General features: G+C 39.6%; 1 protein-coding gene across 2 annotated transcripts; it reads left to right on the forward strand.

Moving 5' to 3' along the window:
• The first annotated feature begins 11,869 nt into the window (after positions 1 to 11,869).
• TES (testin LIM domain protein) lies at positions 11,870 to 38,046 on the forward strand. 2 transcript variants are annotated; one of them, XM_027731074.2, is made up of 7 exons: positions 11,870 to 11,959; positions 20,633 to 20,718; positions 29,482 to 29,734; positions 30,885 to 31,220; positions 34,487 to 34,702; positions 35,211 to 35,369; positions 36,589 to 38,046. In XM_027731074.2, the coding sequence occupies exons 1-7, from the start codon at positions 11,933 to 11,935 to the stop codon at positions 36,778 to 36,780; spliced, it is 1,269 nt and encodes a 422-aa protein (XP_027586875.1). In that variant the 5' UTR covers positions 11,870 to 11,932; the 3' UTR covers positions 36,781 to 38,046. The 2 variants fall into 2 exon arrangements, with proteins under 2 accessions (XP_027586875.1, XP_027586876.1); XM_027731075.2 differs by lacking the exon at positions 11,870 to 11,959 and adding an exon at positions 12,521 to 12,553.
• Positions 38,047 to 72,089: the final 34,043 nt, after the last annotated feature.

Genomic DNA, 72,089 nt, shown 5'->3' on the forward strand with positions numbered 1-72,089 from the left:
TATCTGGTTTAAACAAAGCATCCTCTCAATAGATAAGCTAATCCAGAAGAAATAAATAAATATAAGTTATTTGACTTAATTAACATCAGAAAATAACAAAATGTTGGAAATTAATCTCTATTTAATTGCTCCAGAGCAATGTATCTTTTTTCGGTATTTATGAAATTACCTTGCTGCATATGAAACTCCTGGATTCTTGATTTTTTTTATTAATTTTTTTTCAAATGTCACATGGGTTTAAGGAAGAGTTATTCTTCAAATTTTAGACATGAATACTGAGATACAGAAAGGTCAGATTTTTCAAAAGAGTAAGGTTTAAAGAATGTTAGCTGACTCTTCTGAAATTTTTATCCCCAACGCATTATTCAGAGTCATGTAACCTTTTCAGGTTGCTGAGGCTAGGGTGAATGGTTGCTGAACTACATGGTATAGACAGGCTTCAAACTGAGCTACCAAACTGAGAAGTTTTTGAGAACACAATTTTTCAGAAGCTTATATTACTATAAAATTATAATTAAATTCACCTGTTCTTTAAAAAACATGAAAAGAGAAACTCCAGACTTACTTTCCGCAAAAATTCAAGTATTCATTGCACAGATTAGAAATATTAGAAAAAAAACCAAACCAAACCAAACCAAACCAAACAAACAAACAAAAAAAGACCAGCCATTTTCAGAGGACATTTACAAAACCGAGGAAATTTACAATATACAAGGGTATATTTTCTTCCCAGACCTTATCCACTAGTGAATAATAAAATTGCCAGGAATTATAAAAATTGCCTAGTTTATATATTCGAAGTGTGACTACACTCACAATTATCCCATATTAAATGGAATGGGTAATTATACATAAGCAGGAGTTACTCCTTCAGAACAGGGTTTCTGCACAAAAAGGGATATATCAGAAAGAGAACGTTTCTTGTCCAAGCTGTTCTGTTCTATACAAAATATTTTAAGTACATGGTGAGACAGAATGCTTCCTTATCCTAGAGGTTATAGGATTGGTGTGGGAGATTCACTATAAAAAGAAAAAATATTAGACAAGGATGTCCTATATTTCACCTACAGTTGAAGACCCTAACCACAAGACTATCCAACAGGAGACCCATATATCCACTTAGGTTGAAACACCTGAATTATCTGGCATTAACAACAAACCAACTTCTTTCTCTCCTCTACCATTCCACCTCCATTAAAAAAAAAAAAACAAAAACAACAACTTTTAAAAGGAGAATTATGCTGCGTAGGATGTGAAGCAGCAAAGTTTTAATCTCAAATGGTTGATGCTTAATAAAGTTATAACAAGGTGAAAATAGACCCTGTACCAGGAATAGCCTTGGCTATTGTACTGTATTTTTGTCACATTTTTGTAGGGGAAAAACAAGCAAAGAAGTGAATGAAAAAAGCATTGAGAGGTAGGCGTGTACATGGGCACACTGAATGCTGGCTTTCTTTTCTTGTGTACCTTCTTGTATATACTCCCTTAGTAACTGACAAATACAAAATGCTATGAAGCTATATTAAAATATTTTTTTTGAGAATGGAAGGCAAAACATGGATGGGAAAAGTAAACTAAGACTTCAGTCACTCCATATAAGGGAGTGAGAAGAAGACAGAAACCAAATAACAGAGCAGCAAAGGGTAAGAAAAGGCACACATAGAAAAGAAAAAGGAAAATGTATGAAAACATCTAATCTGATGAACTCTGTTGTTCATACTGTTTCTTTTTATTAATGTCTTGTGAAACCTTTAGTCTTTACCGGTAAAGGAGTACAGCTGATGTATATATAAAACAGCTGTAAGAAATTGTGTTGTAATATTTCATACCTAATACACACAGAAGACGTACATCATTCAGACAATGAAGAAGTCAAAAACACAAAATGAGATACAACATCAACAGTTTCTGTTTTCTTCAGCACTCGTATCATATTCTATCCAACAGCTTTTGAGACAGCAATATACCCATTGTTCATTAGATGTAGATACTTGACCAGTGAACGACAGGGTTTTCAGTATTTAGCTTACATACTGTAAAAATTTTACTGTTTTCTATTGAACAAGCAGAATCTAGACAGTACTGTATTTCAAGACATGCAAACATGCTGATAATCTTTGGGATTCACAGACTTCTTTCTTGGTCTGTATAACAAACAGCTTCCCAGTTATACAGTATAGAAGACATGAATTCTAGTGTCTCCTGAACAACCAGCCCTCCATGTTTGTCTCTGCCTATCCACCTTCAAGACCCAATCCCTAATCCCTTCTGGCATAATTTTGTTGTAAAGCTGTCTCACAGCTCTATTTAATAATCCTTCCAATTCTGCTTCTACAATGACTTCTCCTGTTATCTGGCTCCCTCACTTTGAAGTGCCATGAAAACTTCTCTGCTCCCAGCTACACCATCGTGCCCTTCTCCTTCTGCTCCCTCTGGTATTTGATTTCTTTCACAACAAGTTCAGCTCACCTAACTGACAGAAAACTAAATAATCAAAAGATTAATACATTTTTTCTGGTTACAGAGTTGAACTGTCTACTCAAGGAATTGGAGAAGGACCAGAGATGGCACAAGGAAAAGTCATAAGACTGGACAAAGGGCAGAAAGGAAGGAAGGAGCAAAAATCAGAAGTGCTGCTTTAACCAAAAATGGCTGATAGTTAGGATCAGATGTCTTCTCTAAATGCTCCTCAGTCACATAACTACTGAACGATTTTTTTAGTCCCATGGAAACTGACTATTTCTCCCCAAAACACACTTGTTAATGGTATGCAAGCCATCAAACCACTTGAAGTCAATAGCACTATCGTGGCTGTGTAAAGCTAAACACATAGACAAAGTACTTGTAGGACAAAGCCTAAGAAAGATCAAATGCAGTAAGCACATATAAGCATCTGCCTGGCTGAACTCATGCCTTTGTAGGCTCTTTGCCCCAGAAAACAAAAATCAAGTTTTCTGAAAGCCTTTGGAAAATCTTTTTTTATTTGTTGAAAATGCAGTTTGCTTTACTTCTCGAGACAATGACACCTTTTTTGCAGTGAATACCACTCCTGCAGATGAGATCTGTTGAGCCACGCTTTTCATCTGTTTCAGAGCTAGCAAACCTCTACAACAAAGGCCTCTAAGTCAAACAGCAAAATGCAACAGCCAAAGTGAATGGCATACCACAGATATAAATTACACCTTTTTATTTTAAATGAAAGCACAAATGTAGGGAAATTCTCTCTGTAGTTGATTTATTAATCTCAACTAGCATTCCCATCTGCTGGATTAGGGTCTAAACTTGTATTTCAATAGAGGCAGCAAGTTCTAGACTCATAGCAAGGACATATTACTTAAGACATTATTATATGAAGAAAGATTAGAGTGCAGTAGAAAATCATACAGGACTTAAAAAAACAGAAGTGGCAAGCCCAAGCAGGAAGTTTACTTATTGTAGTTTAGATAATTGTCCTAATTTTAATTTTTCTTCCTTAATACCATACATACCATCAGAAACTATAAAACATTCCCACTGAGACTAATCCTTTGACAAGATGTAAGTTACTGGGTAAGATCTCAGGTGGCTACCTTTTCAGCTGGGCTAAGAGTGGATTTGATCAGCGACAAAAAAAGGTGTTCGACCTATCAAAGTGACAACTTGGAGACCTATGACCCTAATGACAACCAAAATTCATTTAAGAGAAAAAATTGTGCTTGCAGAGCCAAGCCAGAAGATTTTTTGATGGCTCTAAAAGGAGTCCGTTATGCAGAAAGGCTGATGATCAGTGCCTGTTTCCTAAGACTTAACAGGCTTGCTTTTCTCAGAAATGGGTGGCAAGTATCGCAAGATACTGTAATTATGAACAGACATATAAAGAATTCAATTACCTAGTAATGTTCCTTGGCATTTGTAGTCATAAAAGCATGATCTCATATACTGTAACTACTTTCTTTCAGCAGTGTTAGACATCATCTCTGCAAGCCTCAGCTGAAGTTATTAAATATACATTATAGCAAAAGAGTTGCTATGATTCTGTCCAGATGGTACTTAAGTTATCCCTCTCTAGACATATACAATCTTTATGTAAATTATTACTAATGGAAAATCTGAGAACCACAGAACCTTTGCTGGAGCTTTCTTGCATGGGAAAGAAGCCAAACAAGTGTTCACAACATTATATGGTCAGCAGAGCTCTATAGGAAATTAGTTCCCATCCCTTAATTTTTTGAGAGTATAAATAAAAAATTGTGTTGCTTTGCATTGGAACAAAACCAAGAATGTTCCAAGTGAGAAACCTGACAGAAACAGGCTTTGCCCTTTACTGAACTAAGTACTCCCACAGTGAAAGAATTCACCAAGGTTACATTCTTCTAGTCTGAGCCAGGCAGAGCAGGGTCTATGATTTTGTGATCAGATATTGGTCTTCTGCAACTCATGTAAATACCTTAATCCTAAGTGAGATGGAAATTATTTTCCTGTGTTCCCTACTGTGATAAGAAATTCCATTCCTAGTGCTTGAATTCCTGCAGAAAGTCTTGATTTCAAAGAACTGGTCTGTTCTCATGACAAAATACAAAACTGTTTGTCATAAAATTTCTAAATAATTCCAGTTTAAAAATTTTGCCTCTGGACATTGAGAGACCTCTGACGTAATTCACAACAATAAAAAATGGTTAAACTCATTGACTTAGATACCATGCTAATAGATAAACATCAAATTTTTGATCTCTCTCCAGATGGAAAATACAAGTATGTAGATAGCTGTTCCAAATCAAAGTAAAATATTCAAATCCAACTGAAATTATAATAAGGAAGAATGGTGGCAACAGAATTCCCTAAAATAAACCTGTATTTGCATTTTGCTATTTTTTCATATCTTTAGATGACATATATCTTTAGATGTCAAAAATCAAATCACAGAATATACAAAATCGTTGAGGTTGGCAATGACTTCTGGAGGTCATTGTCCAACCCCCTGCTCATGCAGGGCCACCTACAGCAATTTGCACAGGACCATGTCCAGCCAGCTTAAGAATATCTTTGGAGACTCCACAATCTCCCTGGACAACCTGTGCCAGTGCTCAGTCTCCCTAACAGAAAAAAAAGTGTTTTCTGATCTTCAGATGGAGCCTTTTGTGTCTCATTTTGTGCCCACTGCCTCTGATCCTGCCTTTGGGCACCACTGAAAAGGGCTTAGCTCCATCCTCGTTTCACTCTCCCTTCAGTTACTTACAAACATTGAAGACTCCTCTGAATCTTCTCTAGGTTAAACAGTCACAGCTCTCTCAGCCTTTCCTCATGTAAGAGATGCTCTAGTTTCTTAATCACACATGCTGTCCATTACTGGGCTCTTTCCAGTATACCTGTTGCTCTTTTGTACCAGGGACCTCAGAACTGGACATAATACTTCAGATACGGTGCTGGATAGAGGGCAAGGATCACTTCCCTCAACCTGCTGGAAACACCTCTAATGCAGCCCAGGAGATCATACGCCTTCTTTGCTGCATGGGCACATTGCTAATGCATGATCAACCTGGTGTTCACCAAGACCCCCAGGTCCTCTTCTGCAAAGCTGCTTTTCAGCTGCTCAGCCCCCAGGAGGTACCGGTGCCTGGGGTTGTTCCTCCCCAGCTGCAGAGCTCTGCAATTCCTATTGTATGTCCTGAGGTTCCTGTCAGCCCATTTCTCCAGTCTGTCCAAATCGCTATAGATGCCAGTATGACCCTCTGGTGTGTCTGTTACACTATTTTGCATCATCAGCAAACTTACTCTGATCCAACACCCAACCGATAAAGATGCTTGTCTCATCTACCAAGCCAGTCATCATAAAACGCTATCAAGTTGGTCAAGCATGACTTGGTAAATCCATGCTAACCACCTTTTTGTTCTTTACATGCCTGAAAACAGTTTCTGGGATTAGCTGCTCCATCACCATCACAGGGATAAAGTTGAGGTTGACTGGCCTTGGTCCTCCTTCTTCTGTTTATTTTTGAAGATAGGAGTGAAATTTGCTTTCCTTCAGTCTCCAGGCATCTCTCCCTGTCACCATGATAAATCCAAAACTATCAACTGGTCTCACAATGGCATCATCCAGCTTCCTTGGCAGTCATGGGTACCTCCCATTAGGACCCACAGACTTACATATGTCCAATCTGCTTGTGTATGCCCTGACCTGATCCTCTTCCACAAAGGTATGTCTTCCTTGTTCCAGTCTTTCCCCTTGGTCTCTGGGATTTCTGAAGGCCAGTCTTATTAGTAAAGACTGAGGTGAAGGTGGCAATGCCTTTTGCATGTCCCGTGTCATAAGGGCCCCTTCCCCATTTAGCAGCAGGTCCACATTTCCCCTACTCTTCCTTTTGCTACTTGTGTACTCAAGAACTCCATCTTGTTGCTTTTGACATCACTTCTCAGGTTCAACTACAGGTGGGCTTTGGCTTTCATGAACATATCTTTGCACGCTCAGACAGCACCTCAGTATTCCTCCCAGGTTACCCATCCCTGCTTTCATCTTCTGTAAACTCCCTTTTTATGTTTGAGTTTTGCCAGGAATTCCTTGTTCATCCATGAATGAAATATTTATGGAAACTTACTACACAATAAGCTTTTCAAAGAACAAGAAGTGTATCTCTGGATTTACTTAGTATTTTTCTGACACCATACTTCTAATTTTTTATAATATAATTTATTATTCATTTTGGGCAGGTGTTGAGGGTTTGGGTTGCTTTTTGGGTTTTTTTTTTTTTTGTCTAAGTAAATTTACCTCAATTAGAGATTTAATAATTCAGGAACCTTTTTCAGGGTGGCATGGTTGCAACTATTGATTTTGTGACTGGGACTGAAAAGCAGAGATGAAATAAAGAATTAGCTCCATTCTCTAGTACATAATTTCTGAGTTATATCCAATAAATTACTTAAAAGCCTAAAAGTTCATGGAGCAGTCCCATAATTCAGAACAGACTCCAAGCCATGAAGCACACTGAGCAAAAAAGAAATTATAGTCAGCAAACAGCTGTCTCCCAACTTAGTGGAATCTCTTATACTTGATAGAAAATATCTCTGCCTGTTGGGAAACACAACCTCCTCCTATCTCAGTTTTTTCAAAGAACAAAGAACAGCTTACTTTTTACTTTCAGAAGAAGTCTTCTTTTTATTGCTTTCTCCCCTTTTCTTTATCCCCTAATACTTTCCACAAGGTGGAAGATACAGGTTCAGGTTCCTCTTCTGATCGGAGGAAGCTTTGATTGTCCCAGCAAGTGCCATAATCATGAAGCTACAGCCCATTTTTCCACCATTTTGCTTTCCCACTATTTCAAGAACCAAAAAGTCACAGGGACAGTCAGGGCGAACAAGGAAGAGTACGACTGCAGCCTGTGCTAAAGGTTCTTTAGATAATAAGTCTCAGCTGTAAAACTGTAAGTTTCTCCAAAATCTGGCCAATGTCAGTCTTGGGACTGCATAGCCACTTAGAAGACCTACACTGTCACTACTTCGGTGGAGCCTTTTTTCTCTTCTGTACAGTGGCGCTACTTCAAAAGCATAGTTAACACATCTCATTTAACTGTGTAGCCAAAGTCTAGTAGCTAGGCCACAGTCCTAACAGATGGAAGCTGTAGTTTGATTCCCCATCAGGCTGAGGAAAGTTTGCATCCTTGTAACCCGACTTGGGGGAAAGTTCACTATATACTTGGGCTTTATAGAAAAGCAGGGCAGCCTCTTCTCGCTATATTCTTTTTAAAAAGCAATAGCTGTTCCCAAACTTCACAAGGTTCTTAAATCAGCCTTTATTTCATGCATGGTCTGAAACTTCCTAATACATTAAGCCTCTTTGAAGAGTGAAATACAACGAAGTTTAGTCTCTAGATCTTGAATAGGCCAAGCATGAAACAACTATCAAATTACTCCGTCAAAATTCACAGAATCTCAAATGTGAGACAGTAAAAATGGAGAACTAAGTATACACTTACCTGGGAAGCAGATAGTCAGCAATGCCCCAAAACTTACAACTTTTGATTTCTGCACCCAAGTTCTCTTCTGTTTTTTTATTGGACCTGCCACAAGGCATACCACGTAACTCTCCGTTGTTTTATTCAATTAGATATAAAAAGGCAAATGTTATTGCTTTCTCAAACTGAAATGTTTTTTAACACTCATATTTATATTACATTTCAGATTATACTTACAAAAAAAATCTTAAAAGCACTTCTAACATATGAAGCACTAAGTAAACAGCACAACTAGAAGAATTTAACTGGAAGCTAGTCTGAAATATTTGCTTCAAAAGTTTAAACAGAAGAACTGTTTGTTAAATAACAGCTTTTCTAGAAACAAATTTTCAGCACTGCTAAGTCACTATGACACTATCTCTCATTCAAGGATGGACTTATAAATCATCTATATAACCTACATAACTAATGCTTGGAGAAATATAGTTACTCTAAATACATTTATCATAGTGGTATCTGAGTGCAAAGGAAATTGTAAAACCAGGAAAATGATCCGACAAATCATCCACTCCTTATGTTCCCAGAAGTGTGCATCGTAGAAGTATTAGCCTTTTCCCATCTTCTGCCTGTTGTGTTCATTAACATTGTTGTGGAAAGTTAATGCTGGGATGCATCTTGCTCTTTCTTTAGAAAACACTAATATTTAAATCAGGTATTCAACAATTCCTAGAGAGTTATGAGAAATCCCAGCTCTGTGCCCTGGCACATGTCAATACTGTGCTCCTGGAAACTTCTGAATCCTTAAGGAGAAGAGCCATACAGGATCACATTCACAGGACAGGAACTTATTTCTGCCAGACTAATTAAAGCCATAGAAAACACAAAAACCAGAATCTTAAAATGCACTCTTTATTGATCCAGGTCTCAGAGGAAGTGTGTTCCAACAGCAATCTGCTGGTTTGCAAAACAGAAGTCTTATATTACTGCCTGCATTTTCCATTATATATATGAATTTGTAGGCCTCATACAAAGTCATAGATAGGAAGGTTGTTAAAATTTACTGTATTTCAGTACTAAATGACACAACTGAAAAATGCACAAATCACAACCACAGCATCTCCAACTAAGGAGGTTTAGGAAAAAAAGCAGCAAAATTATTATTAACTAAGCAGTGTCACAGTTTACTAGAGAAAAAAAAAAAGAAAAATGTCACGATCATTATTATGCTCTTATACTTAGGGAGATAAGAATAAGCAAAATACGCTTAAACCATATAAGATTTTCTTTCACTTTTTAGCTTCCTAAAATGAAAATATGTACCTACATCCATTCTCATATGAAAAAGATATAATGAGGACTATGATAGTTTCAATTCTCTGCTTACCACCGTCAAAGGTGCATAGCTAGTCTTTGTAATTGCTGGTGTTTTTCACTATTACATCATCTGACAGCACATTCACTGAAAAGGAATAATGCTCTGCTTAGTCCTTTGATCTTAGCCTGAGAAAGTTATGAGCATTGTTGATATTCAAACTATATGGTCCCAGGTACACCAACATTTCAGGCACCCTAACTTCCCCTGTCTTTTACCCCCAAAACCAGCAGGAAGTGACCACTAAACCAAACAAAACAGAATGAGAACAAGAAAAAAAAAACAAAATTTCAAAACCAACCAAACAAAATACATGCAACAGCTCTTATTATTCTCCTCTGTTCAGAACAGACCTATGCACTAAGCACGGCTGCATTACTTGACAGTCTATGTTCTCTCATTTTTTCCAATGTTACAGCTTGAGCCCACCCTCTATTAGTTGCAAACTGAACTTCTGGGCCAAGGTCTGCTACATAGACTCATCTGTAGGAGCAGTTGGCCCACAACATACACCTGTCCTAGCAAAAAGTCAGAGTTTTGCTTTTAACAGACAACAAACAGACCTCTTCTCATTTTTGCTTTGTTGCCAACATCTTTCAAAAAGTGATGCCAGAAAAAAAAAATTAAACACTGAAAGATAAGCATATTTGGCCTCTGGGGAAGAAACAAGATGACCTAAGACCTACTTGAGAAAAGTTGGTATGTGTGGAGAGAATAGATTAGATTCTGCAGAAGAATGAACAAATAATCTACCAGATTAATCACCACCAATGCCCAGGGTAGCTCTAAAATCTATATGAAGGTTTGTTACTTTTTCCAAAAATCAATATTTTCCAAAAATCATATTTCCAAAAGAAATATGAAGCATTAAAATATTTATGGAAGTATTCAGTCTTGCAAATACTTCATTTTTCTGTCATTTTACATTACACATACATTATAGGTAAAATATATATTATCAGTGACATTCCAGGACTGAACACGTGCATATGAGTTTGAAGACTGGGATCAGAGCCTAAAATTTTTTCATAATATACTCACAGTGCCAACAGGAGAAAAAAACCCTGCTGTTCAGTTCAATGAAAAGAAAAAAAAAATCTGTTATAAAATGTGTGGTAACATATGATGAGATCGGGTTTTGGAGTATCAAAACCTCTTGACTGGATTCAGGTGGAAGAAAATCCACTTTGGCAAAACCACTTAATTTCCTGCAGATGTAAGGGGGGTGAGAGGGAGCAGAATTAGGCCACAGAACCTGCATCAAAGAGCAGTTCTATTGTAATCTCGGGTGACTGGGCTGGGCAGACGGTTGGCAGGGTGGTCCTGTCCCAGTCACCACGCATCCCAGCTGCCATACCTCTGCCAGGGCCACCACCTGCACACAGCCCCTCTGCAAATGGGCACAACCACTGCTCCTCCATGGCCTCGATGAGAGCTCAGCCCCTGCAAGGTGACATTTTAACTGTGTTTCCAGAGATGTGCACAGCCTGTCCCCAATGTAGCCCAAGCACCTAGCAGCCTCCTGGGTGCTGGCAGGCAGGTGGAGGCAGCCCTTGTGGACACAGCACTGCCCAGGAAGTCACTGTGATATTGGGACCAGTCTCAGCCAGGCGAGGCAAGGGTGTACCAGCTGCCGCCTCCCACTTCTCCTCATGTCAATAAACCACAGAGTAACAGAATCATTAGGGTTGGAAGGGATTCCTGGATCCTACTCCAACCCCCCCCGCCAAGGCTGGGTCACCTAGAGCAGGTTACACAGGAACACATCGAGGTGGGTTTTGAACGTCTCCAGAGAGGGAGACTGCATGACCTCTCTGGGCAGCCTGTTCCAGTGCTCTGCCACTCTCAACATAAAGAAGTTCTTCCTCATGTTGAAGTAGAACTTTTTGTATTTTAGTTTATGGCCATTGCTCCTCACTCTGTCACTCAGCAGCACCGAAAGAGTCTGGCACCATCTTCTTGGCATCCACCTTTCAGATATTCATATGCATTAATGAGATCCCCTCTCAGTCTTCTCCAGACTAAACAAGCCCAGTTCCCGCAGTCTCTCCTCACGGGAGAGATGCTCCAGACTCTTAATCACCTTTGTGGCCTCTCTGTATCCCCTCCTGTAGCTCCTTGTCTTTCTTGTTCTGAGGAGCCCAGAACCGGGCACAGCACTCCAGATATGGCCTCACTAGGGCCGAGTAGAGAGGCAGGATCACCTCCCTCGACCTGCTGGCCACAATCTTCCCGGTGCACCCCAGGATACCACTGGCCCTCCTGACGGCAAGGGCACACTCTCATTACAGCCCGAGATTTCCTCTCTTCTCATCCTTCGGGAGGCTTCGCGTTTCCAAGCGCCTGTACTCCAAGGCAAGCGGCTGCAGTAGCGCTCACCTCGCCATGCCCTGCTCCGCCCGTCCCGCCGGGAATGACTCACGGCCGTGCCCGGAGGCGGGGCCGGGCGGGACCGGGCGGCGCGGATTGGCTGCAGGGCCGGCGCGGCCGGGCGCGGATTGGCTGCCGCGCGGCCTTTGTTCGGCTGCGGCCACTGCCCCGGGGCAGCGGAAGTTTGAGCGCCGTGGAGCGCGCGAGCCGCCTCACCTCCGCGCCCCGCGGGAGCCGCCTCACGGCCGGCCCGGCCGGCCCCGACATGGACCTGGAGAGCAAAGTGAAGAAGGTAAGGGAGGCTGCCCGCCGGGTCACCTGCCGCGGCGGCCGGCGTCTGCTCCGCTGGGAGCGGCGGACCCGCCTCGTTTCTGCCGCCCCCCGCGGGCGCTGCGCTGGGGTCGTTCCTCGGCCTCCGGGTCAGCCCTTCCCATTGCCCCGCCGCCCCGACTCAGAGGTAGGAGGCAGGGGAGCTGCCTGCCAGGTGACCTCCTGGTGCGGAGACGGCTGAGCTGCCCCGCTGCTCCGACCGTAGGTAATCGCCGCAGTTTGTGTCCGAGGTGGTCATGTGGGGACGTACCATTATATGCGAGTAAAAACATGTATTCTCCCCTCCCGCCCCAGTAAACCTCTCAGAGCTGATAGATGTCTTCAGGTTTTGCTCATTGTATGTAAGTATGAAACTTAAATTGCAAGCAACCAAAGAGCTGTTTGTGGACAGGCTGAAGGTTAGTTTCTGACGGATGATGTGACTGGCTCCTTACAAGTGCGTTGTCAGCGTTCCTGTGGATTACCTACCTGAGACAGAGACCTAGGATTGGTTTCTCTCTCTTTTTAAAGGCATATTGACTAGTTAGTTTGGAGTCAAACTGGAAAGAAGCATAAGGTAAGTAACAAAAACCAATAGGTAATCCAGTTGTATTAAATCTCTCTCTAAAACTCGCTATTTAAAGCTTCCTATATAAAACTGACTTCATATGGGATGCACATATAAATCTTTGCTTCTGGTACTTTTGCAAATTAAATGCAGTGTTAAATCACTGACATTTTTCTTTATAGTAGCTGTTTCAACACTATTTGATAATGGCAGAAGGAGTTTTACATATTAACATGGGTTAAATCTGTACATAATAATATCACTGATGTTTGAAAACTAGTCTTTTGAAATGCATGTTGTGTGAACACTTGTAGGTTTTATTCCTGGATTTCTATATTTAAAGGTAGCAACTTGTTTTAAAATACACATATGCACTTTTGTATACTTCTGTGCTTTTCCAGCTTGCAGGTCAGAAACTGACAGGAGTGTGGAAGTAGTTGTGCTGCATGGAAAGCTACTTGTCAAGGCTGAATCCTAGTGAAAAAGTTAGAGCTTGCTTCAAACCATAATGTCACCTGGATGAGGATCGTGGTTTGGAGAAACTACATCTATCAACCCCTTATCAACATTAGGCCATCAGTGTATAGATGGGTGTAGCTAAATACTATCGCTGTCTTTAGAAGATAGTTGTGTGCACAGGGTTGTTCCCCTCATATGACTCCTTGTATGTAATGAAAACAACCTGAGTATATTTGCTTATATTATCAAAGCACTATTTAAAACTTAAAATTGATGGCATCACAAGGCTTGTTAACTGATAGTTTTTTGAACTCCAGGAGGTGGGAGATGCATATTTGTGGAAGATAGAGCATTCCTACTCAGAATTTCTCCATCTAAAGAGAAAGTGAAATGCTGTGAAATGACTGATAAAATTCTGCTGAATGTTGGTTTGAGTGAACTTGTAGTTGCTGAACATCTGCTTTAAATTGCACTGTAATTATTGGGCAGTTGTGTGTGTTGTAAGTTTATTTGACTATTTTTGCCATCTTTTTCTTTAGTCATCTTTTACTCTTCTTCATCATCTTCAAAGTTTCCTGAAGACTTTTCTGAACCTGCTCAGACAGAGACAGAAGCTAGCAAAGCTCTGTTTGTAGAAAGTAATTTGTCTTTTTGTTCTGTTCAGCTTTAGTGTTAATACACAGAGATGTCTATGCTGGGAAAAACTTTACATTTTCTTTGTGTCTACTATATGTATGTTCAGAAGACTACTTCTGTTCTTCCCCTATGTCCCCACTCTTGTTCACATCTCCTCCTCATCTTCTTTCTCTTTGAAACTTGGGTGAAGCTCATTTCCAAGAGAACAGACAAGGATCAGTGACAAGTCACTGCAGGGAGGACTGGGAAGCTTTGTTATGTACCAGTGTGTTTGGTACCAAATCCTTTCCTTCTTTTATATCTACCAATATTTACTTAATCAAAACTTCCTAGATTTTGTGCGCTGGAAAGAAAGTGACAGCTCACATCAGCTCTGAAATAACTGTGTCTTCAGTTCCCATCCTTTAATTCCAATTCTCAACAAACCTGTTTATCATCTTTTTGCTTCTCTCTATTTTTTTTTTTTTTGGCCAACTTCCCTCTCTTGAAAGATGGAAGAACATTCTGAGAAGTTTCCAGTCAAGTTTATCAAAACCAGTAAACTATTTGGCTTGAAACTTGTCCTGAGCTGGAGATGTCCGTGTCAGATTTTTTTAGTCCATCAGCAGCAATGAGTTACTTTACCATGTGTTGTAGTTCTCATATATCTTTTGCACCCTTGGGCAAAATAACTTGAGTCCTTTTACAAAATGTGCTTGCAACCTCATGTAACGTTTTATTTTGTAGTGACTTGTGCCTATTTACTGCCTGGCAAATAGACGTAAACATTAGGTAGTGGCTGACCTGCCTGTTGGGTAGGACGTTCCTAGAACACTGGGCAGAAGAAAGCAGAAATTGTCACACTGTCCAGAAATAAGCTGTCATTCCCTTGCTTTTCTGAACTCAAAGTCTGAATTTAGAAGTTGACTATTGGGTAGCCCCAGTGTTCAATGGAGCAGAGGGAAATTAATGCCTGGTGGAGCAGTGTTCAGTGTAGACACTCAGCTGATACTGTAGAAAAATTTGTTTCCCTGCTCACAACTGCTAATGTATAACTGCACAGGATAATATACTGGGGTGTTTTCTGTTTCTGGAAAACTCAATAGATGAAGTTTCCAAGGTGACATTTCTAAGGTTTCTCTAAGTGTCAGTAACCCATGAATCCGTTCTTTAGTTGTAAACTGCATCATTGTCTCTTTGGAAAACTGCTGCATACGTTTATATCTACAAGTCTAGGTTTGTACAAAGGAAAAAAGCACTCGGTAAAAGTCTGTTTTTATTGTTGATATCAGGTTTGGGGTTTTTTTCCCCTCAAATTTAACAGTTCTAGCACAGTTCCTCTGACTGGAATTGCTTCCCTCTAGTACAAGACCCCTAGGGCTCAAACAACATACCTGTCTTTCAGCAGGAAGAGTTACTGCCCCACCTGACACTATTTCTAACCCATCTTTTAGCAGTGGATACCTTATATATTTGCTCTTACACAGTAGTCCTGTGTAACATACCTTTCTGTAGTGTTTATCTGTGAGGTATCTGAGGACACAATTACTTCAGCTCAGACTTTTAATTCAACTTCTGTTTGGTTTCTTTTATGTGCTGTAAAACTCATCTTACTGTCTTAACAAGTGGCTAGAGGAACCAATACTACCATGTAGCCAGATGTCTCTTCTAGTCTGAATCCTGGGCTCTGGACAACCACAGTCTGCCAGAAACAGAAATTTCAGCATGAACTTTATGCACTGAGGAATATATATGCAGAACATATGCAAATATTTGGAATAACATTTAATTTTTTTGTAATCAGTTCACCAATCTTCTTAGACACATGAGATGACTGGCAAATATCTAGGCAGTGAATACTGTCTTTTTGGCTGCTTTGTGAATAGTAAGCCTGATACCTTACTGTCTGTTATAATTTCCATTTAAAGGAGAAGGAGCGTTTAAGGATTACTGTACAGTTTTCTCCTTTTTCTCACAAGGAATTGGATTTGCTCTTGCATTTGAGGATCATGAAGATAGCGTTTTGTATAAAAAGAGATTCCACAGCAGAGCTGAAGGGTAAAAACAGTAGCTCCAGCTTGAGAAGTGCTTGTGCAACAAACAGACCACTGTTTCTCCCAAACACAATATATGCTGTGTTCTCAAACCTTACTTTGAGGGTATAGGGAAAACGAAGACTTAATGCTTTGTGTTGAAGACTCTAGCAGAACTTTGTTCTAACAGTCTGGATTCCTGCCCTGTCTGTCACCTCTGTGAACTTGGTAAAATGAATCAGCAGGTCACAGTCATGCTTTGCAGTCCTGCTGGTAGCATGGTCTCATGCTTCATTAGAGAAAATAAGAATCTGGCAGTGAGTCTGTTCTGTATAAGCTTTCACAGTATAATACTTGCTTTATAAAAAGAACTTTGATTGCGATGGAGAAGGGGTGGGGGAACTTGGGGGGAAGAGGTGCAACTTCTCTAATGTGAAATTTCTGCGTGGTTCTTTTTTTATGGTGTGAGACTTAATTTGTTCTATTACAGGTGGAAAAGCAAACATGGAATGCTTTAGTCGTTAAGTCAACAACTGTAATGATCTTTTATCTGATAAATGAATGGTGAATAAAGTGTGTATAGGAGCAAAGTCAACTTTTTTGTGTTTTGCAAAGCATGATTTAGTAACCTGCTGGACTGCACTTCCTGTTGAGATCACTGTTTGTTTTGGTGTTACTGCCATGGGAACCCTGTATAGTAGAGCTTTTTTTACTGTTTCTTATATGTAGTAAGATCAAAGAAATGTAGTTTTATTCATGGGTGATTTTTGCCTGCAAGTAGAAGTATGAAAGTGTTGGTGGAGATATAAGAGGAACTACTTCAGTTTTGTTAACAAGGAAACTGAGTAACTGCTTCCTGCATATGCTGTGGTGTTTGGCTTGGGGTTTTTTTTCCCATCAAAATTTGAAAAAAATATATCATGTGAATAGTTTTTCTGAAACACCTATCTGAATCCACATCCCTAGTTGGTTTTTTTTGTCCAGTATCCCTCCATATCAGCTTGGCAAATATGGCAAGGCTAAATTAAACTTTCTGAGTTTTTCTTTTTCCTCCTGTGGCAGAAGTATTCTCCAGGTGTCTGACCATAAAATATCATGAAATGCCTGAATAGCAAGTCAAAAAAACTCTTTGAATGCAGGACTATGTGGCTTCTAAGATCAAGTGAAGCTTTCTTTGATATGGCATATTTATAAGCCAAGTACCTAACAGTGAGGTGGAAAATTAACATTCTTTGAGTTACAGTATTCTGCCATTAAAATAACAAAGATCTACTTCTGAAACTGTTCCTGGAAAAAAACGAAATGTGTTTATTTCCCTCTAAGTAAGTAATAGTGAGTAGTGATTGTCAATGAAATTTTATTGGTAAAAGTTGCTTAAAACCACATTTATATTTTTTACCTCAAGAATTATACTCAACATGTTATGCAAATTAATGGCTTCTTCTGAGCAGATACAGAGTTTACAGATGTAAAGGCATTGATGTAAATTGTATTTTAAAATTGTTTTACCATCTAACCTAAATAGATATGCATGTTTCATTTATATATATAACTAATATGTATGTGTATGGGATGTATGCATATATATATGTTTTATACAGGGGTATATGAACAAAACTCCCTAATACATACTTTTTGCTAATGTGCAGAGTTGGTCAAGTTCTTTTAGGTGCTGGAGACCTGCAAGAAGAGTAGAGCTGTGAAGATGAAAGCTTGTCACACCTGTTTTCTAGACTCTTAAACTTGGTTAAATGAACAGGGCGAGTGTCAAGGGAGTGAGGAGGCTTCTGTCATGGCATTCCAGATTACACAAGATCTAACTGTAGTCATGTACTGCTCTGTGTGTGTTTCTGGTTTTTTTCATTTTTAAAGTCCTGTTTAACACTTTTTCTTTATGCCTGCTTTTTAGTTTGAGAGCACGCACTCTCCTGCATGGCTAAAGATCGTAAAAAGTGAGTCTGTAGGTTTCCAGGTCCACTTCTGAAAACCTAATGGTAAAAGATGCAACTGGGTAAGAGCGCTGATGTCAAAACAAATACACAGAATATTGTGAAAATGCCTCTGCAGCATTGGGTGATGGATAGAGTTGTATTGGAGGTTTATAGGTAGTGTTAGATAGTGTGTATAGATAGTATGTCAGCTGCATTCAAACATAGCTAGTATGATGCTGGACTTTGTGAATAAACATTTGTTTTCTATCCAGCTGAGGTATTTTTATTACCTGTTAGTCTCTTGATGATACTCTGTGTAGCAGTGTCTTAAATATTTAGATCCTGAGCTGTATGATATTTTGTTGAAGACATCATAATAAAATAAATTCTTAGTACTTGTGTACTATCATAGGCTACTGCAGCTCCTTGATTTATTCTTCTGCTTGTCCTGCCTGGATCATCTTTGAAATATTTTTCTTGGATGCAATCACTTTTTGGCATCCTTCTTTCTGTGCAAAAGGGTCTTTCATACCCAGTCTTCTTAATTCTGGTCAACTTTTCCCTAATTCAAAATGCGTATTTAAAAAAAAAAACAACAAGATCAAACTTACCATCAATTTTAATAGACGTTAAATAATAACAAGTATAGAGTGGTTCATGGGATGCTGCTCTTTGCTACAGATCTGAAATTTTTTCTTTTTTCTCACTGTCTGTCACAGTTTTATAAGAGCATTGTCCAGATATGAACACGTCTTTTGTAGTGGTGTGGTTTTGGTTTTTTTTCATTCCGGAATCATAAGAAATATTATTTTTCTTTTGTTTCTAAAGTTTAAGTGCTGTAACCTATTTTGATTTTCAGTTTGTCTTCTCTACTAGAGAAGACATCTCATAGCACAGAATATAGTAGTACAAGATCAGGTCTCAGCAATTAAGCAGGCACAGCATATGGAATTCCTAATGTGTCTTGTTCTCATGGTCTCTTTTTTCCCCTCCTTTTTCATTCTTGCTTTACCTTCCCTTCTTTGAAAGTCCCTAAAGCACATTAGGATGTGCTAGAAATCTGTTGTGCTATGCAGGTGTTTTCCCATCTGTTCCTCAAATAGATTAATAGTTAGGTAACCTTCAAATCAGAAGATTCCTGGGATTTTATAGTAAATCCAAGAATAGCTTTAGCATGGATCTGTTTGCTTCTCCCCTTGGAGTAGTGAAGAGCACAGGAGAAAGATCTGCAAAATGATATTGAAGATTTAATTTTTAAGGGTTTAATCTGAGGCTCACTGTTAATTGTTGCAGCCCATTAATAGCATTCTCACTGTATAGCCACATCCTTTCAAATTCTGGAGATATCTTGAACGTTGGAAGGGCCCTATCAATCTTCTGCAAGGCTGAGTAACCAGTGTTGTGTCTTACTGTCTGTGGAAGGAGAAGGAGTAATGCAGTTCACCTGTCTGGTGGTTCAGAAGTCCCCTTTGGGGAAGGAAGGAAAAGCAGCTGAGACCTGAGTCTCTTGGTGGGACTGAGGAGGTAAAAGAAATGTTGTGGGGGGAAGACATGGAAATGTCAAGTTGCGCTCCTACCTTTTGTTACGGGTTCCTCTTTTACCACATTCCTACCATTGCACCCAGGGACCTCTTTGTAAAGGCACTGATTCTTTAAATTATAAAATAACCGAAAATGTGGTATTCCCTGCATCTTACCACGTGTTCTTCATTAAATAAGTGGTATATGAATAATCTGTTCCTTCGTTTTGGACAGAAACAAGTTGAAAGTTGAGCTGTTTACATCCTTGTACATAAACCAATAGTAGTACAATTTCTCAAATTAAATGACAAACTTAATAATAAAACTGTATCACAACATCTAATCAACTTTGGCATTGTGCTATTGTTGCCAGAACTAAGATTCGTACCAGAAATTGTCAGCTTTAGCTCAGTTTCCATTTGTGGTAAAAGCTAAACTGTAGGTGAGCTGTCTCCTTCACAATGACCATCCCTCACACAGTGTCTACCCAGAAAGCTGGGAGCACTCCTCATGCTGCTGGAGTGGTGGCTGGGGATGTGGGGATGGGTTCCTCTCTGCGCGTTGGGCATGAGCCTGCATACCCTGCTGTGGCCACAATTCTGTGGTCCTTCATCTGTCTGATTTAAGAGCAATGTTTCCTAAAGGTTTAAAGAGCTGGAATGATACATTTTAAATTTACTGTGTTATATGAACGCATAAGTTATGGTGCTTCATGTCTGTTTTTCACCTCAAGCTTCAAGTGGCTGTTACTCAGTTAAATTTGTTGATGTGTTGATATATTATGTGAATACCTGGCCTTCACTCTGCACTGTTTTTTTTTTTTATATTCTCTCGTATTTCCTCTGCATTAAGAATTGGTCATCTGTCCTTTTAATTTTTTCACCATGAAACCCTTTACTTATCACTTATGGTCATTGCTTTTGCTAACTGTGCTGTTTCCATTTCCCTCCAAAAATAAGCTGGTATGAGTCCACTATCAGAGTGCAGTCTCAAATATACTGAGAAATATTAGACTAAATGCTTAGTTGTTACCTTTATTCCTAAATAAATGTAAATGTGGGGGTTGTTTATTTCTTGATCTCCTGTATTTTGCCAAGTCATATACTTTAAATCACTTGGTCCTGACAGCTGGATTAAATGTCCTTTGACTTAAAGTCTTCTGGCCTCACTCACTGTGGTTTCAGAGCTTCAAACCTAAGGAAGGGATGCAAAGAATGTGCTTCTTCCCTTGTCTGATGCTTGTAGAGCAAGCTGGGATGGGGAGACAAGTCACCAGAAAAATACTTGCTTTTGGCTAAAGCTAGCTCTGCCTGCTAGCTCAACTCTGTGAACAGGCTGGTGTGAACACTGTTAGTTATGTAGATACAATAGGAAGGTGAGTGGACCCCAAAATGCTGTCCTGATGTCAGCTTACTCAGGCGCTTAATCTTTTGCTTTAACTGTAGATTGCAGATTATAAAGGCAGCAGTAAGATCACTCATGCAGTATTATTCTTGAAGCTGACTATAGTTATCTTGCTCTGTACGCAGATGGGCTTGGGCCACGAGGAAGGGTTTGGTGCCCCCTGCTTAAAATGCAAGGATAAGTGTGAAGGATTTGAGCTTCATTACTGGAGGTAAGTGACACCAGATGTATCCTATACTGTGACTCAGCACTGTAGACCTAAGTACATGTATGCAAATGTCTAAGTGACTGCTTTTGTTCTCTCTTTTGATTAAACTATTGAGATGCTTTTAAAAAGCTGACAAGGTTTAGGACCAAAGCTTCTCAGATGCATTACAACAGAGTGTTTAAGTATCTAATCACTTGTGAACGTACATTTCATCTACACTGAAAAAAAAATGGTAGTACTTCTACTGAAGCATTTGCTTTAGCTGACTAAACATGTGAAGTAGGTTTGTAAAAACATAGCTATCCTTACTGTAAGAGAATTGACAGGGAAGAAGTGTGTTTTATCTCAGTGATAAAATGCATTCTCAACTCCTGACCAAATAGATAAGCTTTGATCTGAGACTCAAGGTAAAATTATTTTGAAAATATGTTGAAACTTTTTATACAGCTACAAATGACTTCAAAGGGGGAAGAGGTGGCACAATTCAAGTAACTTGGATAGTACTCAACCTTGGAGTAACAGTAACTCACTGTTACTGTACAGTGAGTTGATGATAGCAGTAAATAGTCTGTGTTATGGTCTGTACCATTTGGGCAGAAACTTTGTATGCCATTAAGACCTTTCTTGTTTTATTGGAACAACATCTGTGTATGTATATTAATGCATATATATGTAGCTGACCCAGTTGACTCATTGTACTGGGTATGCTTTAAGATGTAGCTTAGTGATTCTGATTTTTTAAAAAAAGTCCTTCTGAAAGGGAAAACACCTGAAAAGGACATAAAAACAGATAATTGTTAGTAGCACTAGCACATGCTAACAGTAAAAATTATTACATATTGTCAACGCTGTTTAGCTAGAACCATAATTGTATCTGCAGTAGAGTTTTATTTTGTGGGGTTTTTTGAAGGTAGGCTTTGTATCCCAGTCATGGCAGCATCAGGTGCTAATAAGGCCTAGGAAATTTTGTCTTTGCCCAAATATTTGACTGCAGATGAGACTGTTTAGAAAATAACCAGGCAAACAAAAACAAAAGACAGCAAAAGCTTGCTATAAGTTGATAAGAATATAGCTTGTTGATTGTGTATCTGTAATATGTAGCTATAGAAATAACTTACAAATAATGATATGGAGCAAGAAGTGGTAATGCACTAATAAGTAAATGTGATCATCTAAAGATAAAAGACACAATTTATGGAATGACTTTTTCAATATGCACTGAGTCACTGAAGGAACTTGTGTAGAAGTACTAGTAAAATAAAACAGAACACACTTAATGTGTGGAGGTAATGCAATAAAAGAGAATTAAAAAATGCAAGAGTAAATAGTGTTTATCTATGGTTAGATGAGAAACGTATTGCTTTCTACTCGAAAGCTCTTTGTTCACAGTCACCATGATAGATGGGGAAATCACAAGTGTGGGAGGAAAAAGATTAGTCCAGTGAACTTTTTTTTCTCCCTTTTTTTTTTCTTCTTTTGCTTAGCTCTCAGTGTTAGACTTTGTAATTGCTAGCTTATTCTTTAAAAGGGAAGAATTTGGTGTAAAAAGAAATAAAATGGCTGAAGTGATTTAGTCACATATTAGTATGATTGCCAAGTTAGGAAGCGTCTGCTTTTCTTTATGTGTTTCACTGTCTTCCTGTGGTTAGGCCTCATTGTGCCAGGTCCTAAATTCATAGCTCATCAGAACACTGCCTCTCCTAGAAAGGAAGAGCTTGTAGACAGCAGTGGACTAAAGAGCAGGTAAGGAAAAAGATGTAAAAACAGTGACAATTTAAGTAAGATTTCATTTGGAAATTGAATCTATATAGGATAGACGAGATAAATAAGGTGACTGGAAGCGTTCTGAGAAGCTTCATCTATGAGTCAGAAAAATGTGGCACATACCTCTGAAACAGCTGAAAAGTTAGCAATTGGGACAATTCAAGAATGGGTTAGAAAACAGCTGTTTCTCCAGCAGAGCTGCTACTGGGGACTGTAAGGGTGTGAATTTGAAGTCTTAATTCAGTTTTGTGTAAACAGTTTTCAAAGAAAAAATATTAATATACTTTGCATGATGCAGGTATTTTGGGAGTCTACCACTTGAACAGAAAGATTCTTTTCACTTAGTCATTAGCCTTAAAATTTGAAACTGAAGTAGAAACAAACTGTAGCACAAGTGAACAGAATATTGTCTTTGTAGCATGAATGATCAAAATCAGTTCAAGTTTAATCGCTAATTTTACTGTTACTCATCTGCAAAAGACAAGTGTTGAAGTAAGAATTGTAGTTAGAGAATCTGTTACTCATTGGGGAATAACTGGGGGGGGGGGGAACGAGGCCAGCCAGCAACCAAGCACCCCACACAGCTGCTTGCTCCCTGTCCTGCGTACACAGTGTGGGACCAAAAAGCAAGAACAAAAATGAGAACTCATGTGTTGAAGTCAAGTCAGTTTAATAGGTGAAATGGGAGGTGAGCAAGTGATGCAAAGGCAGTCACCGGCCACCTCCCATCAGCAGACTGATGCCCAGCCAGTCTCCAAGCAGTCTACTCTAGAAGTTAGAAACCCTGCCTTCTTGACCCTTTAGCTCTGTCATACTGCTGATCGTGACATTATATAGTATTCAGCATTTCTCTGGCCAATTTGAGTCGGCTGTGCCCCTTCCCAGCATCTTCACTTGCTGAGGTAGGGGCAGAGTGCAAAAACAAAGGAGCCTTGACTTTGTGCCAGAAGTGCTCAGCAATAGCAAGTGCTATCAAGGCTGTTTTAGCTACAAACACAAAGCACAGCCCCCTACAGGCATTAGGAAGACGGTGATCTCCTTACGAGCCTGACGCAGCACGGTAAGTGAGGCAGCAGCGGCTGCGGGCGGTGTAAGGGTGACACTGCCCTCTCCTGGGGGGAGCCGCCTCACACAGCCCTTGGCCTGATCCGCTGAAACGGTGTTCCTCAAACAGCTACCAAGTAATTTCTTTCTGTATTTCCGTACAAAAGAGTCTCAGCTTTTCCTCTGGGGGGTCAGATTGGAAAGAGTACAAAAAAATCTAAGTACCTATCTAGTGACAGAGTTTTACACAGAGTTGCTACACCCTTCTTCTCTGTACTGGGAGTGTTTGGAAAATATCTCTTCTGGGATGGCAAGTTTGTACTGTAAATTTTGAGACATTATTGTGTGAAGGTTTTATAGGTGCAGAACTGTAAATTGAGGGTAGTATAAAAATGATGGTAAACAAAGCCTTTAGTAATTTTTTTTTCCTGAATTTTGAAATTCTGATAGCCTCAGTGTTGTGAGCTGAACATTAAATGAAAGACAGGGTCTACAATGTAGCTGAATGATTAAAAATTATCTGCTTTATCTTAGTGAGCTCATAGCTTTTGCTTTCAAAATTGTCCTCAGAATCATACTTCTGTCCAAGTGTAGAAGCAGCATCAGGAAGGGTTTTCTTAATTTTGGTGTTATACTTAGTTCAGTCTGCAAAACAGCCTCCACACACATGTAGCAGGGCAGGCTGGATGCAAGACTGCTACTCAGTTACATGTTGCTCTTTGAGAACATATTTCCCGTTAGAGGGAAATACGGGACAGGAGTTAGAAGTTGTTAGAAGTGGGAGGGAAGGTTCTGATTTATCTTGGTCGTGTATATACCAGATAGTGATAATGGTCTCTGCTGTGGCTTGCCAAGATATGAAGAAACTTCTGGGGATAAGAATCTTAAGCTTGAGAATGACCTTTTCCAGCATCTGGCTTCTCTGCACAGATAAAATCCCTGGAAGGCAGGGAGAGCTTTAAGTTGACTTTAAGATTCTCTGATACTACCACTGACAGGCAAGTATGAGATGCAGTTCAAAGCATTTGCAATTATATAGCTTCATAGATAGGAAGGAAACGTAACAGAAGGAATCATAGAATTACAGACCTGAATGAAGGGACAGATGCTTTCTCAACAGGTTCACTGCCAACACAAAGCTGGAGGAGTGGATGATAACGAGGGTTCTGTGCAGCCCTTCAAAAGCACCTTGAGATGTTGGAGAGATGGGCACAGAAGAACTGTCTGAAATTCAGCAAAGACAAATGCAGGGTCCTGTACCCGGGGAAGAATAACCTCAGGTACCAATACTGACTGGGGCCGACCTGCTGAAAAGCAGCTCTGCGGAGAAGGACCTGTGGGTCCTGGTGGACAACAAGCTGTCCATGAGCCAGCAGCGTGCCCTGGTGGCCAAGAAGGCCGGTGGCATCCTGGGGTGCATCAGGAAGAACATTGCCAGCAGGTTGAGGGAGGTGATCCTGCCCAGCCCTGGTGAGGCCACATCAGGAATGCTGTGTCCAGCTCTGGGTTCCTCAGTACAGGAGACATGGAGCTCCTGGAGTGGTCCAGTGGAGGGCAACAAATATGATTAAAGGGACTGGAGCATCTCTCTTCTGAGGAAAGGCTGAGGGAGCTGTGACTGTTTAGCCTCAAGAAGAGACAACTGAGAGGGGACCTTGTCAATGTCTATAAGTATCTGAAAGGAGGGTGACGAGAATGGAGTCAGGCTCTTTTGGGTGGTACCAACAATGGGACTGGAGACAACAGACAGAAACTGATGCACAGGAAGTTCCACCTGAATATAAGGAAGAATTTCTTTACTGTGCAGGTGACCACGCACTGGAATAGATTGCCCAGAGAGGTTGTGGAGTCTCCCTTGCTGGAGATACTCAAGAACCACCTGGATGCAGTCCTGTGCCATGTGCTCTACAATGGCCCTGCTTGAACAGAGAGGTTGGACCAGATAACTCACTGTGGTCCCTTCCAGCCGTACCCATTCTGTGATAGGAAGAGGTTAGTCTTTCCATGTGTTAGTCTTTCCAAGCCTCAGGACTTGCCAGGTATTTGTTGAGGGTTTCTCTGTGCTTGCATCTGCTGCCTCCTGTCACTAATAGCTAGCATAGGCAGGATCATGGTCAGAATGATTTTTCCTCTCCATGCACCAAAACATAGGAAAGCAGGAGGATGTAACCTTTGGTTGGATGCAGCATTTGGTCCTGGAGAAGGGACTGGAATTGTTTGATCCTTGCAGTCAGTAGACTTCCAGGACAAAGGAATTTACCACTTGAGAGAGAGGATGGAATCTGTATACCTTTCTTGCTTCTCTGTAGTGTCTCAAGACCTGGAGACAAGGCACTATCTACTAGATCTCTATTTTACAGGTATGCAACTTTTAATTCCACAGATAGGGAGGAAACTTCACAGTCTTCCATGTTTTGAATGGGAAGACCTTCCCAAATTGTTGAGAATTGTGTGGAGGAACATTTCTGCTCTGAGGTCCAGAGAGCTGTGAACATGTAACTACAAGTCCATAACATCTCCTTCAGTAGGGATCTTGCCAAATGCCCTCAAGTGGAGGGGAAACGTTTTCAACAGTACAGGTGGAGAGAACAAGAAATTTTCACTGCCTGTTATTGTGATAGAGTCAAAGGAGATAAAGTTGCCTATACATACATACGTGTTTATATATGTATATGTCTGTGTATGTATATAACAGCAACTGGGGTTTTTTTCTGGCACATTTGAGGTGTTAACATGTTAACGCCAAAGATGAAGCACCAATTATCAGACAGACTTGTGAAGTATAAGTTTGAGGTAATGGCATGGGGTCGCTTCAGTGAGATAGCTGTATCATAGCCAGAAATGTGTGCGTAGCCAGAAATGACCGGTCTGTCTGTTCTAAAAGGAAGTAATTGGCCATATTCCTTCTGCAGAGGGGACTGACAATGAACATGATTCTGATGTGGCCCTAGTTGTCCACAAGTTCTAGTGCCAAGGCCACTACCCTTGTAATTTTGCAACATAGCCCCTGTACCAGCTTCTTCCAGACTCTGTAGGCAGAGTCATTCACTTAACCATGAAAGAGGAAGGAGATGGCATTATACTGAAATGTACACACTCGGATTCTTAATTTCGGTAGGTGCGGGGGCAGGGAAGATTAGTATCTCGTTATTTTCAGTGCAAGTACAAAGCACAGTAGTTCTATGCCAGTTTTCACAGTGGGTCCCAGGAAGGATCTGAGGACAAATTGTATGCTTTCACTTCTTTGCAACCCCCTATTTATGAGGAAAACAAAAAAATAAAATCTCTCACGGATACTGAAATTAGTGAAACATATTAAGCCTTTAAGGTAGAACAGAGAATGATAACAGCAGTTATTGAGTCTAGGCATTCACATAGTTGAAAATAAAAACAGGATCTCTAAGCTGTTCTGCATTCTGAAAGAATGTCATGACATTGCATATCTTTTCCTAATAGCATAATGTGAGCAAAAATAAGGTGCCCTTGTGGCTCTTCCAGCACATGTGAAAGTCTTGGGAAGAATTCCACCAGAGCTTATGAGGGGTGATCTGGTCTCTGCAGGCTGTCAGTGCTGCCTCTCTGTAGTTGGATGCTTTACAGATGGGGAGAGCTGCACAGTCTGTCACATTGCAGTTGTGACTGCACAGGCAATAAAACAATACAAACTGTTCTTATTGAGGTTTGTCCTACAAGCAGAGCAGTTCTGGACAGCGAGATTATACTTTACTTGCATGAGTCTGTGCAGGTTACTTGAGAATATCGGTTTGCTCACCAGTGTTATTAGATCACATTCTGTCAAGAGGTAAGAGTAAAACCGGGGCTTACTATTGCTTAAAGATTTAAGTTGAAAAAGTAAACAAAATATCTGGTGAGATGTTCAGATGGACTAAATTCTTCAAGTCCAGTTGCATGTATGTGGTGAGGCACAAAGCTACATTATGATCATGATATAATAATCACTAAATTTTTGAAAAACAAGGTCTGATCTTGTCACCTTGTATTAGATTTCAAAGAAGATATGATGAAGAGTTGGTAATAAGGTATAATCACATGCATGCCTTAAAAGATGAGCAAAGTGAGTATGAATTTCTTTATTAGTTTATTAAACCATCTCTAGGTATTAGCTATGTAAAGGGCTCGTGTCGACTGATGCTGAAGATCTTGCAAAACTTTGTTTCGATTGCTTGAAATGCTCAGTACAACTCTTATGCTTAATGGGCGATGCTAGTTCATGTTTGAACATTTTGGTAAGCTGGGAGATTGCAAAGGTACTTAGTGTTGAGTAGCTATTCAGATAAGTATCAGCTTTGACATTGTGCATCTTTCCTGTTGTGGAAATGAGTTGGAAGCTGTTGTACAGCCAATTATTGATCTGTTTAGATATTTCTGTTGTAAAGTGAAGTCCCTTCTGCTTAACAACCTTATTTTGCATGTTATTAGAGTGGAGTGGTTCATTTTTATTGCAGTTAGCTATTATTTTTATTTGTAGTTGGCGTTATAACTTGTTACCATAATTTGTGGTTGCTGTATAACCACATGACCAGGGCAGCATCCACCACACACTGAACTGATAGTATCCCACATCGTAAACTGGTGTACATATGGAGGGCATATATTTGAGGCTGGCTGTGCATCACTTCACATGACCAGTTAAACTCAGGTCCTCCTTCTTCCTTCCTTTCTATCCCCTCAGAGGCCTTCTGGGGTCAGTGGCATGTTCTTGTCTTGTACCTGTGACATACCTTATCTTAAGGCACCTAACTTGTTTTCAAGACTGTAGAAAGCAAGATGCGGAACAAGGTTAGAGTTCAATGGGTTTTGGCATGCAGGGTTGAGAAGCAATTTATAGGTAGTAGTTTATGCTGTTTGAAGAATAACTAATGGGGTAAAGGATAGATAATGGGGTAAAATATTGCTCATTCTTCTTCAAACTCCAGAGATCCAGAAGGTTGATCTGTTTTCTTAGTCTATAATAAGAACCTTTAGTTAACATCCAGCTTCACTAGTTTCTGTATACAGTGACTGACTACTTTGAACTGAAGTTGTGGGGAAGCCATGAATAAATAATAAACTAGCTTGTCTAATCCAAGGTTCTGCTCATCATATGTGAATTGTTTAATTATGCTTAAGGTAATAAATTGCTTTCTCATATCCATTAGCCAAAGCAGTTGAAGTGTCTTGTATATAAAAGAATACCATTTATATCTAAGTAAGTAGATATGCTTCTACCTTTTAAGGCTGTTATCCGTGAAAATTCTCTCCACAGCATGTGCCAGAGTACTTCTGACTTGGTTCAGAGCTGTTCGAAAGGCTTTGTCCATATAAGCCTTACACTTTTCTTTCATCTTCTCTTTAAATGGTATGCTTTGAACAGAACTTGGTGCAGTTACACTGTATACATGAATGTATGCACTTTTTTTCCTTTCTAAGAAATACTTGTTTCCACATGATGGCAACTCTGTGATAACCGAATATCATGCATATAGTGAAATGCATATGAACAAAATAGTACGGTGTATGTAACTCTGAGTGTATAAAGATCAACTGAAAAACTAAAAGCCCAAATAAGTGATTGCTGAGGGGGTCATGTAGATGCATCAAGGCAACTTAAAATAAATCTGGTAGGTGGCTGATAATGGACATGTATGTGTGTGACCAGTGTTGAGATGTAACTGAAGGAATGATATGGCATCATATTCAAAATGCATTAGTGTAGTTGACTGATATCTATCTGATAACAATATCTGTAAACAATGTAAATAATACAACAGGAGAAATAAAGAGGTGTTTAACATGTTATGAAATAACTTGTAAAAAGCTTCCTAATTTTTTAGGAAACGATATTTCCTAATCAAAACACTGGAAACAAGAGGTTAGGTGATGTTACTACACACACAGCTGGTGTGAGATGTCATTTTGATTGAGATGGTAATTTGTTGCTGTTTCCATGAATTTCAGAAAAATATGCCGCAACTGCAAATGTGGCCAGGAAGAGCATGATATCCTCTCAAGCAATGAGGAAGATCGGAAAGTGGGGAAACTCTTTGAAGACACAAAATACACGACCCTTATTGCAAAGCTGAAGAATGATGGCAATCCCGTGTATAAACGCAATGTAATGATACTGACCAATCCAGTGCCAGCCAAGAAGAACATATCCATCAATACTGTGACTTATGAGTGGGCTCCTCCTGTTCAGAATCAGACACTTGTAAGTCAAGCTTGCTTTTTTTCATGTTCAAGGCAGGAGTTGATGGGAAATAAAGTAGTAGAGCTTACTGGAAGGATAACTTTACCACTTGTAGCCTTCTCTTCCTCTTCAAAACTGAAAATATGGTGCCTTTTTAATAAGTCTTACCTCTGTCATCTTGCTTCATGGATGCTTGTATGTGGAAGTTCTTAAAATCTGGGGAGATGAGATGGTTTTTAATAGCAGATAACTCTTAACTGTAAGTCCCTGGAGTCCTGATTTCTCTAACCTGCCTTTTTTTTAATAAACTTGAAAAATTTTCATGGAGTGTGGGCTTAAAGGAAAAAACAAACCAAAACAAAAAACAAACAAACGAAAAAAAAAAGAAAAAAACAACACCAAAACCCCCCATCAATTTATGTCATTGTTTTAAGTTAAGGGGAACACAGTCTTGCTTATAGCTTTTACTGTATATGGTAAGAATAAGGTCAGTGTTGACATCTAAAAGAGCAGCTCTCTGCCAGTATATTTTCAGCTGAAGTAGATGAGATGGTAGATAGCCTTCTGAGGATTTTGCTTCACTTTTCAAACTCTGATTGTTAATTTATTGTACTGCAGGATTGTGTGATCCATGCCAGAATCACGTTATCTCTGACCTACCCCTTTTCAGTGAATTAATCAAACCTTGTGCATCTAAATTGACTGTTACTTAATGTTCAGTTACTACTTGGATTTTTTTTTTTAGGCTTGTCATTGCTTTATTAAAACTAGAGGGTTGGAGGGTTTTTACCTTTATTTAGCAAGAGTTATTTTTTTCAATGGTCTGTATCCCCCAGGCAGACTATTTCAGATTCTATTTTTCTAAGACTATGCTGATGATCAGTAGTTATAGATAGAGACAAGGTGCTGTGTAAATGTTACTTACTCTGAGAACTAATAACTCTTTTCTGTATGTTATAAAAGGTTTAAAAGCAAGCCTTTGTCTTACTCTGGGAAGAAGTGAATTAATACCTCTGTGTTACAGTGTTTCTGGAGTTTAATGTTTATGGAAAGAACTTTGTTTTTGACAAATTCAACTGTCGCTAACAACAGTAAAGATTATTTTAGTTGTGTGTTTGCTTAAGAGAATGGGTCAGTAATTGAAGTGCTATCTGATTCCTTCTTTATTCAGGCTAGACAGTACATGCAGATGCTACCAAAGGAGAAGCAGCCTGTTGCTGGCTCGGAAGGCGCGCAGTACAGGAAGAAGCAGTTGGCTAAGCAGCTGCCTGCTCACGATCAAGATCCTTCAAAATGCCACGAGCTCTCCCCCAATGAAGTTAAGCAGATGGAACAATTTGTGAAGAAGTACAAAAACGAGGCACTTGGTGTAGGAGATGTCAAGCTCCCTGGTGATGTGGAAGCAAGAGCTGCTGACGAGAATAACCTGAAGGATGGCGACAGAGGCACCTCATCTGCTGTAGGAGCAATGGAGGACAAGTCCTCAGATCAGAAAGCATCTCAGTATGTAAGTATAAGAAGGGAAAGATAACGCAAGAAGGTATATTATCACCAGAGTGCTCTATTTGGTCATTTTAACCAATTAAATTGTTTGTTAACTTGGAATAGTGAAAATCTGGGGAGGGAAAGAATGAAGGGGAACTGGAAAAATGCTGTGAGTGTCTGCAGAGAGCCCTGGTTTCTGACAGTATTTAATGCGTTGCAGCAAATAACTTCCTAGGTGTCATTCTCATCCTTGATGCAAAAACATGTTAGCTTGGAGATAGTATAGCAGTGTGGCTTTTACAGAATAATAATCAAAAAAACTGGTGTAGTCTTAACAGACTAATTCTTACATTATTCTCCTGTTAAAGAGTTTAGTTTAATTTTAGAAGCCTGTTTTCTCTTCTTTCTTGGAAGAGCACCAAAATTACCCACTTGACAAATTGTGTTTAAAATTAAATGAAACTAAGAAATAATAAAGTAATGCCTCTCCATCCCATATCTAACAAGTCAAGCCATATAATGGCTGTTTTCACTAGCCCTCTTTTCATATTCAGATCCATTTTCTTATCTATTGTTTGGCATCTGATTTCTGCCTGGTAATAGTTCAGCAAAAATCAGTTACCCAGTTTTCACTGATATTTTGAAAACTACAGCCTTAATCAAGTATTTCTGCCGTAACTTGCTGACTTCTGCTGTGCATGTCACAGCTACTAATTACAAATACAAAATAGGGGTAATGTTACTGAAGTAACATTAAATTAGTTTAATGGAGGTAGACATTGATTTAAGAGTGTCAAAAGCTACTGTAACTTGATTTCTAGAAATGTTGCTATTATATGTATGAATCCCCAAAGTTATTTGTCTGCAGGTTACTTACAGAAAATGAATATACAAGTTCTAGGTAAAGAAGAAAGTTTGCTTGTTAACATGGGTTGTAGAATTTGGCTTTTGATGTTATTGGGGAGTGTGGTATGCTTTTTTTGGTGTGGTTTTTTTTGTTGTTGTTTGTTTTTAAACTGACACAGTATATGACTTGTGGTGTGAAATACAAAATCAACACTTAAGTTTTAGCTTTGAACATGTACACTTACCCTAATCAGTCTTGTTCTGTGCCACTTGGCTACCTGTAGCTATTTTCTAAATTTTTTTTTTTACCATTATCTTGTCCTGGGAAATCTAAGATACTAAAAAGTTATTTTATCATGGCTTTATTAGGTTACTGTCATTTTGTTTTAAATCAGACTTTCCTACTGGCTTACTTTAGTTTCACCGCAGCAATTCTTCACTTACCTCCTCAAGGGAGACCTACAGAAATACACACATTGCAGTGTACCCTGTAGGCCAACTGCCTTGGACTACATTAAGTTAATGGCAGGAGGCACTCCGTCCTCTTGAGTAATTGTATCAAAAAGTGCTTTGTTTTTACATTACACCTATTTATCACTTCCAGACTTTCCTTACTCCAGCACCTGAGTATTCTTCCTACAATTTAAGCCAGGCATGTCTTATCACTGTGAGCAATGATTTAGAATAAGGCTTTAGAAGTGTTAAATAGTGTAAGTGAATATTTGAGTTGCTTATCTGTTGTTAGGTACTGAGTTTATGCTGAGCTAAATAATCAGGATTCAGATATGTTATTTTTAAGTATTTGGGGGAGGGGTCTGATTTCTGCAGTGATACTTCATTTCAGCTGTATAGTTTATCATTACCTTAACTTCTTTTTAGCAATTCAAAATAATACACAGAAGAGCTCTTAAATCCTTAACAGAAGAAATGCCATCTTTGTCTATACTTTTTTCGATTGGTTCTACATCTTTGGTCATCAAATTTTCTTCTATGTTGTCTTTCAGACTGAGTCTGAAAGCACATGTTCCTGTAGCTGTGGAAAATTTATTTTCGCTACAGGAATAGATTGCAGTTCTTTGAAACCTAATAAAAAGCAAAAAATAACAGTAAACCACTAACAACCAGGTCTCCACTATTAATGTAAATATACCTATAGTAATTGTCTCTGTGTTTAAAAAAAAAATAAATCTTTCACCATACCTGAAAGCTGAATAAAAGGAAAGTAGATATTCAGCATATTTTCATGTTGTAAAGAAGCAAATCTTTATGTACCTTTTAACCACCTAGGCTGGAGATGTCGTAAATGGTAGGTTAATGAATCGTGTTGCCTTCCTCTGGGTCTATGCAGCTACTTAACCTTCCAATTGACTTCTCTTGGAGTATGAGGTCTAAAGTAGAAAGAAAAGCTGCAAAGCTTTATATACATATATTTACACTTTCATTAGTGTCCCTACATATTCTGTTCCAAGTTGTTCTTCCTCCCCTTTTGGTGTCTTTCTGTGTATATTTTGAAACTGCCTCAGATCTGATCAATATGCCTTACAGCCAAGGCACTTTATATGTATTTTATTTTTATATGCACACACAAAGCCTTTTGTGACTGGGCTTGTCATGATGTGGGTCGTAGAGGAAAACCTTCCCAGGATGTTCAGCCCAGCCTGCAGACCAACTGGAGTGCAGGAAATGCCAAACTGGTGATTAAACTGTAGATAAAAAAAAATTGGGGTTCAGTAACAGAAATAACCTGCCTTTTTTGACTTGATGACAAAACCCTCTCTGTAACCAGGTATAGAGCAGAAGACTGACTACAAACTCTTTGGAATTATTTGTAGTGTAGATGTGTTCATGCGCTTTGTAGTCCCTTTTCCACAGTCACTCTCCCTGTCCTAAGATCATTAATCATAGACTGTTGGACAACAGCCATGAGTGACTAGCATCCCTAGAACACAACTTTGTTTGAAATATTCACAGTTTTTTTTTCTTCACCAGTGATGCAGGTAGGGCTTGATCTGCTCATGATGTATAAGTACAGCAATTTTCCTGTCATGTGTGCTAGTCATGGTCTAGCTGGTTAACTTTGATGGAGGTTTATTATTCTCTCCTTTTTCTTGAGTATGTAAGACTAATAGAGCATAACATGAATTTTAATTGCCTGTTGGTTTTTTTTAAACACCAGACTGTAATTGCAGAATCTGAATATGGCAAAATACAATATCCTTTTAAACAGCACTAATGCTATGCCAGTAGAATGTGCATCATCTTGAATTGCTTAGTTAAACCTCAGATATGGCATCCTGTACCACTACTGTCTGATCGTGGGAGTAAACTAATACTTTAATTTCAGTCTGGGAAGGTGGAGTTTATTAAATATATTGATAATATGTAATTTCTATAAATGTACCTCTCAAAGACGTAATTAACTTGGTAATAACCTCTTTCCAGTCCTGCTATCACTGCAAACTGAACATGAAAGAAGGTGACCCAGCTGTCTATGCAGAACGTGCTGGATATGACAAATTGTGGCACCCAGCTTGTTTTGTCTGTTGCACCTGCAGTGAACTTCTAGTAGACATGATCTATTTCTGGAAGAATGGTAACCTGTACTGTGGAAGACATTACTGCGATAGTGAGAAACCCCGCTGTGCTGGATGTGATGAGGTAGGAAATATTCTAGTCTTTTCTTGTAGGGCACAAGTTTGTTCCCCTGGGAAGTGATTAATGTTTTTAGTAAAACATTTCAGTGCAGGGAGAGGATATCCTTTCACTAGCCTTAGCTGATAGTAGTTGCAAACAACCGAAACTGATACGAATACTGCACATTTAGGAAGATCCATAGTTTGCTTTGGATTTGGTGGGGATTTTGCACGGTCTACAGGGACAAAGGATGTGGAAATATGAGGGGAAATGCTTCCAGCAAGTCCTGTTGTGCAGTTCTTTGCTCATGAGGTGCACTAGAGGGCGAACCGACTCTGGGCAGCACACAAGAAACACTCCTCCTGGGCCTGCTGGCAGCTGTGGGCTCTTAGTGAACCGCATGGAGGCTTTTGGGAAACAAACAGTGCTGGAACCACCGGGAGTTCCTTGAAAATTACAAAACATCCTGAAGCTAGATATAGTAAAAGAAATCCTGTTCAAATGAATGTATCTGTTTATATCTTCCTCATAGCTAATATTCAGCAATGAATATACTCAGGCGGAAGGTCAAAACTGGCATCTGAAACACTTCTGCTGTTTTGATTGTGATTGTGTTTTGGCTGGGGAAATCTATGTAGTGGTGAATGACAAGCCAGTCTGCAAATCCTGCTACGTGAAGAACCACGCTGAGGTAAGATCCTTACTGACATCTTAGTGCTGAGAAGGAAGGAAACATATGTCTATGGAGCTTGAAATTCTTACTTTTTCCCAGTGTGGGAATATCTGAAGAGTATAAATTGAATGTATGTTTAGGCTTGAGTCAGTGATCTTTCTCAAAACCCTTTGTTAAAAAAAAAAAACCCACAACTTAAAATCAGGCAAGTATTTTGTCAACTTATAAACTTAAATAAAAGCCACTGCCAAGGGAAGAAGGAAAAATGATGGAAAAATACCTTGATCTTAGCCAGGTGAAGCAGGACTTGATAACAGAAGGGGCAAGGTAGGTAAAGATAAGTGATGCTGCTAAATGTTTAGTTCTTGTCAACTGTGGTTTATTGAGACTGGTGGGAGTCAACTTCAGCTGATCTGGTAAAAGCCTGTAGTGGCAACTGCAATCTAGGTACTTTGTTTCTTTGTATTTCTGACAACATGAGCTATAAAGGAGAGTGAATGACAGGATGAAGCCAGAATTTTGGAACAAAATGGTGGTTCTTGATTCACGGTTATGATGGAAACTAATCTGAGATGAGGGTCCATTCGTATCGTATCAGTTAACTAGGTGCTAGTTGAGAGTTCAACCTAATGTGCATTAGACTGTTTATATAGTGAATGGAGAGAAGAACTGTTATCTCTAGCTGGCAGTTAATAATCACCTGGGGTAGGTATGAGGAATTGTCTTTTGGAGAGGCTTCTTTTTTTTTCTTCTTAAAACATTAACTTCCTTGATCTGAGTGATAATTTGTGACCAAACAGATTTTAAGATGAATAACATCCAAGACTTTCGAATAGCATTTAATTATTGGGCATTGCTGTACAACTGTCAATGCATAGGAAGATATGTAACTAATCTCTTCAGATGTATAGGTTAATATATAAAGATCTATGCTGTTTGACATAACAGGTTTTTATGAATATTGGGATATTGGGAAATCCTAACCATCCTAACTATCTAAGTTTAGTCCCAACAGCAAATAATTTCTTATGTCCATTTTATTATTTTTGTGTCCTCAACTGAATTCTAATCAGAATGCTGCTTTAAAAATAAGGAAAAAACCAAAAGCTGGTTTAAAGCTTTAAAAGGCTTCTTTCAACACCTCTCTTTTCCAAAAACATTTAAGAATTCCAGCCTTTATTGGACTTGAAGAGAGCATGTGTATGCTTCATTTAAGTGTTGTTTTATTTCTAAGCAGATCTGCCAAGGCTGTCATAATGCTATAGATCCAGAAGTTCAGCGTGTGACATACAACAACTTCAACTGGCATGCTACTCAGGAGTGCTTCCTGTGTTCCTGTTGCAGCAAGTGTCTAATTGACCAGAAGTTCATACCTGTGGAAGGGATGGTTTTTTGCTCAGTGGAATGTAAGAAAAAGATGATGTCATAACACATGCACAGAACCAACCAAGCATTGCTGTGTTCCAAAGGCTCTTGCATTTCTACTGTAAAATATATAGTATCAGGGCATTTGAAGTTATTCAAAGTATTAAATAGCAATTCCCAAAGATTTTTTTTTTTTTTTTTATTACTAAAACTTCCTATGTAATCTTCATTTCTCAGCTATAATAATACTTTCTTTTTTGGAATACTGTTCCTGAGTTTTATATCAAATTACTTCACATCCCAGAAATATAAGAAAAAATGCGTTAGGAACTACATACACTTTAAAGGAGCTCTTCACTGTGAAGGATCTTTTTGCTGCATCTTGTCTAATGGAACAAAGAAATTGTGAAAATCCTCCAGTTTATCCTGGTTTGTATGATAAATGTAACTCTTACACCTCTGGTTTCACTAATTTATCATTTTTATAGTTTCCCTGCTTTCATCAAGCACTTTAGACAAAATGATCAGTTTTACTGGCACGTACAGCTTTGTTCACCTGACCTCAAGTATGCAGGGAGAATGACACTTGAAAAAAAGTTTGCCTGTAATCATTTGCTTGTTTTTGACACATGGGTTCTTGAGGGGTAGTGACTACTCTTGCATCTAGTTTTGAAAGCAACTCCACCAGCAGAAAACTCTGTTGGCTCGTATTTCTCTCTTACAACTGTTTGTGCTTGGAAAAGTTTTAATTTTATGAATACTGAAGTTAGGTTATGGACTAGGGGGAGAGTGTTGGTGTTAGAAAATAAGAGCAGGTCTTGCCTAGATTTAAAAAAAAAATCCACCAGGAGTAGTGTGTGACTCTTAGCCTTTCTAAACTGGCTTCTGTTTTATTTCATGAATGTTCTTTTCCTAAATTGTGCCTTCTATCAGAGGGATGTGGCACACAATACTGTATGCATTTCCAAGAATGTATTTCTGCAAAAGGATCCTGCTTAGCCTTTTGATTTTTAAGTTCTTAACCAAAGCACAAAGAAGCCTTTCCCAAAAGACTTCAGTATTTGAGTGAAAAAATTCACAGCTGTGTATTACCTTTGCTTACTAGATAAACCAAATGTGGGCTATTTCTTTTTCTTAAGAATTACAGATCTACAGTGAAGCATTTTAGTTATCTTTGTGCCAAACACTGAATGGGGAGTCTTTGGCCTAAAAACATAATAAAATAGCTGATTTTTAAAAAAAAAGCCGTGCAAGTCTTATGTTCAGCTCTTTTATGTTTTACGGCGACTGTATTGTAACATTTACAAATAAAATTAGTGTTGTTCACTTAGTTGTCTCCTAATTCTGTTCTTATTGAATCCCCTTCAGGGGAGGCAAAGAGGAGGGGAAATGTTTCCATACTTTTCTTTGATTTGAATGTTATTTTCAAATAACTTAAAGCCTGTGTTACTGTACAGTGCTTACTGTCTTGTGTAACATTGTTGATGTGTTTATAGGTCTTGTTCCAACAAATACACAACTCAGAACTCAGTGTTAATTTATTCTTTGTTCACATAAACTATTTTGAGACATTGTATGGGAAATTTTTAATTCACAAAGGTGAGTTAAGGTGCTGAGAAAGTAAAGTGCATTGTGATCCTTTGGGTACTGCAAAAATGAGAAAGTGGTGTGAGATACATACTTAATATGTTGCCTAAGTTAAGAATCAAGTTTTATGTCCGTGTTCTGGAAGCCTGGACAGCTTTTCTCAGAGTTCCTCGGAGTGTACAAAAAAAGTATATGTATTTCAGCTCATACCAACAGGGCTGTATTCTTGCCAGTTTTGCAGTTTCAAACCCGGGAAAACCAGGAAGTCTCAGTAAGAGAAGGTTTTTCCATTTAAGTGCTACTTAACCTGTAGCAGGTTGTGTACCTTAACCTGTACAGGACATGCTGTGAGAATGCCATCTGGGGGGTGCGATAAGGTCTTCTTTAATTATTATATATAAGGATGGATTAATAGTGACTGGGGTTTATGTGTCTTGAGTACATCTGTCCTCACCCACTCACTAACATCTATTCTTGAAGATGAAGCTGACCTTTATAAAGAACTCCAAAAAGCTGTTGTGCACCTTTCCTCACCCTTCCCTCGCCACCTCATTGTAACAACTTTCTCCTTAACGTGTTTGCTTGCACTGATGGCAATCTTTTCAATTTAAATCTTGTTTTCTTTATTAAACGTTATTATTGTGTAACCTTCATTTAAAAGGGTGAGCAGGAACTACCTCAGGGCTCACTCATTCCATCAAGATAGAATTGCTAACGAAACTGATGTCAAACGAAACATCTCAATAGTCCATCAGCTTCTGGGACTGACTTTTTCCATGCCCCTCCTGAAGCATGTTGGCTTGCTGGCTTTATCTGACTCTCTCCTTGAGAATCCTGCTTGCTTGATCCCTTCTGGCTCTCCTCCCTGGAACCTGATGCATGTAGGTGTTTCTGCTGTGGGATAGCCAAAGTTTAATTTCTGTTCATGCAGTAATTGGAAAGGATCATGTCATAGGAAGGTCAAGTGTAATGTGCAGATGATATGGAGAGGAGACAAAGATACTGCTGTGTGACTACACAATAGATCAGGAGATGATTAGGAGTGCAAAACTGTTTTTATAATGAGCTTGGAAGGAATTTATGTTCCTGCAGATAACACTTTTTGTGTTAGCTGAAAGATCTGTCAACGTACTGGAGCTTGATAACAAGCATTAAGGAGATTTCATTCTGTCACTGTCATAATAAAAAAAATGGCAGTTAAGTGTTGAGTTTGTTTCTCTTGTATTTTTTGGCTATTTCATTAGAGGTCCCTTTGGATCTATTTATCTTAGTGAGCTAGGAATAGAAGCTGGAAGCTTTTACATAGTTCAGTAATAAAAATATATACTTTGCAGATGAAATTTTGAACTCTATGAACATTGAAGTTTTTTGCTTAAGAGTAGAATTTTGTTGGTAAGAAAATCTTATAAGAACTCATTTTAACAACAAAAATCTCTTTATTTAAAGAATAGTTATCCTGTGGGTCTGAAAAAATGAGACTGGTAAAAGCTTTGCAAAAACTTGGAAAAAAACCAAAGCTAAATTAATGCATCTTTGTATTAGTAAAAGATCTTTATATATGGTGGGCATAGCCTGTAACACTTACTGAGTTTTGGATTGCATCTCAGGTTATACATATGCTAGAATTAAAAGAAAAACATACTTTAAGCAGCATTTATATATATGTTTTATACCTCTGGAAGTCTGAGGTTTGTGTCTTTTAAAATACATGCTAAAGAGCAATGAGCTGAGCAATTTATCCTTTGCTTGCAGAATCATAGGTTTTGAGTTTTATAGAACACAGTTAATGGTATCAAGCAAAATTATCTGGCTTTGAAATAATGACCAGTAGCACACTTGAGGCGCTTGGACAATCTAGACCATCTGTTCCCTGAAGAACTGGTGAGGTGGGAGTGGCAGAATGTTACCATTTTGCTCAACAGCCTCTGCCAAATTTAGCATGGGTTTGGAATATTAGAGCTAGAAATGGGTGGCGAAGAGGAGGTTGGCAGTCCAGGAAAGGGTCAACATTTCAACAAGCAGCAAGCTCTCTAAGGGCTGTACTAAGAGGACAGGAGGAAGGGAACTTATATGAGTATGAAGCAGTTCAAAGGCAGAAATTCATAATTTGTGCAGGGTGTCCTCAGCTCTTGGGCATGCTATGCCACCAAAGTAGCGTCCCATGCCTTGTGGCATCTCAGTGGAAAGCCATCTTAAAAATCACCTCTACAAGAGCAGACCTGTGAGCCAATGTGGTCTCCTTTCCCAGCCCAAGGAAAACACTGTCAGGGAAGATTACGTATTCACGTCAATATGTAGGAATCCTTTTGTGAGGTGAAAAAGGGTGTGAGAGGCCAATAGAAAATATTTTGCTGGGTCTCCACAGTTCTTCACGTGTCAGGATTGTGGAGTGCCCTGTTTTATCCTACAACAGACAGGAACCCAGTCCAACTGCTCCCCAAATACCCTCTAAGCTCCACTGAGCATAAATGTTATTTTCATTGTAGTTTTTGGTGTGAAACACAGGGGGGTTTATTCACCTTCTTTTGTGTCTCTGGATGAGTGAAGTACTTGCTTCCTGAAGTGGGAAGTCTGGATTCAGGGCTCTCCTCAAGCCTTTCAGCTCTAAATTCTGCCTCACACCTTCAGGGAGAATGTCCCAGCCATCAAGCTGTGGTGTCAACTCCAGGTAAGCACCCTTCATGCCATCTGTTGTATGTAGACTGTAGCTACACATATGCAACTAATGATTTTTAACGTTGGCTGAAATGCGCCATTAAAATTGTATTCCTGTGCCATGAGCAGTCAGCAGCAAGTAGGATCACACGGAAGTAGATTTGGTGATTTTTGTCTTGCAAGTTGCTGCTTGCTAATGGTATAAAGTTGGAGCCTCTCTACACTTAAAAAGGTTGTAACTGATCACCCACGTTCATGTATTGCATCCACTACTCTGTTGCTTCAAAGTGCTAAGGCTCTAAAAAGTCTATAGCCCAGGGCCTTCTGACTGCTTTTGCTCAATCCTTCACTAAATAACTAAATTGAGTTTATTAATTAAGCATAAGGCCAAAGCATAGCACTTAATAAAGGTGAGTACACTACTAGAAGTAGGTGTTAAATAGAAAGCATGTCATCTATATATCATCAAGTACTGAAAATAACATGTTCATTTTTTCCATGTCTTTATTAACAAAATGATGGGTAAAGGAGCTTTAGGGAATAACAGTCCAAAACCATATGAGCCAGGCTAGGCTCAATTGTAGATGTGTTCACTGTTCACTCAGATGTGTTCACTGCCTAACTCACAAAAACTGACCCAGGTAGGTTTTACCTCTGGTAAGCACCCAGGGAGTACCTGATTGACTGTGCCACCACCAGAGCAACAGTGTTGAGTTAGGTGTTTGCTATGAACAATCACAACAAAATGTAACTGATCAGTTTGCCCCATTGCCTTCCCCATGGACAAGTGAAAATAGAACCAAAGGAGAGGATGTTTCTGCTACAAATTAAGCCCAGCATTGTTGTAAAAAACCTTTGCACCCAGTTTATGAGAAACTAGTCAAGCTTCATGTATTTGTTAACTTTTCATTTGTTAAAAATAAATTAGTGTGACAGTAAAGCATCGAGAGTATTTATTGGTTGCCCTGGATGAGTTGTTTACATGAATAAAGACTTGTTTTTTATGTTGGTAGTAATTGTACTATTGGAAGCAGTCACATGATGTTCCTCGGTTCCCCAGCAGATGCCGTCTGTGCTGCACTCAGCACATGGTCTGCTTCATCCACAGGACAGGGTCTGGACAAACAGCAGGAAAATAAGTTTTGGACTGAAAGAGATTTTCTGAAGGCTTTAGGAAAGGAGCAAACTGAGGACGGGGCCATAAGTTCAGGTCACAGTGCAGAAGTGGAAAACAGCGTGATCAGGAATTTGGATAAGAGGAGGAGGCACAAGAGAAGTATTTTAGAATGAACATGAGTAGAGTAAGAAAATAGAGGGGGGAAACGTGCAATAATCCAGGTGGGATAATGCTGAATCATGGAGACACTGAAATAATTTTGACTTACTATAAAAGGTAGAAAACATAGAGTTCAATTACTCTAAAAAAGAAAAGGTTGGTTGCTATGGTTAGAAATCAGAACATGAGGTAGGAAACAGGCTGCAATAACCAAGGTTGTGAGATAAGGAGAAGAGGATGTCCAGGGAACAGATGGTGAGGAAAAGTTGTTCTTCAGGCCTTGTGAGGCCACATCAGGAGTTTTGTGTCCAGTTCTGGGTGCCTTGATACAAGAGACGTGGAGCTCCTGGAGTGGGTCCAGTGGAGGGCAACAAACATAATTAGGAGACTGGAGCATTTCTCTTACAAGGAAAGGCTGAGCAAGCTGGGGCTATTCAGCCTCAAGAAGAGATGACTGAGAAGGGACCTCATAATTGTCTATCTGAAGGAAGGGTGACAACAGGATGAAGCCGGGCTCTTTTGGGTGGTGCCAACAATGGGACTGGAGACAACAGACAGAAACTGATGCACAGGAAGTTCCACCTGAATATGAGGAAGAATTTCTTTACTGTGCAGGTGACCACGCACTGGAATAGATTGCCCAGAGAGGTTGTGGAGTCTCCCTTGCTGGAGATACTCAAGAACCACCTGGATGCAGTCCTGTGCCATGTGCTCTACAATGGCCCTGCTTGAACAGGAAGGTTGGACCAGATAACTCGCTGTGGTCCCTTCCAACCTTATCAATTCTGTGATTCAGCAGTAATCCATGCTCCTAACGCTGTACGCTTATGATAGATCTAAAATGTCATGAGTTACACTTGTGTGGTGATTAATAGATGTGCCTCACCTAAATAGAAAAAGCAAAATGTTTTTTGTGTGATAATGGTCTTATGCACTATGCTGAAGTCTGCTGTCTGAGGTTAACTTTGTGACACTTCCTAATAAGCAGATCTGATTTGGAAGAATTTCACTTCTGATTCTGAGAAATCAAATCAGAAATGAAACACAGGGATAGATCCAGGCCAGATGTTCATGCCCTGGTAACAGTTAAGCAACACAAAAGCAAAATCAATTACCCATCTTTTAACTATGAAATCAGTATTTGAGGGCTCATAGGGTCACAGAAAGATTTAAACTGAAGAGACCTCTAGGGGTCATCTAGTTTGATCCTCTGCTGAAAGCAGGATAAAATTTGTGGGTATATCAAGTTACTCAGAGCCTTGTCCAGCCAAGTCGTTATCACCAACCTGCTTATTCCAACAACAGGTGTAATTTAGTTCTTTGTACCCCATAGCCTGCTCTGGTTTTCACTGTCACACATCACTGAAAAAGTACCCACCAGGTGCCCTTTCTCCCTCTACCTGAGATCATTGCTCCATAGTGTCTTCTTTACTTAAGTCTAAAGCCCCCAGTACAGAGATGCAGCTGGATCCTGGGACTTGAGCCAAAGCAGCTTAGCTCCCAGAGATTTTGTGATTAATTGACAATCTAATTGTATTATATTAAGCTTCAGCAGTTTATCCATTACAGACTTCAGAGAATCTAAGTGGGAAACTATATTCAAAAATGTATTTATGGCTTCCATCATCATCTGGATTTGCTAGGCAGCAGACTCCATACAGGCAAAAACTGCAGTCTGAGATTTTTCTGCTGCTTAATCCATAAACTCTGACTAAAGCATTTCCCATGGTTAGAGAATTCATTAGATCTCATTTGCCCATGTGAAATTTCTCTTGCCTTTTAGAGGCTGAGGCTCAGCAGAGGTTCAGCATTAATAGACAAAACTTGTTTTGCAAGTTTTTCAGACCTTTTAGGAACTTAATATTAGATCTTCATCCCTCTGCCAAGTTTGGCTGTGGTTCCAGGAGAAGAGACTGCTCTGTCTCTCTCTCACACACAGACCGCCTACACGGAAAACACATCCACACATGACTCACTCTGAAGAGTCTTTCCAAAAGTACCTTGACTAGCATTTCAGTGTGGTCTGCACCCATTTCTGTGACACTAGTAAACTTCAGAACAGGCAGAAAAATCCATGTTCAGCATTTGGAGCATTTCCTGCTGGTGTGTTTTGGTGGAGTGACTGTTCAGCATGTTGGTATTTTGGCACTAGTCTTTACCACGTTTCAAATTCTGGACCCAAAAGTTACAGATTCTGACAGCTAAGTTTTAGGTACTGGCATAATTTTGTTAGATTGTGTAGAAATTTGACTCAGTGGAAGCTATTGAGGCTTGTCTTGTCTCAGTTGGACACATATTCATCAAAAAAAATGGGAAAAAGCCAACATCATAGCTTAAATTTCCAGCTGAAACAAGCTGGGATGCATTTTTATTGAATAAATTTGGTAGTGTATTTAGGAAAGAAATCAGGAATAATCAGTAAGAACAAAATCAGTAAACAGTTTGTCAGTTCTTAGAAAACATTTTAATGACCTTCCAGAATAGGAAGCCAGAACATTGTGGGCAGAATACAAACAGCATCTCTCTCATTCCATGAATTCAATGCACTTTTTTTGCTTTAAAACTCTCTGTATGATGGGCATTCAGAAGCTTTTCAGCTGCTTTTGTGGAATTTCATCTATTTCGTTGCTTCTTTTTTTATTATTTTTTTTAATATGTTGGGGAAATTATCTCTAAAATGAATATTCCTCTACAAATTTCTTAATAGTACCAAACAAACAGACTCTTAGCCCCCCTCTAATTTAATCATAATGCATGGAGAGTATCAATATAAGTTATTTAGAATCCTTTTTATGTAATACTTTCTTCCTGTCTAAAAGCATAAGGAATTGGCATAGTTTAGGGTACTGCAGACTGACTGCAAAGCAGAAACATCTGATGTCTAATTCCAGTCTTCTGCTGAATGCAATGGGACATTGTCTAAATTCCTTGGTAAGTCTGTTCCTCAGCTAACATCCTATGTGAGATGAGTGTAATAGCAACGTCACAGTGATATTTTGAGCCTTAGTTCACAGTGCAGTTTATACAAATGGTCTTAATAGTCTTTTCTGAAATAATTTTTATCTTCATTTTGACATTCTCATATGAAACTGCCAAGCAGAATCTGGGCTTTATATTTATCAAGCCTGTAATTGTTCCATGAAGTTTAAGAAATCTGGCAGTGATCTGAAAAACTTAGGAGGCAATAAAAGGTTACTAGGAGGAATGCAGAGCTGCCTTGTATGGTAATGGAGAGTAGAACCAGTACATATTTTGATAATACAGCACAGCTCTTGTCTTTGGGGTGGGCCTTGGTTGTATAGCTCTGCCTGTATCTGAAATGCATGTCAGTGTAAACATTCTTCTAATAACACAGAGGTTCTCTTAAACATTTGTAAATAGTCCAGCAATTTTGAGAAACTGGGTGGGGCCTGGAGATGGCTAAAGAAAGAAACATTATTCTAGTGCTTCTTGAACTTACTGTCCCAAGCCCAGTTCTGATCCTAATGTAAACCACTGCCACTTGCCTTCGGGCACAGTTGTACAACGTGCATCTGAACAGACTTGGAAAGCACACACTGTTCCAGAGAGGGATGGCTCTGTGCTGCATCCAAACCTGACCCAAATGTGATACCCTAAGCTGAGGATTTGTTTCTACATAGCAAGAAAAGGTGCATTATTGGGTATATTGTAGGTGATTTGGAGGAAATACAACTTTTTTTACTAGGAACTAGTTATAGTGGAAAATGTAGAGGGAAAAAGAAAATTGTAGGATCAAATTCAGTAACATTTTTGCCAGCTTTGATTATGTACAAAAGCAATTTTGTAATATAAAGTGTGAACTCTATAGAGGATAGGAAAGTCTTAATTTCAACCATGCTTAGGTTAGTTAACCAGTTCATTAATTAATTAGTTTCATTAGAATTACAGTAATGCACTTCTGGGGAAAGATAACAATACCACCCCGACTTCCAATAATAGTTTCAAAATCAGTAGTGTTCATGCAGGACCAGGACTCCTCTTCATTTTGAGGCTGATTTTTCTTCTTTTCATTGCTAACCGCTCATAGAAAGCCACTACCTTTTCTAATTCTGTGCTCTCACTTTTTAAATGAGGATGGCAGGAAATTGGGATCTTCTGGAGCCAATTAATAACTTTAAAACAATTTGAAGATGAAAGGTGATAAATGTTTACTCCAGGTGACTGCCTATGTTTTCAGCATTGCAGTTTCACTGAACTCAGTATAGAAGTTTTCTTGGCCAGCAATACCTGGCCGTTACACATGGGCCTTGAGACCATTGTGTGCTGCCACTCAGCTCCTCTGCTCTGAATCTTGGCTCCAGGTGTGGTATCTTGTATTTCAGAAATACTCTCATGCTGTTACTGCGGGTAACTTCTGCTGCTTAGTTCAGCCAATTGAACTCGTATACTGAGTTAACTGCAGCTATTTATTTACTTGCCAGAACACAACATTTTAAAGAAATAAAAAATCAAATAAAATCAAATTTTAACATCCTTTAATCTGAAATAATCCCAAATAGTCTCATTAAGCTTGCCTGATTCTAAGTATTGTTTGCTATAGCAACACTATTACTATTATTCTCATTAGTGCAGGAAAAAGTTGCATCTTTCAAATTGATAAGAACAGGTTCCTACTGACAGAAGTCTGCAGGAAGGGAATAGGATGTGGAATTTTAGACTCCCACCTCAAAGGAGCCTGCCAGCATTCATCATTCATAGTGGTATACAGGTCTCAGTCCCATTAGCAGAGGTAATAGGAAGACAGAGCTCAGTGGTCTCTAGGGACTCCTGAAACAGGACAGGAATTAGAAGCCTCTGAGGAATGTCAAAGTCCCACCCAATTAGCTGGCCCTTATCCTTCACTTTACTTCGTAATGATAGGCTGACATCCACAAATGAAGCAACAGTAGATCTGAGTCATCTAATCTAACAAATTATTTTCACAGGATTCTCCACATAAAATGGACAAGAAATATGAAGATATAAGTTTTGTTCAAGCACAGTTCTTTTACACCAAACCAGTGCCATCACCTCTTCTATTGCTAATAGACCCTTACAAGAAAACTAGAGAGGTACAGAAGCGAGACTGGCCAGCTGCATGCACGTACCAGTCTGAAGCCAATTCAACTGACCAATAGAATCATAGAATCATCAAGATTGGAAGAGACCTTTAAGATCCTCAAGTCCTACCACCAACCCAGCACTACCACTGTAACCTCTAAACCACATCACCCAGCACCAGCTCCAGACACCTCTTAAACACCTTCAGGGATGGTGACCATCACCTCCCTGGGAAACCTATTTCAAAGCCTGACCACTCTAACAGTGAAAAATTTTTTTCTAATGTCTAATCTGAATCTCCCATGTATTGGCTTAAAAAAAAGATTTTATATTTTATATAAGCTGCAAATAAGTCAATATGTAAGAGTCTTCAAAATCTGAAATGTTTTCTTTCCTTTGTTTTGACTAGATTTGTAATAAGTCAAACAGTATAATGAAAGTCAGAGCAGAGCTCCTAAAGCAAATGTCCTCCTTGGCCTAAAAAACCAGTAATGTAGGCAAGAGAAGTATTTTACTCTTTCAGGTCATTTTGGAAACTAAATTGGGTGGCTAAGTGAGTCAAAATTTAATTTTCTGAATATTTGTCACAGGATGATAACCTGCTATATTCACCCTGTTCAAAGTCAATGTATAACATTGTTCAGATGCTTCTATTTTATCACTGTGACATGTACACCAATAGAGTTTAGCCTTCCATACTCAAACTGCAACACAGTTTATGCAGGTCACTTATCTAGATTGTTGTGAAGTAGTACTGTAAAATATGGTAAATACTGTGTGAAAAACATTTTTGTGTTGCTTCGACACTGGACATCAGTGAAAGCAGGGTTTTCTTGCTAATTTACAGAGAAGTTAAATGGGCTCAAAAAGATGCTCTGTGTTCCTGCAATATCTTATTTTTCCATGTGTACTTTATACCTGGCCAGGAAACAACCAGGCACTAATGTTGCAATTAAATAGCAAAATGGGTAACACTGAAGATTGCAGCAGCTAATGCTGATGTTCCCGTCGGCACTTTGAGTGTCTCTCCCATGGGTTTTAAAGGAAATCTGGATTCCTAAACTTGCATTTTCTTAATTGAATCTAAGATAGATGCCTAAAGTAAGCTTAGTATATCACTAAGTAAATTTAATAATATTATGTTAAATCTATTCCCACTTCAGTGTCTCTTTGTGCTTCTCCTTTTTCCTGACTGTTCAAGATCACGAAAGAAAATAACTTTCAGATGCACAGTATTCAGATGTGAGATGTGCAAGCTCTTTTTTCTACACCTTCACTTCCCTTTGATAAGGTCGGATTCATGGACAAGTGATAAACAAATCCTTTCAAATCTGGCCCTCACATTTTGAAGCTGTAACTGCACATTAGAGCAATGGTATTGATAGGAATTTCAAGTGCTAAACACCACTAGACGTACAGTATTTAATCCTACAAACTAATGAGCACTCTTGACCTGATCCAGCAATACACTTAGAAAGATTTATGGCACTTATGTTACGTTTAAGTATAGCATTGCTATTAAATACTTTGCTGTATTAGATGAAAATGCATAATGGCAAGATGAGGTTTGTGCCACCTAATTTTAGCCATTTAACAGTAAGATCATTAAAGTTCAGCCTGTTACTTAAGAGAGGAGGTAAAAGCATCTCCAGAGGGTGATGCTGTTTTAGACATTTATTTCTGGTCACAGCCATCACTGCTTCATGAAAAGAAAGTCCTGCTTATCAAACCAGGTTTCCTTTTATGACAAGGTAACCCACCTAGCTGATCAAGGGAAGCCAGTTGATGTGATGTTTTGGATTTCAGTAAAGCTTTTGATACTTTCTCTCACAGGATCCTATTGGACAGAGCTGGATAAACAAATCATGCAGTGGGTGAGCAATTCGGTTCACAGGTCAAGCACAGAGGATAACAGTGAATGGGTTAGCATCAGACTGGTGACCTGTCACTAGTGGGGTTCCACAGGGCTCTATCTTGGGCCTTGTGCTCTTCAGCATCTTCATAAATGACTTGGACATAGGACTAGAAGACATACTGAGCAAGTTTGCAGACAACACAAAACTGGGAGGAGCTGTTGACTCCCTTGAAGGAAGGGAGGCCCTGCAGAGAGACCTCAACAAATTAGAGGACTGGGCAATCACCAACCATATGAAATTCAACAAGGGAAAATGCTGGATTGTTCATCCATGACAGGGCAACTCCGGGTGTATGTAAAGGCTGTGGAATGAGATGCTGGAAAGCAGTGCCTCAGAAAGGGACCTGGGAGTCCTGGTTGATGGCAAGTTGAAGATGAGTTAGCAGTGCCATGGTAGCCAGGAGGACCAACCGTGTCCTGGGGGACATCAGGCAAAGCATCGCCAGCCAGTCGAGGGAGGGGATTGTCCTGCTCTGCTCTGCACTGGTGAGGCCTCACCTTGAATATTGTGTGCAGTTTTGGGCACCACAATATAAGAAAGACGATAAGCTAGTGGAGAGTATCCAAAGGAGGGCAACAAAGATGGTGAAGGGCCTTGAGGGGAAACCGTATGAGGAGTGGCTCAGGTCACTTGGTCTGTTCAGCCTGGAGAAGAGGAGACTGGGAGGAGACCTCACTGCAGTCTACAACTTCCTTGTGAGGGGAAGAAGGGGGGTAGACACTGTTCTCTTCTCTGTGATGATCAATGACACAACCAAGGGAATGGCCTGAAGTTGTGTCAGGGGAGCTTTAGGTTAGATATTAGAAGGAGGTTCTTCACCAGAGTGTGTTTGGGCACTGGAACAGGCTCCCTAGGGAAGTGGTCACAGCACCAAGCCTGACAGAGTTTAAAAAGAATTTGGTTGATACTCTCAGGCACATGATGTGACTCTTGCGGATGGTCCTGTGCAGCTAAGAGTTGGATTTGATGATACTTGTGGGTCCCTTCCAACTCAACATATTCTGTGATTCTGTGATTCTGTGATTCTCTCAATTGTACCTGCTCATTCCTCTCTCATTTTCTCTTGATGGTAGCCTTTTAGCTTAGACTACATGTCTGACTTTCAGAGAGTCAAAGTAATGCAGGTTAATTACCTATTCATTTCTTCAGAATTTGCACCAATTTCACATTTAAGCTATGTATTTTACAGACCATATTTAAAAAAAGTAAGTTTTATCAGCTCAAAACGTTGATATAATTTAAGTGCAAAATTAAGGCCTGCATCCCTCAGTTATCACAAGTAAGCAAAAAGAGAAAATAAAAGCAATCAACCTCTTGAACTCTTTTTTTTTTTTTTAATATTATACAAGAGGTGAAATCACTTGGCCACAAAATTGTCAGAGAGGAATAATTTCTTCTCTTCTTATCTGTTACTGGATCTGAAGATTGCTGTCACACCCATGGTGATAAATTTATACCTAGTTCTCTTATGGAAAGAATTCAGGGAGTGAGAGATAGGTGAATGTTAGGAGTGGAGCTCTTATCTAGATGTGGAGTATCAGCTAAAAATGAATTAATAACTTGTTGAAACAGAAAAGCACAGTGCTTCAGTTCTTATATATCAAAGCATTTTCTGGAGCAGTGAGTCACAACTGAAGCTAAAGATTCTCAAAAAAGCACACACAGAGCATTGTGGAACACTGTAGTTGACCTCTGAGATTAGCTCAGTTGGTTGGAGCCTGGTACTGGTAACACCAAGGTTGTGGGTTTGATCCCTCGGGAGGCCATTCACTTAAGGGTTGGACTTTATGATCTTTGTGGGTCCCTTCCAACTCAGAATATTCTGTGGTTTGCCAAAGACCCTCTTGTGTGGTCTTGAGATCCTCTGAATACAAAATGAAAAAATGTGATAATATGTAACATCTTTTTCTCTGGAAGTACACTTGGTGCTGAAAGGAAGATGCGGAAATTTTGATTATAAAAAACAAGGTTGAGTGGATAAAAGTAAAATTTTGCATGGTACCTGGCCATATTTTTAATATACACGTAGTATCAATAAAATAAAACTTTTATCACAACCTTGACACAATATATGTTTTAGTGTGGTGAAGTACTGCATAAGGCATTTTAATTATATGTTCCCACAAGCTCAAGTTAGCACATCTTAATTGCCTGTCAGTCAAATGGCAGTGACTGGTTGTGGGCATGGTCCTAGCCCATTGCAAACAGGCAGCTTAGCCAATCTTCACGGGTGACTACTTACAGACCCATTTTACTTAGCGTTTGCAACACTCTAGCAGTGTGCTTGAAGCAGTCAGTCACTACCAGGACATTGAAAGCCATTAATGTCTTGCAGTCAAGAGAACAAATGGAATTAGAAATGGGAACCTAAAGAACTACTGATTCTCTTACCAGTGGATTTTGGGGGGAAATGGTAAGATTTTCCAGTTTACTACATTTCTCTTTTTTTAGTTGGCAAATAATTATATTACAGTGTAAGTCTGAGCCGCAGTTTGATTAAATTTTTTAAATCCACAAGTCAGCCTGCTGGAGGAATAATTGACACATGGTTAGTCACTAGGAAGAGTAACTCTTACCTGAGTAAAAGGCTTCAGGAAAGCAATTTATTTGCATCTTCCAGCTTTATTTTTTTAACCGTAGACTTCCCTCTGTTGAATCAAGGTGGAAAATTAAAGTGTTACCTACCTTTTCTTTCTTCTGTTTCCCCCAAACATGGCAATATTTGAAATAACATTTTAATTTTTTTCATTTAAAATGCTTTGTATGTTTCAACATTCCTGGATGCTAAATTTAAATTAAATTTTCTCATTAGGAGAAGTAACAAAATTGAAGTATACTCATCAAAAAACCAATCTATACTAATTCTAAAAGGTAATGCACTGCCCTGTAGTGCGGTTAGCCAGTATGGATGCAGACAGACCACTAGGGTTCCTTGTGAATGCAGGAGTCAGTGTGGGATGTAGGGCTGGGGCGGAAGTATCTGTTTGCTTTACCTAGGAGATGGATCTGAAATATTCCTGGGAGGGCATTCAGGCTCTACCCAGATGAATGTGTTCCATCTTCAAGATGGATTATACTGATAACACACAGATGTTATTTATTTGTGGAAACCCATTTCTTAGATTTTAGAAATGTCAGGGGTATACTGGGAAAAAAAAGATTTCCAGTGTGGTGCAGCCTACCCCTATTAACAAAGCATTTGACCTCTTCCATACGCTGCAATTCAAACGAGTGACTCACAGAGAGTCTAAAGCAGCTAAAACCATGCAGAATTGCTCTATTTGTAGGGCCAAGAGATTCTGGGAAAAGGCATCTCTGGAAACTACTTAATAGCCACAAAACCCACATAGCATCTAAGAAAACTTCCAACAGCTGATGGGTTAGATCTTCAGCTGCTGTCAGTACATGTCACTCACAACATTGTAGCCTTGGGACAGTTGTAGGTAGGTCATAACAAAACCCCATTTACACCAACATCCTGTCTCCAGCAGCAACCACAAGTCAATGTCTAAGGAAGAGTGTGAGAACAAGAAAAACAGAAGAAACATCACTGAAGTGTATTCTCACCCTTGAGTAATTTTCAAATGAAAGTAAATTAGCTTTCCCAAGATCAATATGGGTGAGTTGTTTGGTTCAGTTTGGCTTTATTTGGCTTTTATTTGGTAATATTTACTGATTTCTTACCCATGGCCTTGCCCAGTTTTGCTGTAATGCTGTGCAAACTTTTAGAATTCACAGCATCCTGTGTCAAGCAGTTCCCAAAGTGAACTATTTCATGAAGAGTAATAATTGTGCTCTTTTGTTTCACATCTATGTCCTTTAACCTAGACCAGAGCAGTACAGTTTGGTAGTCCATTGAGATTTTTCACAATGACACTCATTAAGAAAGCACTAAGCTTTGCAGCTGGTTTTGCACTGTTGAGCACTCGTTCATTTACACCTGATGCCACTTGTGTCTCCTCCCAAGGAGTAGCTGAGGTCAGTTCCATCCCTCCTGCAGGCTGCCTCTGCAATCTCTTGGGCACTGACCTTATCTGTGTAATCGAGTGTTGAAAATGTTCGCAGTTTAATCTCCTTATGCTTAATTTCCACATTCTTAACAATAGTTTGCTTCCCCCACCCTTTGCTTATCTTATATATGTAGACAGAATGATTTGTCTGAAAGTGAGTTTGCTTTTTTTCTTAGTATACGCAGCCCCCAAATCCAGAGGAAGGGCAAATAAACTTTTACGTTGACTTTAAAATTGTAAGACTTAACTGAAAAAGAAAAAAAATCTGTCTTCTTCCTTCTATTCTCTGTCTGGTCATGAACTCTTAAGGTTCTCCTGCAGAGTTATGTGGATTAAAATCTTTTTTTTATTAAGCTATAGTTGAGGCTTCTATACCATGACTTTCTCATGGCATGAGAAAATGGGGGAAAAAGATTGAAGAAGAACACTAAAAATCTTAAAAGCCATAATCGAATCATGAATATTGTTAACTTCAGTCACTGTAACTTTACACAGCGCCTAGCACAACTAATACTGAGTATTATTCTTACTGTTTTATTTTTGGCAGTTGCTGATCTCAGGAGTTTTATACTTCTGAGGAAAAGAAAGTGGAAAAACAAAGTCAACTTGCATGTCTGCAAGTAATTTTGTCCCTGTTCTAGTTGTATTCATGATCATTTTACTTGTAAGAGGTTATCTCATAGCTCACACTGTCAAATTCAAGAACATTTGCTTTGCGGGTATTTCAGGTAAAGCCACACTAAAATTGTGATCACAGTGGTGTGTCAAGTTATCAGGTCAGAGTAAAGAATCTGGGAATGTGTCCTAACTAAGTTCTTCAAGATAAACACTTCTGTAGGTCTTCTCTAAAGTCATAAACACTATAGCTTTGAGAATGAATAGGGGTATGTTTAGAGACTCACTGACTTCCAGTAGAAATCGAATTAATCTTCTTTCAGGTCAAATTGTGCATCTCTGAATTCAGATCAACAAACATGGTTTCCATCATTTTGTCTTTCCTTTAATAGATAAAAACAGAGGGATGAAAGAGATCTCAAGATATCACTGACTCACCTTCCACTGAAACCGTTCCCCACAAATGATTGTGTATCTGGTCTTCACAAATCCCAGTGAGGAGTAACCCGCGGTATCCCTTGATCATCTGATGTTACTCATTGACCAAACAGTGCTAAGCAAAGCATACTATTTACTGAAAAACACTCTCAGTTTGGTAATTTGGTAAGTGAAATCTTCTTAATAAAGAAGCAGATATTTCTTAGTATAGAAGCAGATCTTTCTTAATAAAGACATTGTTTGTAGAAGTTCTTATTGTAATGCCTCCATCCCTGCTAAAGCAATTGGGCGGTCATGCTTTTCTTATACCTAACAGACGTTTCCTCATCTCAGAGCCAAAGACTTTTAATATCCTAGAAAGTATTGATTTAAAAGAACTGTGAATTACTCTGCAATGTACTTTTTCAAGTATGTAGCTTGAGGAACTAGAGTTTTTGTAACTTTTCTTCCTAACATACTCTTCCTCAACGGAGGCTCTTAGTAAAACAGCACATTTATCACCTTCACAGTATGGCAGTATAGAAATGCAGTGAGGACAAGAAGCCACCACCTCATGGGTGCAACGTTCAGAGCCCCACAAACACCAGGGATGTCAGTATTCCCTTCATGGCCGGTGCATCCCAAGTGCTGCCAGCCCATGCTGCAGAGCCCATGCTGTAGAGCCCCACTACACCTTCTCTCAGCACCATGTTTTTCATGGCATTTGTAATCTTTGCTAGCTAAACACAGAAGGGAAAAACATCTAGAAATAGCCGGCTTAGAAAACTATGTAACAAATGCAGTTGCAGTGAGGAATAATGTTTGTTGGCATTCCCTGAACATATTGCAGATCATTTACAGGTCTCAGCAAAATTCCTACAGAGTGCCAGGCCTAGGGAGTGAATTAGTGTGCTTCATGATAGTGAAGCTTTTTTCTTTAAACAAAATGCAAAGTTTAGGAACTGCATGAACTTTCCAAACGGCATTTTCTCCTTATCTGGATAAGAAGCAGCAATCAATTAATCATTTATGGTTAGGTATTCTTAGCTTTTTCTAATTTCTTTCAGCTCCACTGTCATTGAGCAATCTCTAAATGTATTTTACGTCTGTTACCCAGATTGCTGTCCTTGAGTTGTGTACCACAGTCCCTGCCTGCCATCTGATTTTTTTTCTTGTAATTTGCATGAGATATGTCTGTAATCTGGCAGGAGGATGTTCTCTGTCCAATAGTCAAGCATGTTGCAAAAGCCTATTATTTTTTTCCAGCTTAGCAAAGTTATTCAAGGAACTTTCAGTGCCTTAATGTTAAGTGGTTATCTAGGTATCTGTTGAAAGGGAACAATGTTTCCTGACTGACTCTAAAGCATATGGATTCTACTTTATTTGTCATAAATAGCTTATTTCTGCTAATGTAAAAGAGTTCCTCAGACCAACTGGAATAATAATGTGGTATGCAGCTACAGTCCAAGCAGCCAGCCAACCACAGCATGATCCTTTATCACAGCTTTGCATTGTTCTGCTAACTACATGATGCCAAAAAATAATAATAATAAAGAGAAATCCTTTGTTCCCTTCCACTAACCTAGAAGGTCACAAAACAGACAGTTCCTTCTTGATTACACTAAATAAATAAAAGTCTGATTCACAGAGGGGAAACAATCATCTGCCAACTGCCAAACCCTATAAAGGGTAAATCTGTTTTCACTTTGTGAGCCAGATTGATGAGTCACCGAGGCTATGACTAATACCAGCAAGAATTAAAATGTACCCAACAATATAACCTCCCTTTGTACTACACAACAGTGCCTCAACAGCAGTTCCCGCTCCAACAGGTTCTAGTGAGGAGCAGCAACCACCCCAGCATCTCCTCCCCAGAACCACTGGCCCTCTCTGTCACAGCTACTGACATATATTTGCTGTATTCATAGGCATAAACTCAGCATGGGAGATAAATAATTAGGTTCTTCATTTGGGAAATTAGCCACTATGGAAATAAACACCCACCTCTTCTCCCTCCCCCCCTTCCCTGGGTAAGCCACCTCCAGAATATGCCATAACCAGAGGTTCCGCCCAGAGCGCCAGTGCCGTGCACTTGAATGGAGACAGCAGGGTTTCCAATAGGAAAACCCAAGCAGGCAGGTTCAGAGAAAGACGGAGGTTTTTGAGGTAAAGATCAGGGTTTAATTGGGGTCTTCTTGGGAAACGTAAAGTCCAAGATGCTCAAGAAAACTGGATGAATTGAACCGGTCACTTACTATTGTGGCAATGAACTTGCCATATACAATATGGAAAAAGTCCTGCCAGAAATGGACTGGTGAGGAAAACAGCTCAAACCCTATGGAAACAGAAGCTTTTACTGTAGTTTAAACATGTCTCAACATGTTTGTGTATTTTCTGCAATGTCACTGTCTCCCTCTCCCAAACACCCCCTGTGAAGCTATTGTCTCCCATACAAGGTGTCCTGGGAAGGTGTCCCGAGGTGTCCCATTGGTCCTTTGTTTAACCCCTTCCTATTGGCTGTTGACCCCCTACCTGATGGTTTCTTTTGTGTGACCCTGAACTTGTGATTGGTCCCCTTTGACCTTCCTAAAAGCCTTATAAACCCCAACCCCACAATAAACTTCCTCTTTCGTCCGTCCCTCCCAGGTGGTCTGTGTGTGCTCCTTGCGGGGTCACCGGGCCACGTGCTGGGGTGGGGGGAAGGGCATTCACCTCGCAGGTAATGGGGCTAGAAGCTTAAGGCCTGGAGGTCTCCCCCTATCCCTCATACTATTTTGAAAATTATGTAAGAAAAATGTTACAATAATGGTAACAACAACAACAACAAAAAGGGTTTGTTCATTCATTTCATTTCTTTAAATCGGTGAATTTGCAAGTCCAATGCAGTGACTAACAAAATTCCTGTTGATTGTAACTGGGCCAGGATTTCACCGACTCTGCTTATCCCCCCAAATGCATGTCCTAGTAGCTCATCAGAACTATCTAATGCTGTAAGCTCTTACCACTGAGACACATCAAAACCCAACAGAAACTGTCTTCAAAGCAATAAAAAAATCTTTACTTAATACAACAATTCTACTTCTGATTTGAGAATTAACTCTCCTGCATACTCAACCATGCTCAGGGGCCATGGATAACACCTAGAAATTGCACAGAAGAGTTACCTAAAGTGAACTAAAATGAAATGAGGGAAAAAAAACGGTTGCCTATGGATGAAAGTATTTGTCAATCTGTAGATAAGCATCTATATTGACAGCCTGGCATTTGGGACTCTCTGCAGGAAGACCTAGCATGGAGCTGAGCCCCTAAATTTGGGGGTTGTTGATTAAAAACAGAAACTAGAATATCATCATCTATTAACTCTCCAGTCACCGGGTTAGAAATAATTTTGGCGAGGATGTGTCAATGAGAATGAGAGAATGACACTGTACTCAAACACTTACTCATGAACAGGAAATAATGTGAATACCTGCACACTTTTTTAGGCCCTACAATTATCTAAAAAGCAGAAGAGCTTCAACCTATTCCAGACTGAAACAGCTGCAATTAATATTTACTGCTGGTTAGAGAAGGTACTTTTATGTTCTTTATTGCACTGTAATTGAAAAGTTACCGGTGGTGAACTGGAAAACAGTACCCTATTTTTTACTGAATTTTATTTGGTTTTATTTAAAATGCTATAAACTATTCATTTTTCCGATCCAGCAAAGTGCTTACTTTTATTCAAATATTTAGAATTAGTTTTATTTTTATTACCATTTAATACATGAGTATGCTAAAGATAATGGGGTTTTGTCATTAAATTTTGTAAGTCAGCCTGTGAACAAAAGAAGGGACTATTTGCACAGCTCCATACTTTTGCTAAGTTTGGCTTGAGTCACTTTTCTAGAGAACCCAGAAACTCTCTATTAAAGCTACTTTATTTTTTTTAATGCTTTGATCTTCAGTGGAATGGAGTTAAAAAGTAGGCTATTCCACTTTTTTACTACAATTGCAACCTTTCATATTCAGTTATTGTAGCAATGATGACAGTTGGATATGTAATGAAATAAAAAGAAATATGCAAAGGACAGTCAGATATTTGACCTGTGCTGTCACAAAAAGGTAGAGGAAGCTCAGATACCAAAACCACCTGTCTTCCCAGCATTAGTTTGAATATAAATACCTACTTTTTTTTCCTGGTGGTTCCATCAGAACAAATTAGTGTATGTCCCGTAGGAGAGAAGAGTTATAAACTGCAGTCATAATCCTGTCTATGAAACCTCTGAATAATACATATAATTTGTGACTCATATGCCAAAAACCCCAATTCAGTGTATCTATCAGTAGTATTAAATGTTCTAACATTTTTTAATAAATTAATGAAATGCTATTAATCAGTCATTTAACAGTTATAAAACTCTCAGAAGCACAAAAGCACACACATACATACATATATATAAACCTGTACAAATGGAGAAGCCATTGAACTGGAGCTGAGTCTGTTTAAAAATCCTTCTTTGACCTTGTGCAAGTGGCTAATTTCTCTGCACCTCAGTTTTCCAGTCACAGTAAGCTCGTATAATTCTCTGCCTTGGAGAAGTGTTGTGATGACAAACCATAATTATTTGAGAGGTTTACATATACAATTGTGAAGGGAGCCATAAAAATAAGTAGGGAGATAGAAGTGATTCACTGGCTGAAATAAAATGTTGCTCGTTAAATTCATTTCAAATTTCATCTTCTTGGCTGTATATAGAGACCTATGGCACAGGAAATAAACCATAGGTTCACTGCTGAGGACCTGACCTGAAGAGAAATTGAAAGTCTTGAAATTGAAAAGTTGAAGTCTTTTTCTGGTTTTTAGTATTTTTTTCTTCTTTGTTTCTAGATCTTGACTGCTTGACTTAATTTTTCCATATCTCTTTGGAAATTTCAAAATTGTTTCCTCTCCATCTCCTTCTCGCAGTCTAAATATCTGGTCAGATGTGTGGGCACATGAGTCCACCTACAGATTATAGTGGCACAGAAAGAAGAGCAGATCCTAAGCATATTCCTGCTTTTCACTCTGACAAGAACTTGTCAGAATGAAAACAAGCTCTGAACAAGGGCAAACTAATGCTGGGGGAAGCTTAGTTACAGGCCTCTGCAGGGCAAGCATTGGCATTGATTGCTGGAAAAATATATGTTCAAAAACCGTGTCTGTACAGCAGAAATACCTGGGATCAGAGAGGTGAACAAGTGATAAGAGTGAGGCATGGGGGAAAAGGCCAGAAGAGGCTTCTTTTAGAGCAGCTGCTCACTTTAAAAAGAGAAAAATTGCCCTTCTTATTCCTTACTGACTTCAGGATAACAGGATTTTTCATGCATTCTTTGCAAACAAACTGGATTGTCATTGGGAGGTACCTGAATTTCCAAAGGCAACAACCCAGAGAGTTCTCTACATGGTCATGTCGACTCTGGAGCAATATAATTTATTGGCCCAAATGCTGCAGGTAATGCTGCAAAACATTGTATAAACACATGAGAAGACCATTTACATATAATTTATTCTCTGCAAGGAACATCTTTTGGCTGCATAATGTGTTCAGTTTTAACAGCACCATGCCAGTCTTGAAGACTAATGTACAGTTTATAAATTCTGTTTTGAGGGTTCGGCCCACTGTAAACCATGGTCCTATACCAAATTCAGGGAAATAATCTGGAGTCCCTGATTAATGAAAATCATGTTTCAATAATTTCTCTTTTGTTTGTGTAAATCACTGGTACACGTGTGTGCAACTGCTGCAACAGAGGATGTGGGCCTGGAAAAATTATTAATTTACCAGTTCTTCAGTAAGGAATAAAGACTTTTGTGTTTTAGCTGAAAAAGCCGTGGGTTTATTTGCCAATGCTAACCAAGAAAAGGATTCATACAGCCCTGTCTGAAATCTAGTGTTCTCTTTGTAGAGAATGACGAATCAATGGACATGGATTATACATGAATTGCCAGAGCCTTTACCCTGTTATGAAGAGTATTCTGAGGGAATGAGCCTTGTCACAAGCACTTCACAGAAACCGCACCCAGCTGAAAAATGACACTGATGGTCTTTTGCCACTCTTTGAAGAGCTTTGTTCTTTATGTGCTTTATTTCAATAACCACTAAATGGGAATAAAGCCACGGACAGACAGTCTGAGGCATACAGTCACATCCCCATTCCTACATATTACGTGGAGAATAGCAAAATGAGGTCCTGATCAAAAGAAGGCAATGTGAAGAGTAGAAGTAAATATTCTGCAAGGGAAGGACACTGCAGTGTGAGAATCTCAGGAATAGTTTTTATTCTTTGCCTTCACCTTCAAGTTATTATTTGAATTTTGGTGGAGGGACACTTTTCCCCAGCTGCACCATGTGCTTTTCCAAGTCAGTTCTGTTTCAGAACAAGAAATTCAAACCTTGACAAAGAAAGATACAAAAGAAAAGTGCAAGAGCTGAGAGAACAATGAAAACTTTTATTTGAGGACAAGAAATAAAACAGGCCATCTGAGATCAACTGCTTTGCTATTTGTTTTAAAACTCAGGCCCAATTGTTTCTCCTACTAGTCCAGCTGGCAGCCTTCACTAGCTGTTCCTACACCTTGACTCAGCCAGCAGGGGTGAGTCAGCGACCCACAGAGCCGGAATAGCAGCAAGTCTCAGCGAGTAGCTGAGCACGTACCAGACTGCACTTGTAGCTAGAACTGAACTGAAACCAGGCAGGAAAGGAAAGCTGTTCACCAGCATGGTCTTCTCATTTCAAGTAATTTAAACATCCCTGTGGGAAAAGCTCTGTCTGTGAGTCAGCAGAATGCCTTGAGCACAGTTTGCTGGTGAAGCCCTATTTATGTAATAAATGAAAAATACACTCAGGTACTAGAAAATAACATATATAATTTAAGAATGATGGTGGTTGAGGACCCTAAGAAGAACTGCAGAAGGAAGAACAGTTCTGTTCTCCTAACTAATGTATGGGTTATAAGCCAGCTGCCATCAGAGCCAGCCTTGGGATCAGTGAGGGCCCAAGCTGCTGGTGGTGGGGCTATATCACAAGCTACCCCCTCTGCTCTGGCCTGTGGTGGGACAGTCATAAAGAAAATTTCTTCCAGCTCTATCTCAGCTGTCAGAAAGTGAGCTCAGCTGGTCACCTGCATTCCCTGCACTCATCTCTGACCATGGTTATTTGGAAAATTGTGCATTAGTCAGATCAAATCCTCCATAAGAACCAGCTGTTGCAGCTTCACTGCTGCCACTTGAACCAGCTTGGGATGTAGCATTCATTTACAAGGTACTACATCCAGGATTTTTAATAATCACCAGAGAAGGCATTTCAATAGAATTATAAAATTTCATGAGACGATGAAAATAATCTCAAGAGCCAGGTGTATATATATTTCTTATGAAGAAATGCATTGTTTCTCTCCAGGTGCCATAGTATACTCCATAGTATACTACAACCTTTACTAGATTGCAATATATATTTTCAAATTATAGTGTAGTTCATGGCAGAGAAAAACAACCAAAATGGACAAGTAGTTACAGTAGCAATTGAATTAATTACAGGTAACAAGAAAATTTTTAAAGTCTGAAACATCCAAGTAGTTAGTGATAGAAAATCTACACACTTTGGAAACTACTCTGTTTAATTCATTTGTGCTTCCACTGGTCTACCTTTCCCGAATTAATTAATTTTCTTGTTCCCAACCTTTCTCAGCCCTACACAGCAAATCATTCTGTCAGCACAAATGTATGTTGTTAAATACACGTAATGCTGTATCTCTTCTTGAAATTAATCATAAAGAGAGACTATCCGATTACTTTTCAATCTTTTTGAGTCACTTTCATTTGGTAGAGAAAAAGAGAATTACTTTTTCATATTACCTCTTTGTACTCTTAAAATACACGAAATTGCAGGTGTTGATTTTCCCTGTGCTTCATCCTCATTTTCTGTTCCACCAACCCTCCTCATCACATGACAGTGAAGGATTTCAGGGTCTCATTTTTGCATTTGGCACATCCTTACTCTATTCCTTCATTTATCCCAACCATTTTACAGTTGCACTGCAAGCCCTGCATCAGTTTCCCAGATAGATTTCCCTGGAGTTCATACGCAGTGGAGTATTGACGAGCGGCATTCCTCCCTCTGTGGGCCATGAACATCTTTCATTTTCTGATGCTTCTGTCCTTGGCAGTCTTGACTACCAGCACTTTCTAAGCAGGAAAGCTCTGGCCTGTTAGAAAGACATCTCACACATCTCCTGTGTGCCTCATTTCCATCACCACCTTCCTCTGTCCATCTTGGATAGGATACCCTGGTACATGGCCCTGATGGCTGAGACTTAGATTAAACAGAAGTAAGCTTCTTTAGTCCTCCCACAAACAGATTCCTCCCCTAGTAAGTCACAGATGTCTATGGAAAGTCTTTTCAATTGCTGGGCCCAATCCTGGAGGCCCCTTTCTCCCTCAGGACATGGTTTATAGGGCTCTGGTCATCATCTAAGGTTCCCATCAGCACCCCCAGCTCCGCATGATCAGGACAAAAGACCTGAACACCGCCTTCCCTGAACACAGCACAGTGCCCACCTGGCTGGGTATTTCCAACACTTGAGTATCTACTCCCAAAGACCACTGCCAGTGCAATTCCTGCCAAAGTCCCACCTTAGGTGTGCTGGGTGGACATGGGGAGGACAGAGGGACAGCCTCTGCCCTAAGCAGATCTATAAATCCTGGTCACACCAGAGGAGAGGTAATGTTTCAGCTTTTCCCCTAAAGGGAATTGGCTTTTTGAGAGATTAATATTTTTTAAACTTGTGAAAGGGCAAACCCTGTAACATTTTTATTTTCCCATTTTTCATTAAATCTTTTCCCCTTTGATCATACCCCAAACGGAGAGAAAAAATATTTTTAACGAAAATGCAATTTTCTCCCACATCAAAATGAAAATTAGTCTGTGTAACTTTACGGGTATGGAGATCTTTCTATCAGAAAACATCTTTTCCTTGCATTAGCTAATTCAAGGGAACCTTCTAAATAGTCCTCCTGAGACTCCAGTTCCCTTTTATTAGCATTCATCTATCCTTTTGGTTTTTCTCTCATGGAAGATTAATAGCTGCAAAGGTCAAGGGTCATTGTGAATATTTAGTCTGACCTGCATAGCATAGGCCATCAAATTTTACCCAGTAATTCTTGCACCGACTCCCATTAATTGGAGATAAAACATCATATATCTTTTAGCAAGAAAGATTTTCTTGATTTAAAGGCAGCCAATGAAGAGAAACCTGCTCCAGAAATTTGTTTCACAGTATATTTACCCTGACCTACAAATTTTCACTAGAGCTGATTAGGATTTTTTTCAATGAAATATTTGGCACTGAAGAAATGTGGGTATTATCAAAAGAGTGTAGTCCTTGACCTTTATCTCACCCTTTTAATTCCAAAAAAGAAAAAAAAAACCCAAAAAACAGAAAGTAACATATCTCTCAATACATTAGACTCTTTGTTCAGATTTGCTTTCTGGATGTTCCTCTTTCCCTCAATATCAGAGCAATTGGGGAAGCAGGCTACTGATGTTACCTGTGTAATGCTAGGCAGTGGCAATGCCTCTCGTGAAGTCTCATCCAGACCAGACGTTTTCAGACACACTCACTTGGGAACCCTATCCTCATCAGGTACATGTGCCCAAATACCAGCAAAACCCTGTGATTTCTATCAGGCCTGTGGTCCTACTTAAAAGTGCCATAAATCCCATTTGTGCCTCCTGTATTTGGAATATGGCTTTGGCCTCAGAAAACTCATCCATTCCTTTCAAATAAACCACACAAAATAAATTAATCTGGCCGAAGTTTATAGCTCTTAGGGGCAATCCATTAACTTTCTGGAGAAGGGTTTACTATCAGCCTGTCGACAGATCGATGGCAAGCCAGAGCCTCTGGTGATGTACAGCCTGAGCTACACAGATGAGTTTGACCTAACAAAGCAGTGTAACATACAGATAAGGAAGTGATGATAGTACAGCCATGGTTTTGAATTTCTTTACGTCCTTTCCCAACAGATTACCTTTCCCATAGACTGAAATTTAGTAACAAGAATTTATCAGAGTGGCTTTAAAATGGTTTTCTAAATAATTTCTTCCCTGGTTATGGTATAAACCTTAGTCTTCCAGATATAAGAGGTGGAAAGACTTCAAAGAAACTTTTTTTCAAGAGATGATGTAGCTTCTATAAGATGATTTTTCAAAACAAAAATGCTTTTTGCAGCAAATCATTTTCAAAAAAAATTAGCATAATTTCCTCTTTCAAAATATTTTTTGTTTTCATATTTGAAAACTTTTAATTTTGTAAATAAATTTTTATACATAGTCAATTATACAAAATACTTTTTCAAAGAAATGTACCAAGAAGCTTTACTTTAAAACATGTTTTTCCTGAAAATTTTAAGAACTTTTAGCATATGCAGCAATGTCAAATTGCCCAATATTACAAACATAATTTCTGACCTCACTATGACTAAATTAATCTGCTGGTAGGAGAAATTTGCACCCCACAAACTCTATCACAATCTTTTGAAGGTAGAGGATAATGGAAGCCACTTCCTCAGATGCTTGCTCAGAGACTTTTTGGACAGGCCTGAGAATTCAAGCACACTCTTCACCTCTCCCCGTTGTACAAGAATCTCAGGGCAAGATTTCTCCTTCTCTTGTCACCTCTGCTCACTGGATAGTGGAGGGAGAATGAGCCCAGATCCAAGCGCCCATGATAACATAGGATGCAACAGCAGAATTAGACGCAAAACCTGGGAGTTCAGGAACACAGGCACAAAATTAGATAATTCACATTTAAAAATACCAACTCATATCAATTTTAAGCCATGTTTCTTTTTGCCTCTTTATACAATACTTTCTTTTCTTCTTTCTGTGGTAGTGAAAACACGATACACTGAAAGTATCATGCCAAAAGAGTTCACAGCTCAATCACACAGAACGCAAGCAGATTAGAAATGATGACAGCAAGACCACAAAAGTAAGGTCTGATGAGCCAATAAATACTTTCTGGTTACAGCCACAAACATATCAGATTTTTTGTCCTTTCAGTTACATTGGCTGCTCTCAAATGACTTTGAATGGGAATATTCCTGTATGACATGAGTGTAAGTAACAAGAAAACTATGTTCACTATCTTTTAGACTGGAAGATAGGAGGTGATTCTTACAGGTGTCAAACAATGGTAACCAAATGGTGACTAAAACTGAACACTGAAATTAATTCTCTGACATGCTGAAAATTGCTAGGATAGACTTCTCCTTCCGCAGCGGATTTTCCTTTCTGTGTCTGATACTCCTAATAGCTATTATGCTGGGCACATTCTCACAGTCCATTGTTAAATTCAAGCATTTTCAAGAACTTCCTGTTTTTTGACAGTTAATTTTTTTTCCTTTTGTAAAATGAGTTCTGTGATTATTTTTACAGAGCTTATTGTCTCAACTTTTTAGCATACTATTTGAAAACAGTAAATAGTTAGAGTTTATGCCCCATTCTAAAAAATTCCCATTAATGTATGTATGTTGTGGGACCTGGAATCTGTAATATTCTGCTGAAAGAGCAAAAGCCTACTTAGTTGCAAATAATTTATTGAGAAGTCAGTTTGGCTACCCAGAAAAATACCCCTTCTAATTCTCAAAGTAACAGCTGGAAGGCTTCCAAACCACATTCAAAATTTTGAATTACAGTGACTCGGCACAGGTCTTGGAGCTGTGATGGGCCTCACATGGTGATAAGACTCCAGGACCGTCTCTGAACATTGCATTTTACAGACACATGGTGTTTTGCACAAATAATGCCACAGTAGCCCTGGCACAGACCTGCTGGGCGCAGCTAGACAGGGATGTTGCAGCAAAACCTGACACTGCCACCACTCTCATTTATTCAGTTTGACTTTGGGAACTTCTCACATCATTTCCTACAACCCTGGCTTTCTCACCTAATCAAAGCACTTGAAGCTGGAAGGCAAGAATGCTGTTGAAACATATGGTTTATCCATGGGAATCGTTGCTCTAGTCACAAAGACAACAATCCCAAATCAAAGCTAACCTTTTGACTTACATATCTCACCAGATTATCACAGTTATTTGGCTGATAAGTGTTCCTCATTCTGTCTTTAATGTCCAGATCTGTATTATACTTGTCTTGTGCCAGACACAATTTTGTAAGTGTAATGGCAACAGACCATAATCAAAACACTGTTTTCTCATTCTTTCTTCTACAAGATTTAGACTTAAGCCGTTCATAAAATTTTTACTTCTCCTGCTGCAACTTATGGTGCTAAACAGCAGATCTAGCCTAAAACTTGCTGATGCCTCTCTGTGCTATGGCATGTACTGTTTCTATTTAAAGTTACGTGACATCCTCATTGCAATTGTTTATACAAAGAAATACTATTTGAAAATCATTTCACACTTTTTAGTTGACTTTTAGCACCTTTTCATATCTGCAGGACTATTTGACACTGGGTTGTTAAACACCTACACAAAAAATATCAACATTCAATTTGAGAACCTCGGTTGAATCACAGAAATAGCATGAAAATCCTGTCTACTTAAACACAACAAAATTTTCTTTGCTTTGTTCAGCCTGGAGGTACTGATCTCTTCACTCTTGTGACCAGTGACCGGACTCAAATAAACGGCATGAATCTGAATCAGGGGAGGGTTAGGTTGGATATCAGGAAAAGATTTTTCACCCAGAGGGTGGTTGAGCACCAGAACAGGCTTCCCAGGGAAGTGTCACAGCACCAAGCCTGACAGAGTTCAAGAGATGTTTGGACAACGCTCTCAGGCACATGGTGTGATTCTTGGGGTGTACCGCACAGGGCTAGGAGTTGGACTTGATGGTCCTGATGGATGCCTTCCAGCTCAGCATATTCTATGAACATGACAATCAGGCAGTTTGATCAATTGATCTCTGTATCTTGCAGAAGCCATTAAATCTGTTTTCAATCCATGATGACACAGGTTCTGAATGATACATCTGCTGACTTAAATAATAACCATTCACATCTGTGACTTTTTGGTTTAGGAGTTAGGTTTTCTAGAGCTGAAAGTGACAGGAAGATGTGGGTCCCATTTATTATTCATATAGATGACACAGGAGGCTCCTCATAAGAGGTTAGTTCAATCCAATACAAAATTATATGTTTTCTATTTTTTTTTCCCTGAGAAAAACACTAGCCTTGAAAAACCAATGTGTGTTTTTGCCACACATGGGCATAAACATCTTACTGAAAGACATTCCTGGTACTAAGAGGCCAAACACAGCAAGAGCTAACAGAGGAAGGTCAGACAAGTTAAAAGAAAAATGAGCTTTTTAAAAATATTTTAAAATTAGGACACATAATTATTTAAAGAAGTCATCACATCAAATGATGGATTATCTGTCTGCTCACATCTGTAATCAAGATTGGATGGCTTTCAGGAGTATATGCCTCAACCAAAGACAAGCTGTTAGATCAGTTGCAAAATAACAAGATGAAACACTTTAGCCTGTATTATAGAGGATAGGCAGGGTAATCTGCAGTTTTCTACTGCCCCTGAATATTCATTATTCTTTAAAAATCTGCTTAGTCTTTTATTTTCATATTTTGTTATTTTAAACAGAAAGGTGTTTATCCAAAACTTTGGGTACCAGCCATCACTTATAAACAATATTGCACAATAAATAAATAAAATGCCCAACTTTACTGCAACCAAATAAAACTATAAACTAATGTCTCATCTTTTTTTCACTTTATAAATGTAGTCCTTTATTTGCTTCATAATTGTGTCTCTTGGATTAGTAACATGGCACTGTTTAACAACTTGCTGGTGACATGGACAGTGGAATTGAGGGCACTTTCAGTAAATTTGCTGGTGACACCAAGCTGTGTGGTGCAGTTGACATGCTGGAGGGAAGGGATGCCATCCAGAGGGACCTTGACAAGCTTGGGGCCATGTGAACCTCATGAAATTCAACAAGGCCAAGTGCCAGTTCCTGCACCTGCGTCAGTGCAATCCCAAACCCAGATACAGGCTGGGCAGAGAATGGATGGAGAGCAGCTCTGAGGAGAAGGATTTGGGGGTGTTGATGAACACAAAGCACAACATGACCCAGCAATGTGCATTTGCAGTCCAGAGGAGGGTCACAAAGATGATGAGAGGGCTGGAACACCTCTCCTATGAAAACAGGAGTTGGGGCTGTTCAGCCTGGGCAGGAGAAAACACCAGAGAAACCTTAGGGCACTTTCCAGTACTTAGTGGGGACACAGAAGAGCTGGAGAGAGACTTTAGATGTGTAGTGATAGGACAAAGGGGAAAAGCTTTAAACTGAAAGACCATAGATTTGGATTACATATTAGGAAGAAATTCTTTATTGTAAGGGTGCTGAGGCACTAGAACAGGTTTCCCAGAGAAGTTGTGGAATGCCACAGCCCTGGATATGTTCAAGGACAGGCTGGATGGGTCTTTGAGCAACCTGATCTAGTGGGTAGCAGGTGAATTGGAACTAGATGATCCTTAAGGTCCATATTCCAACCCACACCATTCTATGATTCTATGATGAATGTGGGGAGTTTTATCCCTTAACTTTCATAGAGTTTTTCCTTTACCAACTGACTTTTGCTTGTTGTAATAAGTGGCAGTTACCTCTTTCCACTTGTTTTAGAACACTTTAGAACTCCCAGACACCAGAGAGGTCTGACAACTTGACGTAAACCCTGAAAATTCCGGGCAGCAAAAAACCCCAAAAAAACAGAATTACTCACATTTTTATAACTCTACATGTGGACAGTACCTTACATTGTGCTTTCTCATGGGGTCTTGGTTAAGAACAATGTCTAGTTTTGCATTGGGCTCTTCTCCTCAGTGTCATTTTGACCGCAGACCATACAAGTGCTCTCTGAGTGTGGAAAAACGTAACAGTTCTGCTCCTTTGCAGGCAGAAGGTAGATTGAAGCAATGATGACCAAAGGGTAAATTCTTGCCCTTATGTGTCCTAGTCATTATGGAGAAGCAAATAGAAAAGCTGAGGCACATGGCAGGAAACCAAGCCCATCCTGGCTTGGAGGAGTGTGTTCTGGAACCTGCAGCTGGCTCCTCTGCAAAAAGCATAGTGCATATCTCTCCCTCTGTGGAGGTGGCTGCGTCATGGGGCTGGAATAGTCCATGTCACCCTTCTAGGACAAGTCCTCTAAGAGCAGGCAGCTGTAGGCATGCTGCCCCTGCTCCTGCTGTGCAGCCCTTCACTGGACACTAGGACAGCAGAGTGGCCACAGAAACAAACTCCAAATCTTGTTTCCTAGAGATGATCACTGGACAGAGGCAGGGACATGTTTGCCCAGATCATAATTGTCTTTGCAGATACAATGTGATTTTATAAACGAGGTGCACATCCATTAGGTTGCTCATGGCAGTGAGACATTTCCTATTCCACCCTTCACCAAGCAGAGATTATTTTTTTTAATCTGTTACTAATTGGATAGTGATACAGTAAAGAAATATGAGCTTGTGATTCAAGCTCTGCTAGCCCTCCTCAACAGCCAACAAACATCTAAATGTCTATCACTCCTCCAACAGTCAGGACAGCCTCTTAGTCACAGTAACTAATGGCATCTCTGACCACAGCATTTTTTTTTTTTAATGCATCTGAGCTGTTTATTCCAGGCTAAAATCACCCTGGATCCAATGAGTGATACAATCCAGCTACACGCTCCTGATCCCCCAAGGGAAAGTGTCCCTACAAGTGTTTAAGACGACTCCTCTCACTAGATTCTAACACCAGTGACTGAGATGGTTTTAGGAAACTTTACAATGCTGTAGTCCCCTGGGATTTAGCAGGGACAGCCTGTGCAGGATGAATCAATGCCATATGTCAAGCACTGTTTGTATATGTTTCAGTGTAACCAGGCAAAGTCTTTTAACTTTCCATCCTAGAGCCCGAGCAGTACTTTCCTGAATGTCAGCCAGGAAAATTTTGTAGATTTGGCAGTAGGACTGTGGGAAGCCTGGTTGAAGACCAGCCCAGACTGCTGGAGCAGAGGCTTTATATACAGAGAGAGAATCCAAACACCTTCCTTTGTTTCGCGCTACAAACGAACACAAATGGAGCCCTGAGATTGCAATCAGGCTCCATTGTATAAGCACAGGCCTTTCCATTACTCCATTACAACTTTTTGGCATGTAGAACTTCATTATTTTTCAACTGGAAAACTAATTAAAATTAATTCTTTTTTATTTATCAGAGTGTTAATGCTTCAGTTCTCGAGTCTCCGCTGGCTTCCAGCCATTTAATTTTGGTCTCTAGGGCAAAGCCTGACAAATTAAGATAAAGCCATTACTTAATGTTCCACTCCTGAGAGAAAACAAGAAGTATTTCCTGTTCTTATTAATTGCACGAAGTCAATTTCTATGGTAAAATTTCAGCATGACCGGACCCTCTGCACCCAACATCTCTCTCCTCCCATGCTCCCCTCTCAGCTGCAGTGGCTGAGGCAGGGAGAGTTGCCAGCTTTCAGCTGGGCTTTCTGCAACACCCCGAAAATCACAGGGTGAACAAAGGCTTTGCTCAGGTGCTTGGCCTTTGCCATTTAGGAGTCACCCTCTCCAGTACCTCTAAGAGAGGTATTTTTTCTTCAGGAGTGCTATGCTTTACCTCCAAGGAGAAGCCGGCCCTGGGGATCCTGGCCATGCCAAACAGCTTAGTCAGAGCTGCGGTATGGGCACTGCCCAGCTCAAGTGCATTCAAAGCAGCCAAAATCCACCTTTTTTTTTTTCCCAATGTGTGTATCACAAAAGTTCACGTACTTTCTAAGCAGTGTGTTGACTTAACCTGTACCACTTCCCTGCCCTCCCCAGCTGCGGAGCCTGGTGCAACAGGTAACAAACAGCCCCTTCCCATGGCAACACAGCTTAATGCCTGAGCACCGGGGGAGTGGGAGGACTCCAGTGAGCAAACCAGCTGCTGAGCCTCAGCTCGGGAAAGCAGCCAGCATGATGCAAAAAGTTTAGAGGGGAAGGAGCAAAACAAACAGAAAGGAAACACAGCTATATGCCGGCAGTTTTGAGGGGACAGACAGAGAGCAGCATCACTGTGTTTCCCTCCCTGTTCTTGTCCCTAGTACAAACCTCGCACCCCTTGTCCACCAGAGCTCTGCCTAGGATTGCTTTGGTCTTCAATGCTCTCTTTATAACATTCTTGCATTTAAACAAAGCTGAAAACATTGAAGCCCAGCTGAATAGTAGAAGTTCACCCAAATATTTTCATAAAGCTGGCTTGTTTATGGAAAGACTTGGCCAGACAAGGAGACAGCTTGCTGAGCTCTGTTGAATTGTGTTATCCAAGATGTGTTGCCATGTTTGGGACTGAGCAGATATTGCAAAATGTCTGTTGACTCCCCAGTGGCAGCAGTAGCAGCACAGGGCTGGCACACTGGGCCAGACTGTGCCAGTGCCCCTGAGGGATAAATTTGCTCTGTGACGCCCTTCAAGGCTTGGGACACCCTCCTTCACAGGCCATGTTGGTGCAAGCCCTCACTAGGAGCAGCCTCCATGAGTGCCAGCACATCCCTGCTGTGCCGACATGTGCCAGGGCCAGCACCTTTATCCCCTACAGGAACAGGCCATGCCATCCAGCCTTTTACTGTCCCGTGAGTCTGTCTGGGACTGCTTAAAGAGGGCAGGAAAACATGGCCCTGAGGTGCTCCCAGACAGTGCCACTCCACAGCTTGTCCATGCCACCACTGAGGCCATCAGGTCCCCCAACACTGAGAGACGTAAAGAGAAGCCAGGGAGGAGATGGAAGTTCCACAACAGCTCAG

Source organism: Pipra filicauda, unplaced genomic scaffold, assembly GCF_003945595.2.
Source record: "Pipra filicauda isolate LSUMZ 115617 unplaced genomic scaffold, ASM394559v2 scaffold210_size2929891_pilon, whole genome shotgun sequence".
Lineage (NCBI taxonomy): Eukaryota > Metazoa > Chordata > Aves > Passeriformes > Pipridae > Pipra > Pipra filicauda.

Excerpts from the sequence above, each read along its gene's own strand:
- TES (XM_027731074.2), top strand. The coding sequence starts at position 11,933 with ATGGACCTGGAGAGCAAAGTGAAGAAG. Across the intron at positions 29,735-30,884 it reads CTGTTCAGAATCAGACACTT|GCTAGACAGTACATGCAGAT; the intron begins GTAAGTCAAGCT and ends TTCTTTATTCAG. Across the intron at positions 31,221-34,486 it reads ATCAGAAAGCATCTCAGTAT|TCCTGCTATCACTGCAAACT; the intron begins GTAAGTATAAGA and ends ACCTCTTTCCAG.